The sequence below is a fragment of the Calonectris borealis genome, unplaced genomic scaffold, assembly GCF_964195595.1.
Source record: "Calonectris borealis unplaced genomic scaffold, bCalBor7.hap1.2 HAP1_SCAFFOLD_66, whole genome shotgun sequence".
NCBI lineage: Eukaryota > Metazoa > Chordata > Aves > Procellariiformes > Procellariidae > Calonectris > Calonectris borealis.
The window spans coordinates 767,698-828,645 of NW_027441471.1; the positions used below are offsets into that span (position 1 = coordinate 767,698).

Here is a 60,948-nt window from a genome sequence, read left to right on the forward strand (position 1 = left end):
GGCTGAGGTACTCAATGCCTTCTTTGCCTCAGTCTCTAATAGTCAGAGCAGTTATCGTCAGGGTATTCAGATCCCTGAGCTGGAAGTAAGGGACCGTGAGCAGAATAAACCCCCCATAATCCAAGAGAAAGCAGTTAACGACCTGCTCCGCTGCCTGGATGCTCACAAGTCTATGGGGCTGGATGGGATCCACCTGAGGGTACTGAGGGAGCTGGCAGAGGAGCTTGCCAAGCCACTCTCCATCATTTACCAGCAGTCCTGGTTAACAGGGGAGGTCCCAGATGACTGGAGGCTTGCCAACGTGATGCCCATCTACAAGAAGGGCCGGAAGGAGGATCTGGGGAACTACAAGGCCGGTCAGCCTGACCTTGGTGCCGGGGAAGATTATGGAGCGGTTCATCTTGAGGGTGCTCACGAGACATGTGCGGGACAACCAGGGGATCGGGCCCAGCCAGCACGGGTTCATGAAAGGCAGGTCCTGCTTGACCAACCTGATCTCCTTCCATGAAAAGGTGACCCGCCTACTGGATGAGGGAAAGGCTGTGGATGTGGTCTACCTGGACTTCAGTAAAGCCTTTGACACTGTCTCCCACAGCATTCTCCTAGAGAAGCTGGTGGCTCATGGCCTAGACAGGTGCACTCTTCACTGGGTAAAAAACTGGCTGGACGGCCGGGCCCAGAGAGTTGTGGTGAACGGAGTTAAATCCAGTTGGCGGCCGGTCACGAGCGGTGTTCCCCAGGGCTCAGTACTGGGGCTGGTCCTGTTCAATATCTTTATCAACGATCTGGATGAGGGGATTGAGTGCTCTCTCAGTCAGTTTGCAGACAACACCAAGTTGCACAGGAGTGTTGATCTGCTGGAGGGCAGGAAGGCTCTGCAGAGGGACCTGGATCGATGGGCTGAGGCCAACTGTATGAGGTTTAACAATGCCAAGTGCCGGGTCCTGCACTTGGGTCACAACAACCCCAGGCAACACTACAGGCTTGGGGAAGAGTGGCTGGAAAGCTGCCCAGAGGAAAAGGACCTGGGGGTGCCGAACCTCAACTACTGTGTTCAGTTTTGGGCACCTCGCTACAAGAAGGACATTGAGGTGCTTGAGCGTGTCCAGAGAAGGGCAACAAAGCTGGTGAAGGGTCTGGAGCACAAGTCTGATGAGGAGCGGCTGACGGAACAGGAGTTGTTGTGCATGGAGAAGAGGAGGCTCAGGGGGGACCTTATCGTTCTCTACAAATACCTGAAAGGAGGTTGTAGCGAGGTGGGTGTTGGTCTCTCCTGCCAAATCACTAGTGATAGGACGAGAGGAAACGGCCTCAAGTTGTGCCAGGGGAGGTTTCGATTGGATATTAGGAAAAATTTCTTTACTGAAAGAGTGGTCAGGCCTTGGAACAGGCTGCCCAGGGAAGTGGTGGAGTCACCATCCCTGGAAGTATTTAAAAGATGTCTACATGAGGCTCTTAGGGACTTGGTGTAGTGGGCATGGTGGTGTTGAGGTGACGGATGGACTCAGTGATCTTAGAAGTCTTTTCCAACTTTAATGATTTTATGATTCTATGATTCAAAGGTCGGGCATCTTTGACCAGCCCTGTCATATGTGAGAGAGCCTCAAGCAGATGCCTTTTGACCGTCCAGGATCTCCATGGCATTGGGCACCAGTAAAGTGAGGGCTCACTCCAGCCCTCATTCCCTCACACATCAAGCCATGCCCTTGTCCCCCTAAGCCAATGCAGCACCAAGCCCAACAGCAGGGCCTTTTAGCCTGCAATTCCCTGAGCGTATTCTGCACTCCACTGTGGAAAGAGGAGCCCAAGCTGCACACGCTGCACGCAGGCAAACCCCTTTATTTAAAGACACGCCACAAAGGAGGCCAGCATTAGCACAGTGATAGACTCATTGAGAGAAGGCCTTTGGGCCAGACAGACTGGCTTCAGCCTCTTGAGAAGGAGGGTGAAAGCAAACATTTCTGAGCAAACACGATTATAACCAGTACAATGCCCAAAGGACACAAGTTGCCTGAGATCACTTGGAGAAACCTTGTGAAGAGAGATGGGCAGCTTATTGCTGCTGAAATACTATGGATTGAATCAGGTTCTTGAGGGCATTCTTGAGTTCCTGGTTCCTCATGCTGTAGATGAGGGGGTTCACTGCTGGAGGTACCAACGAGTACAGAACTGTCACCACCAGATCCAGGGATGGGGAGGAGATGGAGGGAGGCTTCAGGTAGGCAAATATGACAGTGCTGACAAACAGGGACACCACGGCCAGGTGAGGGAGGCACGTGGAGAAGGCTTTGTGCCGCCCCTGCTCAGAGGGGATCCTCAGCACGGCCCTGAAGATCTGCACATAGGACACCACAATGAAAATAAAAAACCCAAATCCTAATGAAAGGGTAACCAAAATAAGCCCGGCTTCCCTGAGGTAGGTGTGTGAGCAGGAGAGCTTGAGGATCTGGGGGATTTCACAGAAGAACTGGTCCACAGCATTGCCCTTGCAGAGGGGCAGTGAAAATGTATTGGCAGTTTGCAGCAGAGCAGTGAGAAACCCATTGCCCCAGGCAGCTGCTGCCATGTGGACACAAGCTCTGCTGCCCAGGAGGGTCCCGTAGTGCAGGGGTTGGCAGATGGCAACGTAGCGGTCATAGGCCATGATGGTGAGAATATAATACTCTGCTACAACTAAAAAGAGAAACCAAAAGACTTGAGTAGCACATCCCAAGTAAGAGATGGCCCTGGTGTCCCAGAGGGAATTGGCCATGGATTTGGGAACAGTGGTGGAGATGGAGCCCAGGTCGAGGATGGAGAGGTTGAGGAGGAAGAAGTACATGGGGGTGTGGAGGTGGTGGTCGCAGGCTATGGTGGTGATGATGAGGCCGTTGCCCAGCAGGGCAGCCAGGTAGATGCCCAGGAAGAGCCAGAAGTGCAAGAGCTGCAGCTCCCGCGTGTCTGCGAAGGCCAGGAGGAGGAAGTGGGTGATGGAGCTGGTGTTGGACATCTGCTGCCTCTGGGCATGGGGGACTGTCCAAGAGGGAAAAGACAGTGACAAGTTAGGAGAGACTTCTCTGAGCAAAATCAAAGCCATTTCTCATAGGACACCCCCAAAGTGTCTCTCTCCATTCAGGAAGACCTTTGGCAGGTCCCTTGCACGAGCTCTGGTTGGTGCTGGCTGAGGGTGCCCCAGGGAGCCGCAGGCTCTGCTGTGGGCTCTGGAGGAGTCAGTCCTGCCCCACAGCAGTAGGTAAACAGGAACATGGAGTGATCTCAGATTAAATCCACTCGTGATATCAAAGAGCTTCTCAGCATTGTCGCTGCCAATTCACCTGCCTGCAGAGCAGAGCTGTGGGGTTTTGGTTTGTGCCTTCTGGTCTGGTTGCCCCACCACAGCTGAGCAGTGTTTCTAATGCAGAAATCCTGGGCATTTCTGCTGCACTGCAAGTGAAATTGTGTGGGTCCTGAGAGGCAAAGGGACTGTCCCTCAGTGCCGAGTGAGGACAGCCGCTCTGTCCATCAGCCCTGAGCTCAGCTGCCCTGTGCTGGCAGCTCTTTCAGCTGGAGGACTATGGCACTCGCGTGTTCCCCCCAAAAGAAACGGGACACTGTTGGGAGCAGAGGAATCCACGTTCTGAGTGCACATCTCCAAAGCCCTCACCCCATCGTACCTGAGGAGGATCTCAGCTCTCCCCTCCCAACCACGGACACACAGGGCTCCTTACAGCTGCCCACATACAGCCACCCAGCAGCATTTCAATGGCCTTAGCACCGAGGTGTCTTCTCCATGGGGCTCTTGCATGACATAGAGATGCCCCGGGAGAGCTTTGCCCTACTGGAGGGCAGCCTGCAGCCCAGCAGGACCTCCCAAGGAAAGACTCAACTCTCCTAAATTTCCTGTGTCCTGGAGGGAGGGTGAGATGTGTGCCAGCCGCACACCCTGCAGTACCCAGAGCCCCAAAGGTTAACAGGGTGCGAGTTGGATGCTTTTCCTCCACGGACAGACGGGCATGACAGTAGACACAGCGTTGGTGTCTGAGCTGCACTTGAATCCTCACCCCCCCACAGCAGTGAGTGTCACAGTAAGAACAAGGGCGGCAGGGAGAAGAGGAGAACGTGCCCGAGTTCCCCTGCCAAGGGAGGCAGGGGAAGGAGACACAGTCAGAGACTTGAATTTTTCTCCTCTTTGGTGGTCAGGCTGCTGGGAAGGCAACTCATGGCCAAGTGTCCATGACATGAAGTGTGTGAGTGAGGAGAGCAGGGGGTTGCTCCAGGGAAAGCATCTGCACTGCAGGGGATGGCAGGGAGGTGCCTGAACCCCTCCTCCCATGGCCTTTCTGCGAGCAGTTCTCTCTTCCTCGCTGCCCATGGCTCTGCTGCCTGGAGCTCTTCTGGGCCAGGACCTGTTTCTCTGCCCTCATGGCTCCTCCCTCTTCATGCTCACAGAGCCCATCCGCCCTGCTGCGTGCTCAGCTCTGCCCTGCAGACACCTCCTGGCAGCAGGGCACTGCCCAGGGACATCTCGGTGTGTGCAGGGGCTAAGGAGCAGCTCAGGCAAGTCCTTACGAGAACTGGGGTCTCAGTGCCTACTCCAGAGCAGAGCAATCAATTCCCATCTCCCACTGCCCACCCAGCCAACCCAGGGGAGAAAACTCAAAGCACACACTTCTTCCCTTTCAGGTAATCCCCTACCTTGACACCCATCTTTAACATGACCCTCTGCAAATGTCCTCCGGGTGATGGAGAAGCCTGAGCAACCCTGACCCACGCTGCACCCTCTGGACAGCAGAAGGACTGTGCCCTGGTGGGGCTCACTCCTTCCACCCACAGCTTCTCCCCACAGCATCGTGGAAAGCTCCCCGGGCAGGCTGAGTGCTGACCCTGGCAGGTGGCAGAGTCTCTGCCCTGGTGCTCAGCCCCCTGGGGCGCAGGGACCCTGCTCGGAAGGACAGCCCTGGCCACCCCTGCCTGCACACACGCCTTCACACCCTGGAGCAGTGCCCGGGAGAAGGCAGCCGTCCTGACCTCTCCTTCTGATGGTGCAGCAGGGAAGCCCTGCTCTGCAGCATCTCCTCCTCCTCTACAGCAGGGAAGCTGTGAGAGTCCTCCTGAAAGATCATAGTTGCTGTGGCATGTACCAGCTTTTGGATATCCCTCCAGGAACAGCAGCTACATTGTCCTGCACCCAGGCACTTACCATGTAGAGGGCTGTGAAGATCTCTCCCTGCAGTGAGCTCTCAGCATCCTCCCACTCCAGACTGCCTTTACGCTCTCTCTGCCTCGCTCCCTCCCCTCGGTGCCTGCAGGCAGTGCCCTCAGCCCTGCTGCGCTTTGCAGAGGAGCTGCTCCTGGGCAGAGCTGTCTCTCTGCAGCACTGCCCACTTGCCAGGAGCTCCCTCCTTCCAGGAGCCCGGCCCAGCTCAGCAGCAGAGGACCAGCACAAGGCAGCACTTGCTCTGCCCCTCGCGGCTCCCTCGAGGGGTCCCTGGGGCTCCAGGGGAACCTGCTGGGAAACAGCCTGAAGTCATCCCTGATCTTCCCTCCCTCAGCTGCGCAGAGACACTTCCTTCTCCTCTCAGGAAAAGACTTGGCCATGAGAATCCCCTTTCTTTGTCCCAGCATTAGACAGGACTCCCAGGAAGGTGACAAGCAAAGACCTAATTTCTCCAAGCTGGGGGATATCCTCACTTGAATGAAATAGGCATTTCAGTGTGGCTTTGTAGTCCCAGGGCTCGAAAGACATTCAGCTCTCTGTTGTCCACGCCATGTCTCTGCTCTGAAGCAAAGCCTTTGCACACAGGGGGTCTTGGGACCAGGTTTCCTTAGGGCAGGGACGAGCTTGCCTGCTTCCACAGCTGCAGGGCTTCAGCCCAAACATGCAGCAATGGCCTCAGCCAGGGCCACAGGCAGGAAGAGCTGGAGCTGCTCCTGAGGAGACAGAGCTGTGACATGGTTGCAGAGCTCAGGACAGCTGCTCTTCAAGGACAGCATCCTCCAAGCTCAGCAAGGCTCCAGGTCGAAACTCCCTCTGAACTTGAAAGGCCATTGAAGGGCACCATCAGGAGCGTTCACTGCTTCAGGAACAGTTAAAGAAGAAACAAAGATGCTGTGTGGCCACTGCTGAATGTGGTGAGAGCAGGAGCAGATAGATCTGAGGTTCTCTGTGTCCTCTTTGCCTCAGTCTTCCCCAGCAAGGTCTGCCAGGCCTCTGGGACTCAGGGCAGGACTCTGGAGGAGATCAAGCAGCGGTGCATGGGGATCAAGTCAGGGATCACTTGCGCCAACGCAATCCTTACCAGTCGAGGGGACAGGAGGGGAGGCATCCCAGGGAGCTGAGAGAGCAGCCCAAGGTCACAGTGAAGCCACTCTCCAGCATCTTTCAAAGGTGGTGGTGTCTGTGGGGATTCCCTGATGACTCGCAGCACCCAAACCTTCCACGCACCTTTCAAAACTGCTCCAAGGATGTGCAGAGGAGCGGAAGGCTGTGCCCCAGATCGTGTTCCCTCAGATCCATTTCTGGGGGTCTGAAAGAGAAGGTGACTGGATTTACTGGATTTAGCTTGTCTCTCACCTTCCTCTTTGCTTTCTGTGATGAAAGGACAGGACTGCTGGACACAGGGAGACCAGTGGTTGTCTTTTAACCTGGAAGTCAGTGAAGTTTTCAACATCACCCCCCCAATATTCTTGTGCCCAAGTTCGGATATTGTGGTCTGCATGGGTGGATAAGTAGATGGGTAAATAACCAGATGGATGGTCGGGCTCAGAGGGACGTGATCAATGCGTGGTACTCTGCCTGGAGGCATCGAGCTCGTAGGGTCCTGCAGGGGTCTGTCCTGCCACCTGCCCACTTTAACGTGCTTTTAATGACCTGGAGGAGATGAGCGAGTGCTTTTTCATCGCATTTGCAGATGGACACCATATTGGGGAGAGCAGACATTGCACTGGAGGGCAGGCCTGCCATCCCAAAGGACAAAGACAGGCCAGAGGGATTTGCAAAATGTAACATCATGATGTCCAGTAAACACAAATTTGCAAATCCTGCCTTGATGTGCACCAATCCCATGCAATGACAGAGGCCAGGGGCTGTGTGGCTGGGTAACAGCTCTATGGGAAAGGCTCTGGTGGTCCTTGGATTTCATTAGGCAAAATGGGAGCCATCAGCAAAGAAGGCCAACAGCATCCTTTGCTTCTCTCTTCATCCCTTAAAATTACAAGTGCTTCTCTTTTCTTATCCTAATACCCTCCAAAAAGAACAGCCTACCCTCTGAAACCTTTCCCCATTGACCATCCATTTCTTGTTTCCTTCCCTCTTTTGGCATTTCTGAGATGGTTGCTGATTTTCAACCTTGGGTAGCAGCTCCATTAAACACATCATTCTCTTTCAGTCCTTGGAGTGTCCTGCAATTCCCCATCTTGGTATCTTGTTTGAGACACTGGCTCACAAACCTTAACTGCTGACGTGTTGGAGTTTCACTCCAGAAGGACCTTTCAGACCAGGGGGCAAGGTCTGCACTGGGTCAGAAGAACCTCGTGCATCAGGACAGGCTGGGACCTGACTGGCTGAGGATTGTTCTGAGGAGAAGGGCATGGGAGTTCTGGTGGATGCCATAGGAGCCCATGGATTTCCCATCTTGAAAGGAGGATGGAGAAACTGGAGAAGGTCCAGAGGAAGGCTGTTACCATGGGCTTAAGAGCCTAAAGCACATGAGCTGTGTGGAGAGGCTGAGGCAACTGAGCCTCTTTAGTCTGCTGAAGCGGAGGCACAGGGCAGTCTAAAAGCAGGCGACACCTGCCTGGAGCGGTGGTGGAGCCAAGCTCTTCTGCAATGGCAGATGGTATGGCAGAGACAACAGCCACAAGCTTCTTCCCAGGGCCTTCAGACTGGGCCTCAGGACAGACTGGCTAGGAGGGTGATGCTGCAGTGCAGCAGGACACCCAGAGACTCTGTGTGCTCTCCATCTCTGGAGGTTTTCAGGTTTCAGCTCTACAAAGTCACCGCTGACCTGACCCGTGGTTGGTGATTCCCCAGCCTTTGTTGGGAACCTGCACTGGGGACCCCCAGTAGTCCCTTTTCCCAACATCTGTTCCATGCCCTTGTGCCTTGCAGTGTCCCCATGTTGTGGAGGCTCACAAAATCAAACTAGGCAGGTGATAGGTTCAAAAATAAACTGTATTTAAACAAAAATTGTTTAGCAGCAACGTAACTCGAAATGAGGCTCATCAAAATCATTCAACACTCTGACGACATCAGTAAGCTATAGGTTCAGGATGGTGTATGATGAATTAATACTACACTGCCGGCTTTCGAAATGAGCATCTAAAATGTGCACAGTCACTGACCTATAAGATGAGGGTTCTCAACCTCGAGGAGTTTCCCTGGGCAGCGTCCCCACCCAAGGGGAGAGTTCCCGACTGCAGACCTGCTGCTCCGAGGAGGACCGACTCAACTTGCCCTCCGGTGGGCATGTTTCATTATACCCCAGTTGAATCTGACCTGTGGTCAACTCTGAGTGGCTGAGGGCCTTAACTTTCTTACTCCTTGCCCGAGGTGTATACATGACCATAATTACTGACCCAAACTGTGTACGTGATGGTCGGCACTTGCCACCTTAAAGACGCAAAATTAAGGGCTTGAAAAGCTAGGATGCAGTGGTCCTGATGCCCCTGGTCTTTTATTGGGGTGGGTGCACTCGCCATACTATTCACCCCCTGACCACAGTCACCATTCGACTGGTTTCCTTGGAGTGGTTGTACAGTCACCTCTTGCCTCCAAAGTTAAAAGGGAGCACAGTCTCGGTGAGGTCGGTGCTCACCGTGAATCATCATTTCTCAGTTTAATGTTGTACTGGAACATCAATTGTACCAACAGAGTCTAAAGGAACACCAATTATACAAACAGATATCAAGGGAGTATACTCCATGGTTAATATGGATTTCATTGTTGTGTGCTTTAACACAAGGTATAACAATACAAATCACAGCAATCACAACTACAACCATTATGAGAGATTGGAGAAGGCTGGTTAGCCATCCTGACAAAGAAAACCCAAACACATCGAAAACTTTCCCCAACCAATTAGTCCCCAGTGCAGCAACAATTGCCTCTGAGTCCTCTGCTACTTTTGTCATTCTGTTGATCTGGCCTTGAAGGGGTCCTGACACGTTCGGCTTGTGGGCACAGCACTCAACTACTGATAGGTTCACGACTCCACATACGCCTTTCTCCTTTACTAGCATCAGATCTAACATGGCTCGGTGTCCTGGTTTCGGCTGGGATAGAGTTAAATTTCTTCCTAGTGCTGTGTTTTGGATTTACTGTTAGAAGAATGTTGATAACACAGTGATGTTTTCAATTGTCACTAAGTTTCCTGCTAGTCAAGGACATTCAGCTTACAAAAAAATAACAAGTCCTGGGAGGGAGCACAGCCAGGACAGCTAGCCCAGCTGGCCAACGGGGTATTCCATACCATGTGATGTCATGCTCAGTATATGAATGGTAGGCATGCTCTAAGAAGTAACGATTGCTATTTGGTTATCAGTCAGCGCGGGTGGTGAGCAATTGCATTGTGCATCACTCATTTTGTATATTCTATCATTTTTTTTTTCTTCCTTTCCTTTTCTGTTCCATTACACTGTCTTTATCTCAACCCACGAGTTTTTTCACTCCTACCCTTCTGATTCTCTCCCGGTCCCATTGCGGGGGGTTGGGGAGTGAGCAAGCCGCTGCGTTGTGTTTGGCTGCCTGCCAGGTTAAACCACAACAGTCCGTTTTGGCACACAACGTGGGGCTCGAAGGGTTGAGATAACGACACATCTGACCTGAACGGGTTAAAAAAAATTCGTAATAAACATTTATTATGTCAGTTTAGTAGTCGCTGGTCACAATGTTGGTTTATTTGCTCTCAGATTTGTTGGATCTGTTCTTGGAGTTTTGGTCTGTAGCTCCCTACTGGCTGTATATACTGCTGATTATCAGTATTTATGTGGGGAAATGGATTAAGGTCATCGCTTTGCTATACTGTGTGACACTGGTTTATGTTGTGATAAAATTATTGGTCAGGAGACTGTACCCAGCACTGCCGTCACCCCTGTTCTTCGGGAGCTATCTTTTGGAAACTATTAATAATTACACTTTTTACCCCTTCCCCTCAGAGAGCCAATTTACAGGGGAGATAGCTTCCTTCACCTTCCCTTCTCCTCCAGACTGATTACAAAAGCTCTGGAGGATTTTGAATATCCTTGGGGTGCTCAAACCGGCGTGTTCCTATTGCTATGTCTTCTGAATATGTTTCAGGCCTTGTTTAAGGTTAAACAACTATTTACGAATACCACCCAGAGATCTGCCCCGAGGCTGGATAGTTATGAGTGGCAGGGTATGTGGGATAGTATGGGCAAGTGCCTAGGACAGTGGTCACCTCCAATGTTTTGGAGCTTCACCTGAACAAGTGCAGAATCCTGAAAAACTAGTAAAATTATTGGAAAATGTATGCTGTCACCCTGGCAATTCCAGAGAGACCCAGATTACTGCAAGGGGCTGGGGCCTGGCCCATGCCTACCGAGCCCTGTTCAACACTATTCAGAACCCTCAAGGGGGAGAGGAGGTCTCCGGAGCTGATGACAAAATGACAGGCACTGCAGCTACTCCAACCCCCACGATGGGCACTGCGGCTACTCCAAACCCTGCAACGGGCACTGCAGCTGCTCCAACCCCCACGACGGGTGCTGCAGCTGAAGCAGAGGACCAACCCTTGCTGGTATCCGTAGCCCTTGTACAGAAGAAATCTTGTAAGTGGAAGTCAAGTCATTTAGAAAGGAATGATGGAAAAGCAGGACCATCACGAGGAGGGCAGGAGGAAGAGGAAGAACTCCTAAACGAGGCGGAAACCACCCGATCCCTATCCCTGAATGTGTTGTGAGATATGCAGAAAGATTTCAGCCGTCGTCCAGGTGAGCATATCATTACCAGGTTACCATAACGATATGCTCTGATGTTGGGATAGTGGGGCCAGTAGCCTGGAATCAGAGGGGAAGGAGGCCAAACAGCTGGGATCCCTTGCTAGGGACGGAGACATTGACAAAGCAATTGGAAAAGGGGCACAAGCCCTCAGCCTCTGGAGGCGACTGCTGTCAGGCATGAAGGAAAGGTATCCCTTCAAGGAAGATGTTCTATATCGCCCAGGCAAATGGACCACTATGGAGAGAGGTATCCAGTACCCGAGAGAATTAGGTGTGCTGGAGGTGGTTTATAGTGACCTGGACAATGAGCAAGTACGCAAAGATCCAGATGAAGTCCAGTGCACACGAATCATGTGGCGCAAGTTGGTACGGAGCGCACCAGCGTCGCATGCCAGTTCGTTGGCAGTACTGTGCTGGAAAGAGGAAGAAGCACCAATGGTAGATGACGTGGTTGGCAGACTCCGGGAATACGAAGAAATTGTCTCCTCCTCCCTTGTCTCGGCTCTGGAGAAATTGTCCCGGGATTCCAGCAACTCAAAGAGGATACGTCCTATTCTCCACCTGTACGGACCAGTATCTCAGCCATTAGGAGTCAGCGTTCTTCTGCTCAAGAGAGAGGATATAGAAGGTACACACCTCGGGGCACCCTGTGGTTTCACCTGCGTGACCACGGAAAGGACATGAGGCAGTGCGATGGAAAACCTACCTTGACCCTAGAGGCACGGGTATGTGAATTGCAAGGAAAAACAATGACACAAGGGGGTTCTCCCAGGAAAAATGCTGCTCCAGTTTTCAGGAAAAACCTGTCTCATGATGGTGCAGTTTCCAGTGAACAGTTCCCCAGACAGAGTAGAAGGGCTGATCTTACGTCGAATTGTAATTGTAATGAAGAAATTCTTGACTCGTATTTGCAAGAAGTGAGAAACAGATACTATGACCAGAACTAGAGGGGCCCTGCCTCCAGCCACGTGGAGGAAAGGGACAACCGGGTTTACTGGACTGTGTGGATTCGATGGCCTGGCACATCAGAGCCACAGGAGTATAAGGCTCTCGTAGACACTGGTGCACAGTGTACCCTGATGCCATCAAGCTCTAAAGGGGCAGAACCCATTTGTATTTCTGGAGTGACAGGGGGATCCCAAGAGTTAACTGTACTGGAGGCTGAAGTGAGCCTAACCGGGAATGAGTGGCAGAAGCACCCCATTGTGACTGGCCCAGAGGCTCCGTGCATCCGTGGCACAGGCTACCTCAGGAGAGGCCTGTGTATTTCAAGGACCCAACAGGGTACCGGTGGGCTTTTGGGTAGCGTTGGCGAAGGCTGACAGCTGCAGACCCAGTTCCAGAATAGCCTGCCGGTTCCGTACCAGAGCAACTCCCATCCCAAAAACTGATTCCAGCCACCATCCTACTTAGAATCATAGAATCATAGAATCATTATAGTTGGAAAAGACCTCTAAGATCATCGAGTCCAACCATCAACCCAACACCACCATGCCCACTACACCATATCCCTAAGCACCACATCTACATGTCTTTTAAATACCTCCAGGGATGGGGACTCAACCCCTTCCCTGAGCAGCCTGTTCTTAGGCCTGACCACTCTTTCAGTAAAGAAATTTCTCCTAATGTCCAATCTAAACCTCCCTTGGTGCAACTTGAGGCCATTTCCTCTCATCCTATCGCTGTTACTTGGCAGAAGAGACCAACCCCCACCTCGCTACAACCTCCTTTCAGGTAGTTGTAGAGCGCGATGAGGTCTCCCCTCAGCCTCCTCTTCTCCAGGCTAAATAACCCCAGTTCCCTCAGCCGCTCCCCATCAGACTTGTGCTCCAGGCCCTTCACCAGCTTCATTGCCCTCCTCTGGACACGCTCCAGCACCTCCATGTCCTTCTTGTGGTGAGGGGCCCAAAACTGAACACAGTAGTCGAGGTGCGGCCTCCCCAGTGCCGAGTACAGGGGCGCAATCACCTCCTTGCTCCTGCTGGCCACACTATTTCTGATACAGGCCAGGATGCCGTTGGCCTTCTTGGCCACCTGGGCACACTGCTGGCTCATGTTCAGCAGTGAGGTTCAGCACCCCGAGGTTCTTTTCCTCTGGGCAGCTTTCCAGCCACTCTTCCCCAAGCCTGTAACGTTGCCTGGGGTTGTTGTGGCCGAAGTGCAGGACCGGGCACTTGGCCTTGTTAAACCTCATACAGTTGGCCTCAGCCCATCGATCCAGCCTGTCCAGGTCCCTCTGCAGAGCCTTCCTACCCTCCAGCAGATCAACACTGCCGCCCAGCTTGGTGTCGTCTGCAAACTGACTGAGGGAGCACTCGATTCCCTCATCCAGATCGTTGATAAAGATATTGAACAGGACCGGCCCCAACACTGAGCCCTGGGGAACACCGCTTGTGACCGGCCGCCAACTGCATTTAACTCCGTTGACCACAACTCTCTGGGCTCGGCCGTCCAGCCAGTTTTTTACCCAGCGAAGAGTGCACCTGTCTAGGCCATGAGCCACCAGCTTCTCTAGGAGAATGCTCTGGGAAACAGTGTCAAAGGCTTTACTGAAGTCCAGGTAGACCACATCCACAGCCTTTCCCTCATTCACTAGGCGGGTCACCTGGTCATAGAAGGAGATCAGGTTGGTCCAGCAGGTTTTGTATGTGTACGTGTATTTGGTTTGTGTATAGTTCTATGAGTAGTTCTTTCTCTAGCTGAAATAGTATCAGCAACCACATCTCTGCTGGTGTCTGTACCACTGATGGCCTCGGTATTGGTTTGACTACCTGTAATGGTATCACTGTCTCTTTACTGGTATTGGGATCACTAATGGTATTGGTAATGGCAACTGTAAAGGTAATTGTATCTTGTCCTGGTTTCGGCTGGGATAGAGTTAATTTTCTTCCCAGTAGCTGGTATAGTTCTGTGTTTTGGATTTAGTATGAGAAGAATGTTGATAACACCCCGATGTTGTGGTTGTTGCTAAGTAGTGTTTATACAAAGTCAAGGACTTTTCAGCTTCCTGTGCTCTGCCAGGTGCACAAGAAGCTGGGAGGGAGCATAGCCAGGACAGCTGACCCAAGTGGTCAACAGGGTATTCCATACCATATGACGTCATGCTCAGTATATAAACTAGGAGGTGCGGTCCAGGAAGCAGCGATCGCTGCTCAGGGACTGGCTAGATATCAGTCGGCGGGTGGTGAGCAATTGCATTCTGCATAACTCATTTTGTATATTCTATTATTATTATTATTATTATTATTATTATTATTATTATTGCTTTCTTTTCTGTTCTATTAAACTGTCTTTATCTCAGTCCACAAATTTTACTTTTTTTTTTTTTTCTGATTCCCTCCCCCATCCCACTGTGGTGGGGGGCAGTGAGTGAGCAGCTGTGTGGTGATTGGCTGCCTGCCAGGTTAAACCACAATCATCTGCATCAGTATGTGTAATGATATCAATATCTGCAATGGGATCAGTATCATAGAATCATAGAATAGTTTGGGTTGGAAGGGACCTTTAAAGGTCACCTAGTCCAACCCCCCTGCCGTGAGCAGGGACATCTTCAGCTAGAACAGGTTGTTCAGAGCCGTGTCCAACCCGACCTTGAATGTTCCCAGGGATGGGGCATCTACCACCTCTCTGGGCAACCTGTGCCAGTGTTTCACCACCCTCATTGTAAAAAACTTCTTCCTTCTATCTAGTCTGAAACTACACTCTTTTAGTTTAAAACCCTTCCCCCTTGTCCTATTGCAACAGGCCCTGCTAAAAAGTCTCTCCCCATCTTTCTTACAAGCCCCCTTCAAGTACTGAAAGGGTGCCTCAGGTGTCCTCAAAGCCGCCTCTTCTCCAGGCTGAACAACCCCAACTCTCTCAGCCTTTCTTCATAGCAGAGGCGTTCCATCCCCCTGACCATTTTTGTGGCCCTTCTCTGACCCACTCCAACAGCTCCATGTCTTTCCTGGGCTGAGGGCTCCAGAGCTGGACGCAGTGCTCCAGGTGGGGTCTCACCAGAGCAGAATGGAGGGGCAGAATCCCCTCCCTCGACCTGCTGGCCACGCTGCTTTTGATGCAGCCCAGGATACGGTTGGCCTTCTGGGCTGTGAGCACACATTGCTGGCTCATGTCCAGCTTTTGCTCCACCAGGACCCCCAAGTCCTCCTCGGCAGGGCTGCTCTCAATCCCTTCATCCCCCAGCCTGTATGGATACCGGGGGTTGCCCCGACCCAGGTGCAGGACCTTGCACTTGGCCTTGAACCTCCTGAGGTTCACACAGGCCCACTTCTCCAGCTTGTCCAGGTCCCTCTGAACGGCATTTGAATGGCATGCCCTCTGAATGGCATCCAACTCCTCGTGGAGCTCGAGAGGAAAAGGAAACAGTTCAATCTCTGCTAGCAAGGTCAGGCTTCGCAGGAAGATTACAGAGCCGCGGTTCGCATATATGCAAGGAGAAGACCCAAAAGATCAAAGCTCCACAAGAGTTGTGACTGGCCAGGGTTGTGTCACAGGGACAAAAAGAAGGGCTTTTTCAAGTACGGGAATGGCAAGAGGAGGAGGTCAAAAGAATGAAGATGGTCACCTGACGACTAATAGGGATGAAGAGCAAGTGGAGGCATTCCATGCTTTTCCTTAGAGCCATAGAATATCTCGAGGTGGAAGGGACCCATAAAGATCATTGAGCCCATCTCCCTGCGCCTCACAGGACTACCTAAAATTAAACCATATGGCTAAGAGGAGTGTCGTGTCGTCGAGATGCTCCTTGAACTCTGACAGGCTTGGTGCTATGACCACTACCCAGGGGAACCTGTTCCAGTGACCAACTACCCTCTTGGAGAAGAATCTTTTCCACGTGTCCAGCCTGAACTTCCCCTGATGCAGCTTCATTCCATTTCCTAGTGTCCTCTTGCCTTGGTCTTTAATAATACTGATGGACCTTGGGCTGCCCGGTCTTCTCAGTTGGAAGACCACGACTGCAGGAACAGTGACTGTGTCCATGTCATGGTTTAACCTCAGCCAGCAACTAAGCCCCACACAGCCGCTTGTGCACTCCCCCCCGGTGGGATGGGGGAGAGAATCAGAAGAGTAAAAGTGAGAAAACTCGTGGGTTGAGATAAAGGCAGTTTAACAGGTAAAGCAAAAGCCGTGCACAAGCAAAGCAAAAGAAGGCATTCATTCACCAGTTCCCATCGGCAGGTGGGTGTTCAGCCATCCCCAGGGAAGCAGGGCAGCTCCAACATGCGTAACAGTTGCTTGGGAAGACAAATGCCATCACTCTGAACGTCCCTGCCTTCCTTCTTTTTCCCCCAGCTTTATATGCTGAGCATGAAGGAAAACAGCCCTGAGTTACCCACACTGTTTCCAGCACAAATCCAAAACACAGCCCCATCCCAATTTACTATAAAGAAAATTGACTTTATCCCAGCCAAAAGCAGCACAGTCCCTTTGTGCACCTTGAAATTGAAAGGGACCAGTTGTATCAGCTGCATGTTCACAAGGCCATGGGGCCTTTTGGGATTCATCCCAGAGTACTGGAGGAGCTAGGGGATGTCACGGCAGGACCCCTCTCGATCACCTACCAAAGGTCTGGGGAGCCTGGGGAGGTCCCCACTGACTGGCAGCTAGCCAACGTAATTCCAACGTACGCAAGAAGGGCGAGAGGGAAGACCCAGGAACCGACAGACCTCTTGGTCTGACCTCAGTACCTGGAAAAAGCATGGAGAAGATCATAATATAAATTGCTGTGCTGGTTTTGTCTGGGATAGAGTTAATTTTCTTCAGAGTAGCTGGTGTGGGGCTGTGTTTTGGATTTGTGCTGGAAACGGTGTGGATAACACAGGGCTGTTTTCTGCTTCTCACCCCACCTCACCAGGGAGAGGGCTGGGGGTGCACAAGAAGGTGGGAGGGGACACAGCTGATACAGCTGACCCCAACCGATCAAAGGGATATTCCATAGCATATGACATCATGCTCAGCATATAAAGCTGGGGGGGAGGTTGGCGGGGGGGCCACTGCCTGGGCTTCGGTCCGTTGGTGGTGAGCAAGTGTTTTCATTTGCATCATTTGTCTTTCTTGGGTTTTACATTTCTCTCTCTCTGTTATTTTTCTTTTCCTTACAATTTATTATTATTACTATTACTATTATTATTACTATTACTATTACTATTATTATTATTATTGTTATTATTATTATTATTATTATTATTTCTTTTTTAAATGTAAAAATGTAAAGTAACGCTCCGGACACAAGTACAGAGTGGGAGGGGAGTGGCTGGAGAGCAGCCCTGCAGAAAGGGGTCTGGGGGTGCTGGTTGGCAGCAGGCTCCATGTGAGTCTCAGCCTGGGCTTGCCCCACAGCAGTGCCTGCTGCAGGGTGCTGCAGAGCTCTGGGCACTCACACCACAGCCCCAGCCTCTCGGAAGGACCCAGAAGCTCCTGGGGGTGGGGAGGGGCTCTCATCCTCCCCATCACTCCCAGGACTCCAGGCCAGCAATGGCCCAAGGAATTGGTTCCGTCACTCTTGGGGTGCTGTTGTGTCCTTTCCAGAAGAGCCCCCACACAGCCTGTGCCACCCCCACCCCCAGGTCCAGTGGCACAGGAGCTGCCCCAAGCTGGTGAACAGAAAAACCTCTTTCTCCTGCTTCTTGCCTTCTTTCTGACCCACGCGTGGTGCTCCACTCTTCTCCAGGGAAACCCCTGCTCCACAGAGAGCCTTTCCCCAAGGGAGTGTGTCCGTGCTGGCCTGGCCAGTTGTTGCTGGGTCCCTCCCCTGAGGTGCCCACAGGGCCCGGAGCTGGTGCTGCTGCTCTGCAGAGCTGCCCTGGCACCATGGGCTGACTCCATCCTGGCCATGCTGGTGCGGGAGTGAAGCAGATCTGGCCAGACTGGCATCACTGCCCTGACAGCTTTCTCCCATGGCTCTGGGGCTGGGATACTCCGAGAAATCACATGGCCTTTCCACTCTTTCAGGATGTGTTCAGGTGTGTCACTGCATCCAGCCCATGGCTCCTCACTGAAGATGATGTGAATCACTCTTCAGGCTGCCTTCCTCGTGCCTGCTGTGTCTCCGCTGCCTCTCTGGCATTGCAGAGCCCCATTGGGCTGTGCATCCTTCAGGTTAGCCCTTTTCCTTTGAGTGACTCCACTTTTGGGGAAGTTTTGGAATCCTCCATTCACTTTCCACCCCGAAGCACCCAGTGACCCAGAGATGCCCTGTGCTCTCCTGGTGGGTTCAGATCTCCCATCAGAAGGTTGGGCATCTTTGACCAGCCCTGCCATATGTGAGAGAGCCTCAAGCAGATGCCTTTTGACCGTCCAGGATCTCCATGGCATTGGGCACCAGTAAAGTGAAGGCTCACCCCAGCCCTCATTCCCTCACACATCAAGCCATGCCCTTGTCCCCCTAAGCCAATGCAGCACCCAAGCCCAACAGCAGGGCCTTTTAGCCTGCAATTCCCTGAGCGTATTCTGCACTCCACTGTGGAAAGAAGAGCCCAAGCTGCACACGCTGCACGCAGGCAATCCCCTTTATTTACAGACATGCCACAAAGGAGGCCAGCATTAGCGCAGTGATAGACTCATTGAGAGAAGGCCTTTGGGCCAGACAGACTGGCTTCAGCCTCTTGAGAAGGAGGATGAAAGGAAACCTTTCTGAGCAAACACGATTATAACCAGTACAATGCCCAAAGGACACAAGTTGCCTGCGATCACTTGGAGAAACCTTGTGAAGAGAGATGGGCAGCTTATTTCTGCTGAAATACTACTTCTCGAATCAGGTTCTTCAGGGCATTCTTGAGTTCCTTGTTCCTCATGCTGTAGATGAGGGGGTTGACTGCTGGAGGTACCAACGAGTACAGAACTGTCACCACCAGATCCAGGGATGGGGAAGAGATGGAGGGAGGCTTTAGGTAGGTAAATATGATAGTGCTGACAAACAGGAAGACCACAGCCAGGTGAGGGAGGCACATGGAGAAGGTTTTGTGCCGCCCTTGCTCAGAGGGGATCCTCAGCACAGCCCTGAAGATCTGCACGTAGGACACCACAATGAAAATAAAAAAACCAAAACCTAAAGAAAGACTAACTACAAGAAGCCCAACTTCCCTGACGTAGGTGTGTGAGCAGGAGAGCTTGAGGATCTGGGGGATTTCACAGAAGAACTGGTCCACAGCATTGCCCTTGCAGAGGGGCAGTGAAAATGTATTGGCAGTGTGCAGCAGAGCAGTGACAAACCCACTGCCCCAGGCAGCTGCTGCCATGTGGACACAAGCTCTGCTGCCCATCAGGGTCCTGTAGTGCAGGGGTTGGCAGATGGCAACATAGCGGTCATAGGCCATGACGGTGAGAATATAATACTCTGCCGTGATCATCAAGGCAAACAGAAAGACCTGTGCAGCACATCCTGCGTAGGAGATGGCCCTGGTGTCCCAGAGAGAATTGGCCATGGATTTGGGTACAGTGGTGGAGATGCAGCCCAGGTCAAGGACAGAGAGGTTGAGGAGGAAGAAGTACATGGGGGTGTGGAGGCGGTGGTCACAGGCTATGGCGGTGATGATGAGGCCGTTGCCCAGCAGGGCAGCCAGGTGGATGCCCAGGAAGAGCCAGAAGTGCAAGAGCTGCAGCTCCCGTGTGTCTGCGAAGGCCAGGAGGAGGAAGTGGGTGATGGAGCTGGTGTTGGACATCTGCTGCCTCTGGGCATGGGGGACTGTCCAAGAAGGAAAAGACAGTGACAAGTTAGGATAGATTTCTCTGAGCAAAATCAAAGCCATTTCTCATAGAACCCCCCCCCAAAGTGTCTCTCTCCATTCAGGAAGACCTTTGGCAGGTCCCTTGCACGAGCTCTGGTTGTTGCTGGCTGAGGGTGCCCCAGGGAGCCGCAGGCTCTGCTCTGGGCTCTGGAGGAGTCAGTCCTGCCCCACAGCAATAGGGAAACAGGAAAATGGGGTTATCTCAGATTATATCGACTCGTGATATCAAAGAGCTTTTCAGCATTGTCGCTGCCAATTCACCTGCCTGCAGAGCAGAGCTGTGGGGTTTTGGTTTGTGTCTTCTGGTCTGGTTGCCCCACCACAACTGAGCAGAGTTTCTAATGCAGAAATCCCGGGCATTTCTGCTGCACTGCAAGTGAAATCGTGTGGGTCCTGAGAGGCAAAGAGACTGTCCCTCAGTGCAGAGTGAGGACAGCCGCTCTGTGCATCAGCCCTGAGCTCAGCTGCCCTGTGCTGGCAGCTCTTTCAGCTGGAGGACTATGGCACTCGCGTGTTCCCCCGAAAGAAAGCGGACACTGCTGGGAGCAGAGGAATCCACGTTCTGAGTGCACATCTCCAAAGCCCTCACCCCATCGTACCTGAGGAGGATCTCAGCTCTCCCCTCCCAACCACGGACACAGAGGGCTCCTTACAGCTGCCCACATACAGCCACCCAGCAGCATTTCAATGGCCTTAGCACCGAGGTGTCTTCTCCATGGGGCTCCTGCATGACATAGAGATGCCCCGGGAGAGCTTTGCCCTACTGGCGGGCAGCCTGCAGCCCAGCAGGACCTCCCAAGGAAAGACTCAACTCTCCTAAATCTCCTGTGTCCTGGAAGGAGGGTGAGATGTGTGCCAGCCGCACACCCTGCAGTGCCCAGAGCCCCAAAGGTTAACAGGGTGCGAGTTGGATGCTTTTCCTCCACGGACATACGGGCATGACAGTAGACACAGTGTTGGTGTCTGAGCTGCACTTGAATCCTCACCCCCCACAGCAGTGAGTGTCACAGTAAGAACAAGGGCGTCAGGGAGAAGAGGAGAACATGCCAAAGTTCCCCTGCCAAGGTAGGCAGGGGAGGGAGACACAGTCAGAGACTTGAGATTTTCTCCTCTTTGGTGGTCAGGCTGCTGGGAAGGAAACTCATGGCCAAGTGTCCATGACATGAAGGGCAGAGGCTCTGCTGTGTGAGTGAGGAGAGCAGGGGGTTGCTCCAGGGAAAGCATCTGCACTGCAGGGGATGGCAGGGAGGTGCCTGAACCCCTCCTCCCATGGCCTTTCTGGGAGCAGTCCTCTCTTCCTCGCTGCCCATGGCTCTGCTGCCTGGAGCTCTTCTGGGCCAGGACCTGTTTCTCTGCCCTCACCTCTCCTCCCTCTTCATGCTCACAGAGCCCATCTGCCCTGCTGCGTGCTCAGCTCTGCCCTGCAGACTCCTCCTGGCAGCAGGGCACTGCCCAGGGACATCTCGGTGTGTGCAGGGTCTAAGGAGCAGCTCAGGCAAGTCCTAACGAGAACTGGGGTCTCATTGCCTACTCCAGAGCAGAGCAATCAATTCTCATCTCCCACTGCCCACCCAGCCAACCAAGAGCAGAAAACTCAAAGCACACACTTCTTCCCCGGGCAGGCTGAGTGCTGACCCTGGCAGGCGGCAGAGTCTCTGCCCTGGTGCTCAGGCCCCTGGGGCGCAGGGACCCTGCTCGGAAGGACAGCCCTGGCCACCCCTGCCTGCACACACGCCTTCACACCCTGGAGCAGTGCCCGGGAGAAGGCAGCTGTCATGCCCTCTCCTTCTGACGGTGCAGCAGGGAAGCCCTGCTCTGCAGCACGTCCTCCTCCTCTACAGCAGGGAAGCTGTGAGAGTCCTCCTGAAAGATCATAGTTGCTGTGGCATGTACCAGCTTTTGGATATCCCTCCAGGAACAGCAGCTACATTGTCCTGCACCCAGGCACTTACCATGTAGAGGGCTGTGAAGATCTCTCCCCCAGTGATCTCTCAGCATCCTCCCACTCCAGACTGCCTTTACGCTCTCTCTGCCTCGCTCCCTCCCCTCGCTGCCTGCAGGCAGTGCCCTCAGCCCTGCTGCGCTCTGCAGAGGAGCTGCTCCTGGGCAGAGCTGTCTCTCTGCAGCACTGCCCACTTGCCAGGAGCTCCCTCCTTCCAGGAGCCCGGCCCAGCTCAGCAGCAGAGGACCAGCACAAGGCAGCACTTGCTCTGCCCCTCGGGGCTCCCTCGAGGGGTCCCTGGGGCTCCAGGGGAACCTGCTGGGAAACAGCCTGAAGTCATCCCTGATCTTCCCTCCCTCAGCTGCGCAGAGACACTTCCTTCTCCTCTCAGGAAAAGACTTGGCCATGAGAATCCCCTTTCTTTGTCCCAGCATTAGACAGGACTCCCAGGAAGGTGACAAGCAAAGACCTAATTTCTCCAAGCTGGGGGATATCCTCACGTGAATGAAATAGGCATTTCAGTGTGGCTTTGTAGTCCTAGGGCTCGAAAGACATTCAGCTCTCTGTTGTCCACGCCATGTCTCTGCTCTGAAGCAAAGCCTTTGCACACAGGGGGTCTTGGGCGCTTGGGACCAGGTTTCCTTAGGGCAGGGACGAGCTTGCCTGCTTCCACAGCTGCAGGGCTCCAGCCCAAACGTGCAGCAATGGCCTCAGCCAGGGCCACAGGCAGGAAGAGCTGGAGCTGGTCCTGAGGAGACAGAGCTGTGACATGGTTGCAGAGCTCAGGACAGCTGCTCTTCAAGGACAGCATCCTCCAAGCTCAGCAAGGCTCCAGATCGAAACTCCCTCTGAACTTGAAAGGCCATTGAAGGGCACCATCAGGAGCGTTCACTGCTTCAGGAACAGTTAAAGAAGAACCAAAGGTGCTGTGTGACCACTGCTGAATGTGGTGAGAGCAGGAGTAGATAGATCTATAGTTTAAGAGAAACTCAAAAGAAATTAAACAGGCACTTATAGCCTTCACTTTCTGGTATTGGCTTTTTGTGGAGACTACAGTTACTGAACTGTGCACTACAGTTTGTATCCCTATCATCATTAGAGTCCAGGTTTCAAATGCTTTTATTTCAGGTGTTGAAACAAATATTACCTTAAAGGGCAGGACATCAACACAGTACCTTAATTTATAAGGCTGAGGGAGGAAGGAAGATTTGATCTAGCTTTTGCAACAAGATTTACAGCTAAGTGAGATCCTCCTTACACCAACGAGAGTACCAAACATTGATATAAATAAAACTCTTTCATTTAGAGGAAAGTTTAGATTTCAAACTTGCCAAACTGTTAGCAGAGTCAGAAAAATGAATGATATATTAATTTTGAGTACAATTTCTTATGTATTATGAAGTATCTTAGAGTCTATGCTGTGAGCCGCCAGCTTCTCTAGGAGAATGCTGTGGGAGACAGTGTCAAAGGCTTTACTGAAGTCCAGGTAGGCCACATCCACAGCCTTTCCCTCCTCCACGAGGCGGGTCACCTGGTCATAGAAGGAGATCAGGTTGGTCAAGCACGACCTGCCTTCCATGAACCCGTGCTGGCTGGGCCTGATCCCCTGGTTGTCCCACACATGGCTCATGAGCGCCCTCAAGATGAACCGCTCCATAATTTTCCCCGGCACCGAGGTCAGGCTGACCGGCCTGTAGTTCCCCGGATCCTCCTTCCGGCCCTTCTTATAGATGGGCGTCACATTGGCGAGCCTCCAGTCGTCCGGGACCTCCCCTGTTAACCAGGACTGCTGGTAAATGATGGAGAGCGGCTCGGCAAGCTCCTCCGCCAGCTCCCTCAGTACCCTCGGGTGGATCCCACCTGGCCCCATAGACTTGTGAACGTCCCGGTGGCGTAGCAGGTCATTAACTTCATCCTCTTGAATTATGGGGGGTTTATCCTGCTCGTCGTCCTTGTCTTCCATCTCAGGGGGCTGAGTACCCTGAGGATAACTGCTCTGACTATTAAACGTTGAGGCAAAGAAGGCATTGAGTACTTCAGCCTTCTCCTCGTCCTTGGTGGCAACGTTCCCCCCCACATCCAATAGAGGATGGAGATTCTCCCTGGCTCTGCTTTTGTCATTAATATACTTGTAAAAGCATTTTTTGTTGTCTCTCACTACAGTGGCCAGGTTGAGTTCTAGCTGGGCTTTTGCCTTTCTAATTTCCACTCTGCACGACCTAATGAGGTCCCTGTATTCTTCCTGAGTTGCCTGCCCCTTCTTCCAAAGCTGATAAACTCTCCTTTTTTCCCTGAGTCCCAGCCATAACTCCCTGTTCAGCCAGGCCGGTCGTCTTCCCCGCCCGTTCTTCTTGCGGCACATGGGGATAGCCCGCTCCTGCGCCTTTAAGACTTCCTTCTTGAAGAATGTCCAACCTTCCTGGACCCCTTTACCCTTCAGGACTGTCTCCCAAGGGACCCTCTCGACCAGTGTCCTGAGCAGGCCAAAGTCCGCCCTCCGGAACTCCATGGGAGCGGTTTTGCTGACCCCCCTCCTTAATTCGCCAAGTATCAAGAATTCTATCATTTCATGGTCGCTACGCCCAAGCCGGCCTCCGACCACCACATCTCCCACCAGTCCTTCTCTGTTTGTGAACAGCAGGTCAAGCGAGGCACCTCCCCTAGTGGGCTCGCTTACCAGCTGCGTCAGGAAGTTATCTTCCACACACTCCAGGAACCTCCTTGACTGTTTCCTCTCTGCCGTGTGGTATTTCCAGCAGACGTCTGGAAAGTTGAAGTCCCCCACGAGAACAAGGGCTAGCGACTGGGAGACTTCTGCCAGCCTCTGGTAGAATATTTCATCTGCCTCCTCGTCCTGGCTAGGTGGTCTATAACAGACTCCCAGCAGGATATCTGCCTTGTTGGCCTTCCCCCTCATCCTTACCCACAAGCACTCGACCTCATCATCACTACCATTGAGCTCTAGACAGTCGAAGCACTCCCTAACATACAGGGCTACCCCACCGCCTCTCCTTCCTCGCCTGTCCCTTCTGAAGAGCTTATAGCCATCCATTGCAGCACTCCAATCGTGAGACTCATCCCACGATGTTTCCGTGATGGCGACTAAGTCATAGGTACCCCGCTGCACAATGGCTTCCAGATCCTCCTGTTTGCCGCCCATGCTGCGTGCATTGGTGTAGATGCACTTGAGCTGGGCTGCCGATTTCTCCCCCGACATTGGCGTGCCGCCCCTAGGCTCTTCTCTAGTGAGCCTGGTTTTATCCCCTTCCCCCTTCAAACCGAGTTTAAAGCCCTCTCGATGAGCCCGGCCAACTCACACGGGAGAATCGTTTTCCCCCTGTGAGACAGCTGAACTCCGTCCGTCGCCAGCAGGCCCGGTGCCGTGTAAACCTCCCCGTGGTCAAAGCAGCCAAAATTCCCCCGATGGCACCAGCCCCTGAGCCACGTGTTGATCCAATGAGTTTTCCTGTTCCTTTCGGTGTTCCGCCCTGCCACTAAATGGATCAAGGAAAACACCACCTGTGCTCCCGATCCTCCCACCAGTCGCCCCAGCGCCCTGAAGTCCCTTTTGATCCCTTCGGGACTTCTCTCTGCACCCTCCTCACTGCCAGCCTGTGTAACCAGTAGCGGGTAGTGATCGGAGAGCTGTACCAGACTAGGGAGCTTCCTAGTAATGTCCTTAACCCGGGCCCCAGGGAGGCAGCAGACTTCCCTGTGGGATGGGTCTGGCTGGCAAATTGGGCCCTCCGTCCCCCTCAGAAGGGAATCACCTAGGACAATTACCCTCCTTTTTTCCTTCCCGGAGGCAGTCGTCATGCGTGGGGCTGACTGCCTCGCCTCGGGCAACCCCCTGGATGGGCCTTCATCTGCGTCCTCGTTCGTCTGGCCCTCAAGTTCCAGAGCCCCATATCTGTTGTGCAGGGGCAACTGGGAAGGTTGGGGTGAGGGAGGCTGGGCGGGGGTTCGCCTGGCACCCCGAGCAGGGACCTGTGACCATTCCCCTCCATCGCCTGAGTCCCCTCCTTCTGCCTGGTGGCAAGAGGGCAGGGCTTCTTGCGGAGCCTCCGTCTGCTGCCCTTGCCTCAGGGACGGCAGGGTGCGGCTCCACCAATCTATCTCCCTCTCACACTCCCTGATACTCCTTAGCCTCTCCACCTCTTCCTTCAGCTCTGCCACCAGGCTGAGCAGATCATCCACCTGGTCACAGCGCACACAGGCGTCATCTCTGCTGCCCTCCTGTACCAGGGACAGGCTCAGGCACTCCCTGCAGCCGGAGACCTGGACAGATGTGTGTTTGCGTAGGGGCTCCGTCTGGGTCGCCACGTTTCTCCTGGCGATGGCTTTCGGCCGAGTGGATACCATGGCCAGGTCCTCTTCTGGGAGGGCGACGACCACGAGTTGAGCGAGCCTTTGGAGCCTGGAGGGGGGCTGCGCCCTGTACGCACGCCCTGCCGGCGTGAACTGCCGCGCAAACTGCTGCACCACGCCCTTCTGACGCGCCACGCCCTCTGACGCGCCACGCCCTTCTGACGCGCCACGCCCTGTTTGCCCGCCCTGTTCGCCGCGCTCCGGGTCGCTCGCGCTCCCTTGGGGCTGCTCTTGTATCTGAGGGGCTTTGGCTGCCGTCCCACCTGTCCCCGCCCGCGCTGAGTCAGAGCTGCCGCTCGTCAGGAGCTCGCTCCTCCGGCTCGGGGGAGGGGGGCTGGGGCACACTCTCGCTCCTGCGCTTTTGCCTTGGCGGTTTTTGCCGCGGTTTTCCCCTTCGGGAAGGGTCCCCCGTCGCGATCCTCCGCTCCGGAGCCCTTCGCCTCGGTGGCTTCGAATGAAATGGAATGGCGGGTGCCCTGGGATTTGAACTGCCGCCGTCCCTCCTGTCCCCGCCCGCGCTGAGTCAGAGCTGCTGCTCGTCAGGAGCTCACTCCTCCGGCTTGGAGGAGGGGGGCTAGGGCACACTCTCGCTCCCTGCGCTTTTGCCTTTGCGGTTTTTGCCGCGGTTTTCCCCTTCGGGAAGGGTCCCCCGGCGCGATTCTCCGCTCCAGAGCCTTTCGCCTCGGTGGCTTCGAATCTGCCAGGCCTCCCCATATTTATATTTCAACCATCGTCCTCCATACCAAAGAGACTTTACTCGCTTGGCTTGCTTGATTGCAGCGCATGTTTCACATTCATGGATAACCTGTGCAATAGCGTCCATGGTTAAGTCCACCCCTCGATCACGAGCCCATCTATATGTTGCCTCTCTTCCATGATGGCCCGAGGTGTCATGGGCCCATTGGGCTATAAATAATTCACCCTTATGTTGACAGTCCAGACCCACCTCAGCCACTTCCATCTTAGCAGCCTGATCCACCTGCTGCTTGTTTTGATGTTCCTCAGTGGCCCAACTCTTGGGTACGTGAGCATCTACGTGACGTACTTTTACAACCAGGTTCTCTACCCAGGCAGCGATATCTTGCCACAATGCGGCAGCCCAGATGGGTTTACCTCTGCGCTGCCAGTTGTTCTGCTTCCACTGCTGCAACCCCCCCCACAGGGCATTTGCCACCATCCATGAGTCAGTATAGAGATAAAGTACTGGCCATTTTTCTCGTTCGGCAATGTCTAAGGCCAGCTGGATGGCTTTCACCTCTGCAAACTGGCTCCATTCACCTTCTCCTTCAGCAGTTTCTTAGACTTGTCATTTAGGACTCCATACAGCAGCTTTCCACCTCCCATGTTTTCCCACAAGGCGACAGGACCCATCAATGAACAGGGCATATTGCTTCTCGTTTTCTGGTAGTTTGTCTCTGGCCAGTCCATGATCACCTCCAAGATTCCTGGGCGACTGGGGTTTCCTTTTCGGGCCCGTTGTGTGATCAGTGCGACCCACTGACTCCACGTAGCATCGGTTGCATGATGTGTAGAGGGGACCCTCCCTTTGAACATCCAGCCCAGCACCGGCAGTCGGGGTGCCAGGAGGAGCTGGGCTTCAGTACCAACCACTTACGAAGCAGTTCGAACCCCTTCATATGCTGCCAATATCTCCTTCTCAGTTGGAGTGTAGCGGGCCTCGGATCCTCTGTATCCCCGACTCCAGAACCCTAAGGGTCGACCTCGAGTCTCCCCTGGTGCTTTCTGCCAGAGGCTCCAGGTAGGGCCATTCTCCCCGGCTGCGGTGTAGAGCACATTCTTCACATCTTGTCCTGCCCGGACTGGCCCAAGGGCTACTGCATGAACTAGCTCCAGTTTAATTTGTTCAAAGGCTTGTTGTTGCTCAGGGCCCCATTTGAAGTCGTTCTTCTTCCTGGTCACGTGATAGAGAGGGCTTACGATCTGACTGTAATTTGGAATATGCATTCTCCAAAAGTCCACAACGCCTAAGAAAGCTTGTGTTTCCTTTTTGCTAGTTGGTGGAGACATGGCTGTTATTTTATTGATCACATCTGTTGGGATCTGACGATGTCGATCTTGCCATTTTATTCCTAAAAACTGGATGTCCTGTGCAGGTCCCTTGACCTTACTTTGTTTTATGGCAAAACCGTCCTTCAGAAAGATTTGAATTATTTTCTTCCCTTTCTCAAAAAATTTTTCTGCTGTGTTGCCCTGCACAATGATGTCATCCATGTATTGCAGGTGTTCTGGAGCCTCACCCTGTTCCAGTGCAGTGTGGATCAGTCCATGGCAAATGGTAGGGCTGTGTTTCCACCCCTGGGGCAGTCGGTTCCAGGTGTACTGGACGCCCCTCCAAGTGAAAGCAAACTGTGGCCTGCACTCTGCCACCAAAGGGATGGAGAAGAAGGCATTAGCGATATCAATGGTGGCGTACCACTTGGCTGTCTTTGACTCCAGTTCGTATTGAAGTTCTAGCATGTCCGGCACGGCAGCACTCAGTGGCGGCGTGACTTCGTTCAGGCCACGGTAGTCTACTGTTAGTCTCCACTCTCCATTGGACTTTCGCACTGGCCATATGGGGCTGTTATAAGTGTGAGCGGGTCTTGCTGATCACTCCTTGGCTCTCCAGTCGATGAATCAGCTCATGGATGGGAAGCAGGGAGTCTCAGTTGGTGAGATATTGTTGCCGGTGCACTGTTGTGGTAGCGATTGGTACTTGTTGTTCTTCAACCCTCAGCAACCCCACAACAGAAGGATCCTCCGAGAGACCGGGCAAGGTGGACAGCTGTTTAATTTCCTCCGTCTCCAGGGCAGCTATACCAAAAGCCCACCGATACCCTTTTGGGTCCTTGAAATACCCTCTCCTGAGGTAGTCTATGCCAAGGATGCACGGAGCCTCTGGGCCAGTCACAAGGGGGTGCTTCTGCCACTCGTTCCCGGTTAGGCTCACTTCAGCCTCCAATACAGTTAACTCCTGGGATCCCCCTGTCACTCCAGAAATACAAATGGATTCTGCCCCTTTAGAGCTTGATGGCATCAGGGTACACTGTGCACCAGTGTCTACTAGAGCCTTATACTTCTGTGGTTCTGATGTGCCAGGCCATCGAATCCACACAGTCCAGTAAACCCGGTTGTCCCTTTCCTCCACCTGGCCGGAGGCAGGGCCCCTCCAGTCCTTATCATAGAATCCGTTTCTCACATCTTGCAAACATAAGTCAAGAATTTCTTCATTACAATGCTAAGTAAGATCAGCCTTTCTACTGTTTCTGGGGAACTGTTCACTGGAAACTGGACCGTCGTGAGACAGGTTTTTCCTGACAACTGGAGCAGCATTTTTCCTGGGAGAACCCCCTTGTGTCATTGTTTTTCCTTGCAACTCACATACCCGTGCCTCTAGGGTCAAGGTAGGTTTTCCATCCCACTTCCTCATGTCCTCTCCATGGTCAAGCAGGTAAAACCACAGGGAGCCCCGTCATGTGTACTTTCTATATCCTCTCTCTTGAGCAGAAGAACGCTGACTCCAAATGGCTGAGATACTGGTCCGTACAGGTGGAGAATAAGACATATCCTCTTTGATTTGCTGGACCTCCCGGGACAGTTTCTCCGCAGCCGAGACAAGGGAGGAGGAGACAGTTTCTTCGTATTCCCGGAGTCTGCCAACCACGTCATCCACCGTTGGTGCTTCTTCCTCTTTCCAGGACAGTACAATTGGCACACGATGCTGGTGCGCTCCGTACCAACTTGCGCCACATGGGTCGCGCGCACTGGACTTCATCTGGATCTTTGGGCGTTTGGTCATTTTCCAGGTCACTATAAACCACCTCCAGCACACCTAATTCTCTCGGGTACTGGATACCTCTCTCCATAGTGGTCCATTTGCCTAGGCGATATAGAACATCTTCCTTGAAGGGATACCTTTCCTTCATGCCTGACAGCAGTCGCCTCCAGAGGCTGAGGGCTTGTGCCCCTTTTCCAATCGCTTTGTCAATGCCCCCTTCCCTGGAAAGTGATCCCAGCTGTTTGGCTTCCTTCCCCTCTAATTCCAGGCTACTGGCCCCATTATCTCTCTGTCTAAAACTGTTCTTGTATGGAAATCCCTTGTGAAAGGTGGACCACATTAGATCTGCTTGGACGTAGCATACAGCTGGGGAGAAAGTTTTAAAGTTTATTAAATTGTGTCATGTTTAACTTTTGTTTGTTGGTAATGAAGAGAAACCTTTCTGTGCCTGTGGGCAGCCCAGTTCTCTAAGGAAAACGGGGGGAGCTGGGGTAAAGGAGCTGTAACACCCAGCTGCAGTGGAGAAGTCTGGTGTGAAGAAAAGTGATGCAAGTCCCAGGTGGCCGATGAGGGCATGGGTGGGCTTGGGGAGGTGAGGAGCAAGGTTGTCCATACAGACCTCAAGGGGCTGCTTTTCCTTCCTTTCCAGACCTCCCTAGGAGACAGCTTGGATCTATAGCCCTTCTTCAGGAGGTTGAAAAATGAGACAAAGTAGCCTTAAGAAGCAGAACTGATTTTTTATTAAGTACTCACTGAACTCTTCCTCTTAACCTCCCTCACTGAAACATCTCCAATCAGCTGTACAAGACATGAAGACTTGACCAAAAGTGTAGGAGCAGCAAGGCACATTAGGGCTTTCTGCATTGTAATGAGCCCCAGGGTGCCTTTGGTGCTGAGCCCATGAACCTGAGATGCTGAGAGGAGATGACCTCTCCAGAAGTCAAAGTCAGAAGCAAAACCCAAAGTACCTTGAAGCATTGAGGGGTCCTACTGAGGGCCATTACTGAGAAAGCCTCCTCGTGGGCTCGTTACAGCAGAAAACTGGCAGCAGTGCTGACGGGCAGGCAAAGGCAGAGTGCAAGTGGCTCTGATGCTTTGTCAAGACTTGAGGTGTTTTTCAAGGCAAACACCAAGCCCTGACCCCCAGCCCTTGGGAAGGGAGATCGTGTCCCTCACGTGTGACTCAGGGCTCTTCCTGGGGCGGTGGGATGTGGGATGTGCAATGCCGAGTGAAGGACAACGGTATCGCACTGCTTGGCCTCTCTGCCAGGGTACAAGGAGGCAAGGAGGCTCCGGTGGCATGAGGACAATGTGTCTCCTCACAGGCCTTGGCAGCCATAGCGAAGGGGACCAAGGCCTCAGTTGTGTCAGGAACTTGCCAGCACCCTTGGCCACCTCTACCGCAGGCTGTCCTACACTTTCCCATGCCTATGCCTCTTTCTCTTCACGCTGTAGATACCCTGCTTCCCCCGCCACAGCATCTTCCTACCTGTACTGATGTCTCTCTGTCCTCACTGGCGACTGTTCCTTGAAACAGACTCTGTTCCTCATCCAGACTCCCTCTGGGTGACCTGTTGCACCACAGCACTACCCTTGCAGTGACGTTTCTTTCTTCCTCATGGCCAGTCTGCACCTCTCAAACTCCAGTTTTTGATGGGTTTCCTTTCTCATGCTCTTTCCCAGGTGCCACCTCCTCTGAAAGCAACTTTCAAGCTATCATGGCCTACATGATACTGCACTCCCCAGATCTTCCGATTCACTAGGCCAAAGAAGCCCAGGTCTCTCAATCTCTCCCCACATGGCCCCTAACCCCACCTTGCAGACCTCCTCTGGATCACCCCCAGTTTCTTGCCATTCCTCCAGAATGGGGAGCCCCACACTGGGGCACACTATTCCAGATGTGGCCACACCAGTGCTGAGTCAAGACGGACGACAACTCCCCTCATCTGGGTGGCCACACTCCTCCCAGTGCAGCCCCATATGCACATGGCTCTATTCCTGTTTAGCACCACCGGCTGCTATGGCATCCCTTGTAATGCCCAGGCCCTTTTCTTTGAGGTTGCTCTTCAGCCAGTCAAGTCTGAGCCTGCCTCAATGAAATTGAGTTAAATGAAATTGCAAGCCAAGATAGGTGTTACCATGGTGACCATCTCAGAAACACCACATGAGGGTACAAAGCAAGACAAACCATGTCTGATGAGGAAAGGGTAACCAGAGGTGGACTGTTTGCATGGAAGGGCATGAGCACGATCAAAGGGAAGACCTTGGGAGGGGCCAAAGAGGGCAAAAGGAAATGCAAGGTGAAGCCCTTCACCTGCAAAAGACTGACTGGAGTGCGACAAGAAAGCTGAGATTGATCTGACCATATTTACACCTGACCTACTTCCATGGTCATGGGGAACTGGAGGGCTTTCCCTAAAATCATCAAGAGAAATACCATAGTGCATGGAAACACAGAAACGTTCAGGCTGCAAGTGACCTCAGGAGCTTTCTAGTCCAACCTCCTGCTCACAGTGGGGTCATCTGTGGGGTCAAACCAGGTTGCACAGGCCTTTATTCACGTTGGGCTTCAAACCCTCCCAAGATGGAGATGGCACCTACTCTCTGGGAAACCTCATTGATCATTGGCCCTCATCATCCCATCATGCGCAACAATGAAGAGCCTGACTCTTCCGGTTTACCTCCTGGTACGTGTAGGCAGGCTGTTCTACGGTCTCCCCAAAGCCTTCTTTTCCAGTGAGTCAAGAAATCCAGCTTTCTCGAACTTCCACAGTGAGAAAGTCAATGTTGCTCAGAGCCCCGTCCAACCTGATCTTGAATGTTTCCAGGGATGGGGCATCTACCACCTCTCTGGGCAACCTGTGCCAGTGTTTCACCACACTCATTGTAAAAAAGTTCTTCCTTCTATCTACTCAAAACCTACCCTCTTTTAGTTTAAAACCATTCTCCCTTGTCCTGTTGCAACAGGCCCTGCTAAAAAGTCTCTCCCCATCTTTCTTACAAGCCCCCTTTAAGTACTGAAAGGCTGCAATCAGGTCTCCCCAAAGCCGCCTCTTCTCCAGGCTGAACAACCCCAACTCTCTCAGCCTTTCTTCACAGCAGAGGCATTACATCTCTCTGATCATTTTTGTGGCCCTCCTCTGGACCCGCTCCAACAGCTCCATGTCCGTCCTGTGCTGAGGGCTCCAGAGCTGGACGCCGCACTGCAGGGGGGGTCTCACCAGAGAGGAGTAGAGGGACAGAATCCCCTCCCTCGACTTGCCTGCCACGCTGCTTTTGATGCAGCCCAGGATACAGTTGGCCTTCTGGGCTGTGAGCACACATTGCTGGCTCATGTCCAGCTTTTCCTCCACCGGGACCCCCAAGTCCTCCTCAGCAGGGCTGCTCTCAATCCCTTCATCCCCCAGCCTGTATTGATATCGGGGATTGGGGGTTGCCCCGACCAAGGTGCAGGACCTTGCACTTGGCCTTGTTGAACCTCATGAACTTCACACAGGCCCACTTCTCCAGCTTGTCCAGGTCCCTCTGGATGGCATCCTGTCCCTCAGGTGTGTCAACTGTACCACTCGCTTTGGTGTCATCTGCAAACTTGCTGAGGGTGCACTCGATCCCACTGTCTATGTCATTGATGAAGATATTAAAAAGTACTGGTCCCAGTAGGGACCCCTATGGGACACCACTTGCCACCGATCTCCCTCTGGACAGTAAGCCGTTGGCCACTACCCTCTGGATGCGAATGTTATAGAAATTTGTATTTCGTCACATTAAGGCTTTTTTTTTTTCCCCTAGATACTGATATTTTTAGAGAAATCACACAAACACCTGAAGGATTATTGAAGGATTTTTGACAGAGGCCATCTCAGGCTACGGGAAGGATGGTTTGGGCACTGTCCTGGGATTTGGGAAGCTGAAACGTCTCCCCTCTCCCCAACACCCTGCCCTCCTCCGTGAGCTGTGTGAGAAACCCTGCCAACGAGGGCTGAACTTACAGTCGTGTAGGTAACTTATGTCTAACTGCAGCCAATGATGTCCTGCCAGCTCAGGACTTGACCTTCCGTTTGAGTCAAAAGCATTTCAGTTCACATTACCTCCATCTTCCCTCTGACACTGGCTGTTGTGTGACACAACTCTCCTGGCTCTCCAGGCAGAATGGGCAGAAGGTTGATGCCTGAACCAGAACTTTTACCCTTGCTGGACACGGGAATGCAGCAGGCTCGAGCCAAGAGACCCAAGAAACCCAGCTTCCCAGAGGACCAGAGAAGGAGAACATCCCACAGGCTGTGGGACTTTCTCTTTACTGACACAGAATTTGTGAGTTCAGATGCTACAGCTTCACCTATTTTTCTCTCTCTCACAGGACATCGAAAGAGAGGTCACACTTCCGTGGACAAAATGCTTAGGTGTTCCCAGGAATCTCAGGAGGCATGGCATAGCGATTGGTGGGTTCAAGGAGCTGGTCCAATGCCTCATCTGCATTTCTGCACTGGTGGCATCACTGCCTGGCTCATGGGCAGACTGTGCACAGGGATGCTGACATCAATTGAGCAACCTGCTCGGACTTGGGAGCTGGCCCTGCTTGGAAGCAAAGGTAGGACTGGAGACCTCCTGAGGACAGAGCAATTCCACCCTGAATTGTGCCAGGAGCCAGAGCTGTAGAGACCCTCAATTCCAGCTGGTGCACACTGCAAGGCACAAGGGCATGGAAGAGATGGTGGGAAAAGGGACTACTGGGGGTCTCCGGTCCAGGCTCCAACCAAAGGCTCGGGAATCACCAACCGCGGGTCAGGTTCGGCTGTGAATTTGTAGAGTTGAAACCTGAAAACCTCCAAAGATGGAGAGCACAGAGAGTCTCTGGGTGTCCTGCTGCACTGCAGCATCACCCTCCTAGCCAGTCTTTCCTGAAGCCAAGTTTGAAGCCCCCAGGAAGAAGCCTTGTGGCTGTTGTCTCTGCCATACCATCTGCCATTGCAGAAGAGCTTGGCTCCACCACCGCTCCAGGCAGGTGTCGCCTACTTTTAGACTGCCCTGTGCCTCCCCTTCAGCAGACTAAAGAGGCCCAGTTGCCTCAGCCTCTCCACACAGCTCATGTGCTTTAGGCTCCTAAGCCCATGGTAACACACTTCCGCTGGACCTTCTCCAGTTTCTCCATCCTCCTTTCAAGAGGGAAACCCATCGGCTCCTAGGGCATCCATCAGAACTCCCATGCCCTTCTCCTCAGAACAATCCTCAGCCAGTCAGGTCACAGCCTGTCCTGATGCACGAGGTTCTTCTGACCCAGTGCAGACCTTGTCCCCATCACCTTTAAATCTTCAGGATGTTTCTGTTGGCCAAGTCTCCATGTGTGTCGAGGTCCCTCTGGAGTGAAACTCCAACACATCAGCATTTAAGGTTTGTGGGCCAGTGTCTCAAACAAGATAACAAGATGGGGAACCGCAGGACACTCCAAGGACTGAAAGAGAATGATGTGCTTAATGGAGCTGCTACCCAAGGTTGAAAACTCCCACAGCAACCACCTCAGAAATATCAAAAGAGGGAACGAAACAAGAAATGCACGGCCAATGGGGAAAGGTTTCAGAGGGTAGGCTGTTCTTTTTGGAGGGTATTAGGGTAATAAAAGAGAAGCACTTGTAATTTCAAGGAATGAAGAGAGAAGCAAATGATGCCATTGGCCTTCGTTAGTGATGGCTCCCGTTTTGCCTAATGAAATCAAGGATCACCAGAGCCTTTCCCGCAGAGCTGCTACGAAGACACACAGCCCCTGGCCTCTGTCATTGCACAGGATTGGTGCACCTCAAGGCAGGACTTCAGATTTGTCTTTACTGGACATCGAGATGTTACTTTTTGTGAATCCCTCTGGCCTGTCTCTGTTCTTTGGGATGGCAGGCCTGCCCTCCAGTGCGGTGTCTGCTCTCCTCAATATGGTGTCCATCTACAAATGCTACTCGCTCATATTCTCCAGGTCATTAAAAACTGGTAAAGAGGGCAAGTGGCAGGACAGACCCCTGCAGGACCCTACTAGCTCGATGCCTGCAGGCAGAGTACCACGCATTGATCACGTCCCTCTGAGCCCGACCATCCATCTGGTTATTTACCCATCTACTTATCCACCCATGCAGACTATAATATCTGAATTTGGGCACAAGAATGTTCTGTGGGGTGATGTTGAGAACTTCACTGACTTCCAGGTTAAAAGATAACCACTGGTCTCCCTGTGTCCAGCAGTCCTGTCCTTTCATCACCAAAAGCAAAGAAGATGGCGAGAGACAAGCTAAATCCAGTAAATCCAGTCACCTTCTCTTTCAGACCCCCAGAAATGGGATCTGAGGGAACACGATCTGGGGCACAGCCTTCCGCTCCTCTGCACATCCTTGGGGCAGTTTTGAAAGGTGCGTGCAAGGTTTGGGTGCTGTGTGTCACCAGCGAATCCCCACAGACACCACCACCTTTGAAAGATGATGGAGAGTGGCTTCACTGTGACCTTGGGCTGCTCTCTCAGCTCCCTGGGATGCCACTCCTCCTGTCCCCTTGACTGGTAAGGATCGCGTTGGCTCAAGTGATCCCTGACTTGATCCCCATGCACCGCTGCTTGATCTCCTCCAGAGTCCTGCCCTGAGTCCCAGAGGCCTGGCAGACCTTGCTGGGGAAGACTGAGGCAAAGAGGACACAGAGAACCTCAGATCTATCTGCTCCTGCTCTCACCACATTCAGCAGTGGCCACACAGCATCTTTGGTTCTTCTTTAACTGTGCCTGAAGCAGTGAACGCTCCTTCTGGTGCCCTTCAATGGCCTTTCAAGTTCAGAGGGAGTTTTGATCTGGAGCCTTGCTGAGCTTGGAGGATGCTGTCCTTGAAGAGCAGCTGTCCTGAGCTCTGCAACCATGTCACAGCTCTGTCTCCTCAGGAGCAGCTCCAGCTCTTCCTGCCTGTGGCCCTGGCTGAGGCCATTGCTGCACGTTTGGGCTGAAGCCCTGCAGCTGTGGAAGCAGGCAAGCTCGTCCCTGCCCTAAGGAAACCTGGTCCCAAGCGCCCAAGACCCCCTGTGTGCAAAGGCTTTGCTTCAGAGCAGAGACGTGGCGTGGACAACAGAGAGCTGAATGTCTTTCGAGCCCTAGGACTACAAAGCCACACTGAAATGCCTATTTCATTCAAGTGAGGATATCCCCCAGCTTGGAGAAATTAGGTCTTTGCTTGTCACCTTCCTGGGAGTCCTGTCTAATGCTGGGACAAAGAAAGGGGATTCTCATGGCCAAGTCTTTTCCTGAGAGGAGAAGGAAGTGTCTCTGCGCAGCTGAGGGAGGGAAGATCAGGGATGACTTCAGGCTGTTTCCCAGCAGGTTCCCCTGGAGCCCCGGGGACCCCTCGAGGGAGCCGCGAGGGGCAGAGCAAGTGCTGCCGTGGGCTGGTCCTCTGCTGCTGAGCTGGGCTGGGCTCCTGGAAGGAGGGAGCTCCTGGCAAGTGGGCAGTGCTGCAGAGAGACAGCTCTGCCCAGGAGCAGCTCCTCTGCAAAACGCAGCAGGGCTGAGGGCACTGCCTGCAGGCAGCGAGGGGAGGGAGCGAGGCAGAGAGAGCGTAAAGGCAGCCTGGAGTGGGAGGATGCTGAGAGCTCACTGCGCGGAGAGATCTTCACAGCCCTCTGCATGGTAAGTCCCTGGGTGCAGGACAATGTAGCTGCTGTTCCTGGAGGGATATCCAAAAGCTGGTACATCCCTCAGCAACTATGATCTTTCAGGAGGACTCTCACAGCTTCCCTGCTGTAGAGGAGGAGGAGGTGCTGCAGAGCAGGGCTTCCCTGCTGCGCCATCAGAAGGAGAGGGCATGACGGCTGCCTTCTCCCGGGCACTGCTCCAGGGTGTGAAGGCGTGTGTGCAGGCAGGGGTGGCCAGGGCTGTCCTTCCGAGCAGGGTCCCTGCGCCCCAGGGGGCTGAGCACCAGGGCAGGGACTCTGCCGCCTGCCAGGGTCAGCACTCAGCCTGCCCGGGGAGCTCCCCATGACACTGTGGGGAGAAGCTGTGGGTGGAAGGAGTGAGCCCCGGCAGGGCACGGTCCCTCTGCTGTCCAGAGGGTGCAGCGTGGGTCAGGGCTGCTCAGGCTTCTCCATCACCCGGAGGACTTTTGCAGAGGGTCATGTTAAAGATGGGTGTCGAGGTAGGGGATTACCTGAAAGGGAAGAAGTGTGTGCTTTGAGTTTTCTCCCCTGGGTTGGCTGGGTGGGCAGTGGGAGATGGGAATTGATTGCTCTGCTCTGGAGTAGGCAATGAGACCCCAGTTCTCGTTAGGACTTGCCTGAGCTGCTCCTTAGCCCCTGCACACACCGAGATGTCCCTGGGCAGTGCCCTGCTGCCAGGAGGTGTCTGCAGGGCAGAGCTGAGCACGCAGCAGGGCGGATGGGCTCTGTGAACATGAAGAGGGAGGAGAGGTGAGGGCAGAGAAACCGGTCCTGGCCCAGAAGAGCTCCAGGCAGCAGAGCCATGGGCAGCGAGGAAGAGAGAACTGCTCCCAGAAAGACCATGGGAGGAGGGCTTCAGGCACCTCCCTGCCATCCCCTGCAGTGCAGATGCTTTCCCTGGAGCAACCCCCTGCTCTCCTCACTCACACAGCAGAGCCTCTGCCCTTCATGTCATGGACACTTGGCCATGAGTTGCCTTCCCAGCAGCCTGACCACCAAAGAGGAGAAAAACTCAAGCCTCTGACTGTGTCTCCCTCCCCTGCCTCCCTTGGCAGGGGAACTTTGGCACGTTCTCCTCTTCTCCCTGACGCCCTTGTTCTTACTGTGACACTCACTGCTGTGGGGGGGTGAGGATTCAAGTGCAGCTCAGACACCAACGCTGTGTCTACTGTCATGCCCGTATGTCCGTGGAGGAAAAGCATCCAACTCGCACCCTGTTAACCTTTGGGGCTCTGGGTACTGCAGGGTGTGCGGCTGGCACACATCTCACCCTCCTTCCAGGACACAGGAAATTTAGGAGGGTTGAGTCTTTCCTTGGGAGGTCCTGCTGGGCTGCAGGCTGCCCGCCAGTAGGGCAAAGCTCTCCCGGGGCATCTCTATGTCATGCAGGAGCCCCATGGAGAAGACACCTCGGTGCTAAGGCCATTGAAATGCTGCTGGGTGGCTGTATGTGGGCAGCTGTAAGGAGCCCTGTGTGTCCGTGGTTGGGAGGGGAGAGCTGAGATCCTCCTCAGGTACGATGGGGTGAGGGCTTTGGAGATATGCACTCAGAACGTGGATTCCTCTGCTCCCAGCACTGTCCCGTTTCTTTCGGGGGAACACGCGAGTGCCATAGTCCTCCAGCTGAAAGAGCTGCCAGCACAGGGCAGCTGAGCTCAGGGCTGATGGACAGAGCGGCTGTCCTCACTCTGCACTGAGGGACAGTCGCTTTGCCTCTCAGGACCCACACGATTTCACTTGCAGTGCAGCAGAAATGCCCGGGATTTCTGCATTAGAAACACTGCTCAGCTGTGGTGGGGCAACCAGACCAGAAGACACAAACCAAAATCCCCACAGCTCTGCTCTGCAGGCAGGTGAATTGGCAGCGACAGTGCTGAGAAGCTCTTTGATATCACAAGTGGATTTAATCTGAGATCACCCGTGTTCCTGTTTACCTATTGCTGTGGGGCAGGACTGACTCCTCCGGAGCCCAGAGCAGAGCCTCCAGCTCCCTGGGGCACCCTCAGCCAGCACCAACCAGAGCTCGTGCAAGGGACCTGCCAAAGGTCTTCCTGAATGGAGAGAGACACTTTGGGGGGGGGTCCTATGAGAAATGGCTTTGATTTTGCTCAGAGAAGTCTCTCCTAACTTGTCACTGTCTTTTCCCTCTTGGACAGTCCCCCATGCCCAGAGGCAGCAGATGTCCAACACCAGCTCCATCACCCACTTCCTCCTCCTGGCCTTCGCAGACACGCGGGAGCTGCAGCTCTTGCACTTCTGGCTCTTCCTGGGCATCTACCTGGCTGCCCTGCTGGGCAACGGCCTCATCATCACCGCCATAGCCTGCGACCACCGCCTCCACACCCCCATGTACTTCTTCCTCCTCAACCTCTCTGTCCTTGACCTGGGCTGCATCTCCACCACTGTTCCCAAATCCATGGCCAATTCCCTCTGGAACACCAGGGCCATCTCTTACTTGGGATGTGCTACTCAAGTCTTTTGGTTTCTCTTTTTAGTTGTAGCAGAGTACTATATTCTCACCATCATGGCCTATGACCGCTATGTTGCCATCTGCCAACCCCTGCACTACGGGACCCTCCTGGGCAGCAGAGCTTGTGTCCACATGGCAGCAGCTGTCTGGAGCAGTGGGTTTCTCACTGCTCTGCTGCACACTGCCAATACATTTTCACTGCCCCTCTGCAAGGGCAATGCTGTGGACCAGTTCTTCTGTGAAATCCCCCCACTGCTCAAGCTCTCCTGCTCACACACCTACGTCAGGGAAGTTGGGCTTCTTGTGGTTAGTCTTTCATTAGGATTTGGGTTTTTTATTTTCATTGTGGTGTCCTACGTGCAGATCTTCAGGGCTGTGCTGAGGATCCCCTCTGAGCAGGGGCGGCACAAAGCCTTTTCCACGTGCCTCCCTCACCTGGCTGTTGTCTCCCTGTTTGTCAGCACTGTCATATTTGCCTACCTGAAGCCCCCCTCCATCTCCTCCCCATCCTTGGATCTGGTGGTGACAGTTCTGTACTCGTTGGTACCTCCAGCAGTGAACCCCCTCATCTACAGCATGAGGAACCAGGAACTCAAGAATGCCCTCAAGAACCTGATTCAATCCATAGTATTTCAGCAGCAATAAGCTGCCCATCTCTCTTCACAAGGTTTCTCCAAGTGATCTCAGGCAACTTGTGTCCTTTGGGCATTGTACTGGTTATAATCGTGCTCAGAAATGTTTGCTTTCACCCTCCTTCTCAAGAGGCTGAAGCCAGTCTGTCTGGCCCAAAGGCCTTCTCTCAATGAGTCTATCACTGCGCTAATGCTGGCCTCCTTTGTGGCATGTCTGTAAATAAAGGGGATTGCCTGCGTGCAGCGTGTGCAGCTTCGGCTCTTCTTTCCACAGAGGAGTTCAGAAGACGCTCAGGGAATTGCAGGCTAAAAGGCCCTGCTGTTGGGCTTGGGTGCTGCATTGGCTTAGGGGGACAAGGGCATGGCTTGATGTGTAAGGGAATGAGGGCTGGAGTGAGCCTTCACTTTACTGGTGCCCAATGCCATGGAGATCCTGGATGGTCAAAAGGCATCTGCTTGAGGCTCTCTCACATATGGCAGGGCTGGTCAAAGATGCCCGACCTTTGAATCATAGAATCATAAAATCATTAAAGTTGGAAAAGACTTCTAAGATCATTGAGTCCAACCGTCACCTCAACACCACCATGCCCACTACACCATGTCCCTAAGAGCCTCATGTAGACATCTTTTAAATACTTCCAGGGATGGTGACTCAACCACTTCCCTGGGCAGCCTGTTCCAAGGCCTGACCACTCTTTCAGTAAAGAAATTTTTCCTAATATCCAAACGAAACCTCCCCTGGCACAACTTGAGGCCATTTCCTCTCGTCCTATCACTAGTGATTTGGCAGGAGAGACCAACACCCACCTCGCTACAACCTCCTTTCAGGTATTTGTAGAGAGCGATAAGGTCCCCCCTGAGCCTCCTCTTCTCCATGCACAACAACTCCTGTTCCGTCAGCCGCTCCTCATCAGACTTGTGCTCCAGACCCTTCACCAGCTTTGTTGCCCTTCTCTGGACACGCTCAAGCACCTCAATGTCCTTCTTGTAGCGAGGTGCCCAAAACTGAACACAGTAGTTGAGCTTTGGCACCCCCAGGTCCTTTTCCTCTGGGCAGCTTTCCAGCCACTCTTCCCCAAGCCTGTAGCGTTGCCTGGGGTTGTTGTGGCCCAAGTGCAGGACCCGGCACTTGGCATTGTTAAACCTCATACAGTTGGCCTCAGCCCATCGATCCAGGTCCCTCTGCAGAGCCTTCCTGCCCTCCAGCAGATCAACACTCCTGTGCAACTTGGTGTTGTCTGCAAACTTACTGAGGGAGCACTCAATCCCCTCGTCCAGATCGTTGATAAAGATATTGAACAAGACCGGCCCCAGTACTGAGCCCTGGGGAACACCGCTCGTGACCGGCCACCAACTGGATTTAACTCCGTTCACCACAACTCGGCCCGGCCGTCCAGCCAGTTTTTTACCCAGTGAAGAGTGTACCTGCCTAGGCCGTGAGCCGCCAGCTTCTCTAGGAGAATGCTGTGGGAGACGGTGTCAAAGGCTTTACTGAAGTCCAGGTAGACCACATCCACAGCCTTTCCCTCATCCAGTAGGCGGGTCACCTGGTCATAGAAGGAGATCAGGTTGGTCAAGCAGGACCTGCATTTCATGAACCCGTGCTGGCTGGGCCCGATCCCCTGGTTGTCCCGCACATGTCTCGTGAGCACCCTCAAGATGAACCGCTCCATAATCTTCCCCGGCACCAAGGTCAGGCTGACCAGCCTTGTAGTTCCCCAGATCCTCCTTCCAGCCCTTCTTGTAGATGGGCATCACGTTGGCAAGCCTCCAGTCATCTGGGACCTCCCCTGTTAACCAGGACTGCTGGTAAATGATGGAGAGTGGCTTGGCAAGCTCCTCTGCCAGCTCCCTCAGTACCCTCAGGTGGATCCCATCCAGCCCCATAGACTTGTGAGCATCCAGGCAGCAGAGCAGGTCGTTAACTGCTTTCTCTTGGATTATGGGGGGTTTATTCTGCTCACGGTCCCTTACTTCCAGCTCAGGGACCTGAATACCCTGACGATAACTGCTCTGACTATTAAAGACTGAGGCAAAGAAGGCATTGAGTACCTCAGCCTCCTCCTCGTCCTCGGTGGCACTGTTCACCCCCACATCCAATAAAGGATGGAGATTCTCCTTGGCTCTTTTTTTGTCATTAATATACTTCTAAAAGCACTTTTTGTTGTCTCTCATGACAGTGGCCAGATTGTGCTCTAGCAGGGCTTTTGCCTTTCTAATTTTCTCTCTGCACGACCTAACAGAGTCCCTGACTGCAGACCTGCTGCTCCGAGGAGGACCAACTCAACTTGCCCTCTGGTGGGGCTCCATTTATACCCTAGTTGAATCTGACCTGTGGTCAACTCTGACTGGCTGAGAGCCTTAACTTTCTTACTCCTCACCCGAGGTGTATACATGACCATAATTACTGACCTAAAGTGCGTACGTGATGGTTGGCACTCGCCACTGTAAGGGTGCAAAAAGTAAGGACGCAGCGGTCCTGATGCCCCCCCTGCCACAAGCTGCTCCTGGGGAAATGGCAAAACCACTGACACAGACTCCTGCTCGAGATGCTGGAGAACCCCTTCACTGGACAACAGACAAGGGAAAGGCGTCTGAGCTTTTGAAGACGCATTAACGACTGCACCTGCTCTGGGATTGCCAGACTTCATGTTTGTACGTGAAGAAATGTAACTATCCCAGCCAAAACCAGACCAGTCTGGTAGCTCAAGGACCCTTTGCTTGTGTCCCTAGGGCAGCTGCCGCAGCACTGCTGGTTGAACAGAGTGACAATGTGGTGCTGGATCCCCTCTAGTCGTACAAAGGCCACATGAAATTGAAATGCTGCTGTCACAGCGCCTTACCCAGGCACTGGGTACATCATTATGAGCTGATTCTCTTAATGGTGGAAAACATAACAATGAAGCGATGTAACACGCTGAACCCTGCTACTCTGCTCCCTCCTCCTGAGGAAGGAAATCCACATCCTGATTGTGTGGTAACAGCCTGCGAAGCCAGAAAGACTTGAAAATATTTAACAGACGTACCATTTCCAGATCCTGATCTTGAACTCTGTGTAGACAGGTCCTCATATTATCTGAACAGTAACTGGGTTAGAGGTTATTCAGAAACTCCTGAAAATGAAGTAGCAGAGGCTTCAGCACTCAGTCTGAAGCTGAGTGCCCAAGCAGCAGAATTGATTGCATTAGCAAAGACTTTCCAGCTGTCCAGAGAAAAGACTGTAAATATTTATACTGACTCTTGGTATGCATTTGGAGTATGCCACACCACTGGACAGTTACGGAAGCAGCGCGGGTTTATAAGTCCTAGTTAGAGTAAGTACTGAACTGTTAAAAACTCTACAGTTGCTAAAGAAACTAGCTATCATTCATCAGTGTGGAGGGTTGATCTTGCCTGGCCGCCAAGTGCCACCCCCAAGCTGCTCTATCACTCCCCCTCTTCAGCAGGACAAGGGGTAGAAATTAAGATGGCAAACTTGCGGGATGAGATGAAGGCAGTTTAATAAAGAAAAGCAAAGGAAACAAAAAGATTATTCTCTACTTCCCATGAGCAGGTGATGTCCAGCACTTCCTGGGAAGCAGGACCTCAGTACACATAGCTGTTTTTTCAGTAGGTAAATACCTTAATAATTAATGCCCCCCTGCTGCCCCTTTCTCTTAGCTTTTAATGCTGAGCATGACATCATATGGTATGGAATATCCCTTGGATCAGTTTGGGTCAGCTCTTCTGGCTATATCCCCTCCCAGCCTCTTGCCCACCCCCAGCCTCCTGCCCTTGGAGGGGGTGGTTGGAGCGACAGCCTTGGTGCTGTGCGAGCACTGCTCAGCATAGCCAAAACATTGATGTGTTATTAACACCGTTCTAAATACAAAACCAAAGCACAGCACTATGAGGCTGCTATGAGGAAAGCGAACTCCATGCCAGCCAGACCCTGTACCTGCACATGTGCTTGCATTGCTTTTGTATGTGTACGTGTATTTGGTTTATGTGTAGTTCTATGAGTAGTTCTTTCTCTAGCTGAAATAGTATCAGCAACCACATCTCTGCCGGTGTCTGTACCACTGATGGTCTCGGTATTGGTTTGACTACCTGTAATGGTATTGCTGTCTCTATACTGGTATCGGGACCTGTAATGGTATTGGTAAAGGCATTTGTAATGGTAATTGCACCTTGTCCTGGTTTCGGCTGGGATAGAGTTAATTTTCTTCCCAGTAGCTGGTATAGTGCTGTGTTTTGGATTTAGTATGAGAAGAATGTTGATAACACCCCGATGTTGTGGTTGTTGCTAAGTAGTGTTTATGCAAAATCAAGGACTTTTCAGCTTCCCGTGTTCTGCCAGGTGCACAAGAAGCTGGGAGGAAGCATAGCCAGGACAGCTGACCCAAGTGGCCAATGGGGTATTCCATACCATATGACGTCATGCTCAGTATATAAACTAGGAGGTGCGGTCCAGGAAGCAGCGATCGCTGCTCAGGGACTGGCTAGACATCAGTCGGCGGGTGGTGAGCAATTGCATTCTGCATAACTCATTTTGTATATTCTATCATTATTATTATTATTATTATTATTATTATTATTATTATTATTATTATTATTATTATTATTTTCCCTTTTTTTTCTGTTCTATTAAACTGTCTTTATCTCAGTCCATAAATATTTCTTTTTTTTCCCTCGATTCTCTCCCCCATCCCACTGTGGTGGCGGGGAGTGAGCGAGCAGTTGTGTGGTGTTTGGCTGCCTGCCGGGTTAAACCACAATCATCTGTATCAGTATGTGTAATGTTATCAATATCTGTAATGGGATTGGAATCATAAAATCATAGAATAGTTGGGGTTGGAAGGGAACTTTAAAGGTCATCTAGTCCAACCCGCCTGCCGTGGGCAGGGACATCTTCAACTGGAGCAGGTTGCTCAGAGCCCCGTCCAACCTGACCTTGAATGTTCCCAGGGACGGGGCATCTACCACCTCTCTGGGCAACCTGTGCCAGTGTTTCACCACACTCATTGTAAAAAAGTTCTGCCTTCTGTCTAGTCTGAAACTACACTCTTTTAGTTTAAAACCATTCCCCCTTGTCCTATTGCAACAGGCCCTGCTAAAAAGTCTATCCCCATCTTTCTTACAAGCCTCCTTCAAGTACTGAAAGGGTGCCTCAGGTGTCCTCAAAGCCGCCTCTTCTCCAGGCTGAACAACCCCAACTCTCTCAGCCTTTCTTCACAGCAGAGGCATTCCATCCCCCTGACCATTTTTGTGGCCCTTCTCTGACCCACTCCAACAGCTCCATGTCTTTCCTGTGCTGAGGGCTCCAGAGCTGGACGCAGTGCTCCAGGTGGGGTCTCACCAGAGCAGAATGGAGGGGCAGAATCCCCTCCCTCGACCTGCGGCCACGCTGCTTTTGATGCAGCCCACGATACGGTTGGCCTTCTGGGCTGTGAGCACACATTGCTGGCTCATGTCCAGCTTTTGCTCCACCAGGACCCCCAAGTCCTCCTCGGCAGGGCTGCTCTCAATCCCTTCATCCCCCAGCCTGTATGGATACCGGGGGTTGCCCCGACCCAGGTGCAGGACCTTGCACTTGGCCTTGAATCTCCTGACGTTCACACAGGCCCACTTCTCCAACTTGTCCAGGTCCCTCTGAACGGCATTTGAATGGCATGCCCTCTGAATGGCATCCAACTCCTCGTGGAGCTCGAGAGGAAAAGGAAACAGTTCAATCTCTGCTAGCAAGGTCAGGCTTCGCAGGAAGATTACAGAGCCGCGGTTCGCATATATGCAGGGAGAAGACCCAAAAGATCAAAGCTCCACAAGAGTTGTGACTGGCCAGGGTTGTGTCACAGGGACAAAAAGAAGGGCTTTTTCAAGTACGGGAATGGCAAGAGGAGGAGGTCAAAAGAATGAAGATGGTCACCTGACGACTAATAGGGATGAAGAGCAAGTGGAGGCATTCCATGCTTTTCCTTGGAGCCATAGAATATCTCGAGGTGGAAGGGACCCATAAAGATCATTGAGCCCATCTCCCTGCGCCTCACAGGACTACCTAAAATTAAACCATATGGCTAAGAGGAGTGTCGTCGAGATGCTCCTTGAACTCTGACAGGCTTGGTGCTGTGACCACTACCCTGGGGAACCTGTTCCAGTGACCGACTACCCTCTTGGAGAAGAACCTTTTCCACGTGTCCAGCCTGAACTTCCCCTGATGCAGCTTCTTTCCATTTCCTAGTGTCCTCTTGCCTTGGTCTTTAATAATACTGATAGCCCTTGGGCTGCCCGGTCTTCTCAGTTGGAAGACCACGACTGCAGGAACAGTGACTGTGTCCATGTCATGGTTTAACCCCAGCCAGCAACTCAGCCCCACACAGCCGCTTGTGCACTCCCCCCTGGTGGGATGGGGGAGAGAATCAGAAGAGTAAAAGTGAGAAAACTCGTGGGTTGAGATAAAGGCAGTTTAACAGGTAAAGCAAAAGCCGTGCACAAGCAAAGCAAAACAAGGCATTCATTCACCAGTTCCCATCGGCAGGTGGGTGTTCAGCCATCCCCAGGGAAGCAGGGCAGCTCCAACATGCGTAACAGTTGCTTGGGAAGATAAATGCCATCACTCTGAACGTCCCTGCCTTCCTTCTTCTTCCCCCAGCTTTATATGCTGAGCATGAACGAAAACAGCCCTGTGTTACCCACACTGTTTCCAGCACAAATCCAAAACACAGCCCCATCCCAATTTACTATAAAGAAAATTGTCTTTATCCCAGCCAAAAGCAGCACAGTCCCTTTGTGGACCTTGAAATTGAAAGGGACCAGTTGTACCAGCTGCATGTTCACAAGGCCATGGGGCCTTTTGGGATTCATCCCAGGGTACTGGAGGAGCTATGGGATGTCACGGCAGGACCCCTCTCGATCATCTACCAAAGGTCTGGGGAGTCTGGGGAGGTCCCCACTGACTGGCAGCTAGCCAACGTAATTCCAACGTACGCAAGTAGGGCGAGAGGGAAGACCCAGGAAACGACAGACCTGTTGGTCCGACCTCAGTACCTGGAAAAACCATGGAGAAGATCATAATATAAATTGCTGTGCTGGTTTTGGCTGGGATAGAGTTAATTTTCTTCAGAGTAGCTGGTATGGGGCTGTGTTTTGGATTTGTGCTGGAAACAGTGTGGATAACACAGGGATGTTTTCTGCTCCTCACCCCACCTCACCAGGGAGTGGGCTGGGGGTGCACAAGAAGGTGGGAGGGGACATAGCCAGGACAGATGATCCCAACTGACCAAAGGGATATTCCGTACCATATGACGTCATGCTCAGCAATAAAACTAGGGGGGAGGTTGGCGGGAGGGCCACTGCGATTGGTGGTGAGTAATTGTTTTCATTTGCATCGTTTGTCCTTCTCAGGTTTTATTTTTTGTTCTCTTTGTATTTTTTTCTTTTCCTTACAATCGTTTTTTATTGTTATTTTTGTTGTTATTATACTATGTCTTTTTAAAAATTATTAAACAGTTTTTATCTCAACCCACGAGTTTTCTCAGTTTTACACTTCCGATTCTCTCCCCCATCCCACCACGGGGACTTAGTGAGTGGCTGTGTGGGGCTCAGTTGCTGGCTGGGGTTAAACCACGACAATTGATTATTTTAAAAATTGTGGGAAGGGAATGCATGCCCTCAAGACTTCTCTGCTACTGTACGTAGAGAGGAGAAAGGAGACTTCCAAGGCAAGAACCAGCTGTTCTGCAGGAATTTTAGCAGGTTCAGTACAATGACTGGCTTTTAAAAATAAGCACAAGCCTGTACAGAAAAATGGTTCAATGACATGAAAGGAGTACGGAATGGTTTAGTTTATTGTGTATTAGCACTGAGTATGACCAGTGGCTCAGCAAGAGCTCTGTACTGTTGAGAGAGAGGGCAGTTCTTGAAGTGCTGATCTCTTCTGATGCACAACATGCCAGTTGCAAGGTTGTACGTTAGGTACAAAGAGAGGAAACCTGCTCCGAAGGAGATGACGTAACTTACTGAAGGAGGAGAGGTGTTTATTCCAGATAAAGCAATACAGAGTTTTAGATATGGCTGTTACAAAATTTTCCATAAGCAACATCCGATTCTGACCTGCCCTGCAGCAAGATTTTAGAGGTTGTTTCTGTTTTCTTAGTGCCACTAGAAAAGAGTGACAGATATAGTTCAGTGCTATGGAGGGAATCTTCATAGCACTGGGGGTGTTTTTGTATAAAAATTGATGTTTGCCAATTTGTTTAGATTTATGAAAGTCATATGGTTTAGTTTTTGGTAGTGCTGTGAGGAGCAGGGACTTGGACTCCATGATCCTTATGGGTGCCTTCCAACTTGAGATATTCTAGGATTCTAGGATTGTGGGTGCTCTGGAAAGGCATTTAAAGGACAATGCAATCATCAGGCACAGTCAGCATGGGTTCACAAAGGGAAGGTCCTGTGTAACCAATCTGATACCCTTCTATGATAAGGTCACCTGCCTCGTGGATGAAGGGAAGGCAGTGGATGCAGTTTTTCTGGATGTCGGAAAGGCTTTTGATACCGTCCCTCACAGCATCCTTCTGGGCAAGTTGTCCAGCCGTGGGATGAGGGGGTTCCCGGAGCACTCACGGGTGAAGAACTGGCTGGACGGCAGGGCTCAAAGTGTCGCAGTGAACGGGGCTGCATCTGGCTGGCAGCTGGTCACCAGTGGTGTTCCTCAGGGCTCCATCCTGGGGCCAGTTCTATACATTTATCAATGTTCAATGTATTTCTCAATGATCTGGAGGCAGGAGTGGAATCCGTTGTTAGCAAGTTTGCTGATGATCCCAAACTGGGAGGTGCTGTTGACTCTCTCGAGGGACGAGAGGCCTTGCCAAGGGATCCGGCTAGGTTGGAGCATTGAGCAGTCATCATGAAGGGCATGACATTCAAGGAGTCCAAATGCCGGGATCTGCACCCGGGATGGAGTAATGCTCCGGACACAAGTACAGAGTGGGAGGGGAGTGGCTGGAGAGCAGCTCTGCAGAAAGGGGTCTGGGGGTGCTGGTTGGCAGCAGGCTCCATGTGAGTCTCAGCCTGGGCTTGCCCCACAGCAGTGCCTGCTGCAGGGTGCTGCAGAGCTCTGGGCACTCCCACCACAGCCCCAGCCTCTTGGAAGGACCCAGAAGCTCCTGGGGGTGGGGAGGGGCTCTCATCCTCCCCATCACTCCCAGGGCTCGAGGCCAGCAATGGGCCAAGGAATTGGTTCCGTCACTCTTGGTGTGCTGTTGTGTCCTTTCCAGAAGAGCCCCCACACAGCCTGTGCCACCCCCACCCCCAGGTCCAGTGGCACAGGAGCTGCCCCAAGCTGGTGAACAGAAAAACCTCTTTCTCCTGCTTCTTGCCTTCTTTCTGACCCACGCGTGGTGCTCCACTCTTCTCCAGGGAAACCCCTGCTCCACAGAGAGCCTTTCCCCAAGGGAGTGTGTCCGTGCTGGCCTGGCCAGTTGTTGCTGGGTCCCTCCCCTGAGGTGCCCACAGGGCCCGGAGCTGGTGCTGCTGCTCTGCAGAGCTGCCCTGGCACCATGGGCTGACTCCATCCTGGCCATGCTGGTGCGGGAGTGAAGCAGATCTGGCCAGACTGGCATCACTGCCCTGACAGGTTTCTCCCATGGCTCTGGGGCTGTGATACTCCGAGAAATCACAGGGCCTTTTCGCTCTTTCAGGATGTGTTCAGGTGTGTCACTGGATCCAGCCCATGGCTCCTCACTGAAGATGATGTGAATCACTCTTCAGGCTGCCTTCCTCGTGCCTGCTGTGTCTCCGCTGCCTCTCTGGCATTGCAGAGCCCCATTGGGCTGTGCATCCTTCAGGTTAGCCCTTTTCCTTTGGGTGACTCCACTTTTGGGGAAGTTTTGGAAACCTCCATTCACTTTCTACCCCGAGGAACCCAGTGACCCAGAGATGCCCTGTGCTCTCCTGGTGGGTTCAGATCCCCTGTCAGGAGGTCAGGCATCTTTGACCAGCCCTGCCATATGTGAGAGAGCCTCAGGCAGATGCCTTTGACCGTCCAGGATCTCCATGGCATTGGGCACCAGTAAAGTGAAGGCTCACCCCAGCCCTCATTCCCTCACACATCAAGCCATGCCCTTGTCCCCCTAAGCCAATGCAGCACCCAAGCCCAACAGCAGGCCCTTTTAGCCTGCAATTCCCTGAGCGTATTCTGCACTCCTCTGTGGAAAGAAGAGCCCAAGCTGCACACGCTGCACGCAGGCAATCCCCTATATTTACAGACATGCCACAAAGGAGGCCAGCATTAGCGCAGTGATAGACTCATTGAGAGAAGGCCTTTGGGCCAGCCAGACTGGCTTCAGCCTCTTGAGAAGGAGGATGAAAGCAAACATTTCCGAACAAACACAATTATAACCAGTACAATGCCCAAATGACACAAGTTGCCTGAGATCACATGGAAAAACCTTGTGAAGAGAGATGGGCAGCTTATTGCTGCTGAAATACTACTTCTCGAATCAGGTTCTTCAGGGCATTCTTGAGTTCCTGGTTCCTCATGCTGTAGATGAGGGGGTTGACTGCTGGAGGTATCATTGAGTACAGAACACTCACCACCAGATCCAGGGATATGCTGGAGATGGAGGGGGGCTTCAGGTTAGCAAACACGACAGTGCTGGCAAACAGGGAGACCACGGCCAGGTGAGGGATGCACGTGGAAAAGGCTTTGTGCCACCCCTGCTCAGAGGGGATCCTCAGCACAGCCCTGAAGATCTGCACATAGGACACCACAATGAACACAAAACACCCAAATCCTAAAGAAAAAGTAACCACTAGAAGCCCAATTTCGCTGAGGTAGGCACGTGAGCAGGAGAGCTTGAGGAGTGGGGGAATTTCACAGAAGAATTGGTCCACAGCATTGCCCTTGCAGAGGGGCAATGAAAATGTATTGGCAGTGTGCAGCAGAGCAATGATAAACCCACTGCCCCAGGCAGCTGCTGCCATGTGGACACAAGCTCTGCTGCCCAGGAGGGTCCCGTAGTGCAGGGGTTGGCAGATGGCAACATAGCGGTCATAGGCCATGATGGTGAGAATATAATACTCTGCTCCTAAAAAGAAGGCAAACAGAAAGAGCTGGGCAGCACATCCTGAGTAGGAGATGGCCCTGGTGTCCCAGAGGGAACTGGCCATGGATTTGGGGACAGTGGTGGAGATGCAGCCCAGGTCAAGGATAGAGAGGTTGAGGAGGAAGAAGTACATGGGGGTGTGGAGGCGGTGGTCGCAGGCTATGGCGGTGATGATGAGGCCGTTGCCCAGCAGGGCAGCCAGGTAGATGGCCAGGAAGAGCCAGAAGTGCAAGAGCTGCAGCTCCCGCGTGTCTGCGAAGGTCAGGAGGAGGAAGTGGGTGATGGAGCTGGTGTTGGACATCTGCTGCCTCTGGGCATGGGGGACTGTCCAAGAGGGAAAAGACAGTGACAAGTTAGGAGAGACTTCTCTGAGCAAAATCAAAGCCATTTCTCATAGGACCCCCCCAAAGTGTCTCTCTCCAGTCAGGAAGACCTTTGGCAGGTGCCTTGCACGAGCTCTGGTTGGTGCTGGCTGAGGGTGCCCCAGGGAGCCGCAGGCTCTGCTCTGGGCTCTGGAGGAGTCAGTCCTGCCCCACAGCAATAGGGAAACAGGAACACGGGGTGATCTCAGATTAAATCCACTCGTGATATCAAAGAGCTTCTCAGCATTGTCGCTGCCAATTCACCTGCCTGCAGAGCAGAGCTGTGGGGGTTTTGGTTTGTGTCTTCTGGTCTGGTTGCCCCACCACAGCTGAGCAGTGTTTCTAATGCAGAAATCCTGGGCATTTCTGCTGCACTGCAAGTGAAATCGTGTGGGTCCTGAGAGGCAAAGGGACTGTCCCTCAGTGCAGAGTGAGGACAGCCGCTCTGTCCATCAGCCCTGAGCTCAGCTGCCCTGTGCTGGCAGCTCTTTCAGCTGGAGGACTATGGCACTCGCGTGTTCCCCCCAAAAGAAACGGGACAGTGCTGGGAGCAGAGGAATCCACGTTCTGAGTGCACATCTCCAAAGCCCTCACCCCATCGTACCTGAGGAGGATCTCAGCTCTCCACTCCCAACCACGGACACACAGGGCTCCTTACAGCTGCCCACATACAGCCACCCAGCAGCATTTCAATGGCCTTAGCGCCCAGGTGTCTTCTCCATGGGGCTCCTGCATGACATAGAGATGCCCCGGGAGAGCTTTGCCCTACTGGAGGGCACCCTGAAGCCCAGCAGGACCTCCCAAGGAAAGACTCAACTCTCCTAAATCTCCTGTGTCCTGGAGGGAGGGTGAGATGTGTGCCAGCCGCACACCCTGCAGTACCCAGAGCCCCAAAGGTTAACAGGGTGCGAGTTGGATGCTTTTCCTCCACGGACATACGGGCATGACAGTAGACACAGCGTTGGTGTCTGAGCTGCACTTGAATCCTCACCCCCCCACAGCAGTGAGTGTCACAGTAAGAACAAGGGCGTCAGGGAGAAGAGGAGAACGTGCCAGAGTTCCCCTGCCAAGGGAGGCAGGGGAGGGAGACACAGTCAGAGGCTTGAGTTTTTCTCCTCTTTGGTGGTCAGGCTGCTGGGAAGGCAACTCATGGCCAAGTGTCCATGACATGAAGGGCAGAGGCTCTGCTGTGTGAGTGAGGAGAGCAGGGGGTTGCTCCAGGGAAAGCATCTGCACTGCAGGGATGGCAGGGAGGTGCCTGAACCCCTCCTGCCATGGCCTTTCTGGGAGCAGTTCTCTCTTCCTCGCTGCCCATGGCTCTGCTGCCTGGAGCTCTTCTGGGCTAGGACCTGTTTCTCTGCCCTCACGGCTCCTCCCTCTTCATGCTCACAGAGCCCATCCGCCCTGCTGCGTGCTCAGCTCTGCCCTGCAGACACCTCCTGGCAGCAGGGCACTGCCCAGGGACATCTCGGTGTGTGCAGGGGCTAAGGAGCAGCTCAGGCAAGTCCTAACGAGAACTGGGGTCTCATTGCCTACTCCAGAGCAGAGCAATCAATTCCCATCTCCCACTGCGCACCCGGCCAACCCAGGGGAAAAAACTCAAAGCACACACTGCTTCCCTTTCAGGTAATGCCCTGCCTTGACACCCATCTTTAACATGACCCTCTGCAAATGTCCTCCGGCTGATGGAGAAGCCTGAGCAGCCCTGACCCACGCTGCACTCTCTGGACAGCAGAAGGACCGTGCCCTGCCGGGGCTCACTCCTTCCACCCACAGCTTCTCCCCACAGCGTCGTGGGGAGCTCCCCGGGCAGGCTGAGTGCTGAGCCTGGCAGGCGGCAGAGTCCCTGCCCTGATGCACAGCCCCCAGGGTGCAGGGACCCTGCTCGGAAGGACAGCCCTGGCCACCCCTGCCTGCACACACGCCTTCACACCCTGGAGCAGTGCCCGGGAGAAGGCAGCCGTCATGCCCTCTCCTTCTGACGGTGCAGCAGGGAAGCCCTGCTCTGCAGCACCTCCTCCTCCTCTACAGCAGGGAAGCTGTGAGAGTCCTCCTGAAAGATCATAGTTGCTGTGGCATGTACCAGCTTTTGGATATCCCTCCAGGAACAGCAGCTACATTGTCCTGCACCCAGGCACTTACCATGTAGAGGGCTGTGAAGATCTCTCCACGCAGTGAGCTCTCAGCATCCTCCCACTCCAGACTGCCTTTACACTCTCTCTGCCTCGCTCCCTCCCCTCGCTGCCTGCAGGCAGTGCCCTCAGCCCTGCTGCGCTTTGCAGAGGAGCTGCTCCTGGGCAGAGCTGTCTCTCTGCAGCACTGCCCACTTGCCAGGAGCTCCCTCCTTCCAGGAGCCCAGCCCAGCTCAGCAGCAGAGGACCAGCCCAAGGCAGCACTTGCTCTGCCCCTCGGGGCTCCCTCGAGGGGTCCCTGGGGCTCCAGGGGAACCTGCTGGGAAACAGCCTGAAGTCATCCCTGATCTTCCCTCCCTCAGCTGCGCAGAGACACTTCCTTCTCCTCTCAGGAGAAGACTTGGCCATGAGAATCCCCTTTCTTTGTCCCAGCATTAGACAGGACTCCCAGGAAGGAGACAAGCAAAGACCTAATTTCTCCAAGCTGGGGGATATCCTCACGTGAATGAAATAGGCATTTCAGTGTGGCTTTGTCGTCCTAGGGCTCGAAAGACATTCAGCTCTCTGTTGTCCACGCCATGTCTCTGCTCTGAAGCAAAGCCTTTGCACACAGGGGGTCTTGGGCGCTTGGGACCAGGTTTCCTTAGGGCAGGGACGAGCTTGCCTGCTTCCACAGCTGCAGGGCTTCAGCCCAAACGTGCAGCAATGGCCTCAGCCAGGGCCACAGGCAGGAAGAGCTGGAGCTGCTCCTGAGGAGACAGAGCTGTCACATGGTTGCAGAGCTCAGGACAGCTGCTCTTCAAGGACAGCATCCTCCAAGCTCAGCAAGGCTCCAGATCGAAACTCCCTCTGAACTTGAAAGGCCATTGCAGGGCACCATGAGGAGCGTTCACTGCTTCAGGCACAGTTAAAGAAGAAACAAAGGTGCTGTGTTGCCACTGCTGAATGTGGTGAGAGCAGGAGCAGATAGATCTGAGGTTCTCTGTGTCCTCTTTGCCTCAGGCTTCCCCAGCAAGGTCTGCCAGGCCTCTGGGACTCAGGGCAGGACTCTGGAGGAGATCAAGCAGCGGTGCATGGGGATCAAGTCAGGGATCACTTGAGCCAACGCAATCCTTACCAGTCGAGGGGACAGGAGGGGCGGCATCCCAGGGAGCTGAGAGAGCAGCCCAAGGTCACAGTGAAGCCACTCTCCAGCATCTTTCAAAGGTGGTGGTGTCTGTGGGGATTCCCTGATGACTCGCAGCACCCAAACCTTGCACGCACCTTTCAAAACTGCCCCAAGGATGTGCAGAGGAGCGGAAAGCTGTGCCCCAGACCATGTTCCCTCAGGTCCCATTTCTGGGGGTCTGAAAGAGAAAGTGACTGGATTTACTGGATTTAGCTTGTCTCTCGCCATCCTCTTTGCCTTCTGTGATGAAAGGAGAGGACTGCAGGACACAGGGAGACCAGTGGTTGTCTTTTAACCTGGAAGTCAGTGAAGGTTTCAACATGCCTGGAGGCATCGAGCTAGTAGGGTCCTGCAGGGGTCTGTCCTTCCACCTGCCCTCTTTTACCTTTTTTTAATGCCCAGGAGGAGATGAGCGGGGGCTCTGTGGCTGGGTAGCAGCTCTGTGGGAAAGGCTCTGCTGGTCCTTGGATTTCATCAGGAGCCATCACCAAAGAAGGCCAACAGCATCCTTTGTTTCTCTCTTCATTCCTTGAAATTACAAGTGCTTCTCTTTTATTATCCTAATACCCTCCAAAACGAACAGCCTACCCTCTTAAACCTTTCCCCATTGGCTGTGCATTTCTTGTTTTGCTCCTGCTTTTGCTCCTGCGGTTGGTGATTCCCCAGCCTTTGGTGGGAGCCTGGACCGGAGACCCCCAGTAGTCCCTTTTCCCACCATCTGTTCCATGCCCTTGTGCTTTACAGTGTCCCCAGGTTGTGGAGGATCACAAAATCAAATTAAGCAGGTGATAGATTCAAAAATAAACTTGATTTAAATCAAAATAGTTTAGCAGATAACTAACTCGAAATGAGGCTCATCAAAATCATTCAGCCTATAAGATGAGGGCTCTCAACCTCGAGGAGTTTCTTGGGCAGCGTCCCGACCCAAGGGGAGAGTCCCCGACTGCAGACCTGCTGCTCCGAGGAGGACCCACTCAACTTGCCCTCTGGTGGGGCTCCATTTATACCCCAGTTGAATCTGACCTGTGGTCAACTCTGAGTGGCTGAGGGCCTTAACTTTCTTACTCCTCGCCCAAGGTGTATACATGACCTAAAGTGTGTACGTAATGGCCAGCACTTGCCACCTTATAGGCGCAAAATTAAGGGCGCAAAAAGTAAGGATGCAGTGGTCCTGGTGCCTCCGGCCTTTTATCAGGGTGGGTGAATCCGCCACACAATCCACCCCCTGACCACAGTCACCATTCGACTGGTTTCCTTGGAGTGATGGTACAGTCACCTCTTGCCTCCAAAGTTAAAAGGGAGCGCAGTCTTGGTGAGGTCGGTGCTTACCGTGAATCTTCATTTCTCAGTTTAAGGTCGTACTGGAACATCAATTGTACCAACAAAGTCTAAAGGAACACCAATTAGACAAACAGATTTCGAGGGAGTATACTCCATGGTTAATATAGATTTCGTTATTGTGCCTTTAACACAACTTACAACAACACAAATCAGAACAATCACAACTACTACCATTATCAGAGATTGGAGAAGGCTGGTTAGCCATCCTGACAAAGAAAACCCAAACACATCGAAAACTCTCCCCAACCAATTAGTCCCCAGTGCAGCAACAATTGCCTCTGAGTCCTCTGCTACTTTTGTCATTTTGTTGATCTGGTCTTGAAGGGGTCCTGACACGTTCGGCATGTGGGCACAGCACTCATCTACCCATCGGTTCACGACTCCACATACGCCTTTCTCCTTTACCAGCATCAGATCTAATACAGCTCAGTTTTGAATAGTCATTCTACTGGTATGCTGTCATTGATCATCTAAAAGCCCCGAACTATCAGACGTGGTGTTGGCCAAGGCTGACAGCTCCAGACCCAGTTCCAGAATAGCCTGCCGGTTCCGTACCAGAGCAACTCCCATCCCAAAAATTGCTTCCAGCCACCATCCTACTTGTGTTGAGGCTTCCCACCATTCCCCCTGCAAGTCCCTTGGGCTGCGACCCCACCGCTTATGTGGCATGGATCCTCCCTGATAAATGGGAGAGAGAGAGAGCACAGCGAATGTGCAGGCTAGTCCCGGGATGGTTGGGTATCATCGGGAACACAGGCGGCCGTCAGAACATGCCCCCACTGAGTTAGGAGGTGCAGAGACAAAGGATGTTTGGCCTGAACCTGGCATGGCAGTAAGGGGACGACAGTAATCTTTCTTCCTACAACGCAGGGCAGAGAGCCGAAAGTAACTGGTATTGCTACATAGGCAGCCCTGTGTTAAAGCTTCCTGAGCAGGAGGGTATAGCCATAACAGTGGCATTTCATCTCTGTCTTTACACCCGATCTGTGCCTGGCAGTTCCAGAGCGGAGATTTCCCTACCGGGAATACCTTATCCTTTTCCCCGTACCAGCTGGGCGCATGAGTGTATCCAGCCCATGTGCAGTTGAGGGGGCAGTCCCATGAATTCCCATTACGAATGCTGGGACATACATTATTATCCTTTTCGGGGTGTTTGATGCACCATGAGGCCTTTAATGTTTTTGTATACTGTAGGGAGAGGTCATCAGTGCTCCAGCGACCTGTGTATTCGCTAGCTCCCCATGGAATTTCGGGGCATGGCGTAGTGCTGTTCCAGCTCCACCCCATGGATTCATGGGTGGTTGAAGAATATGATCACATCTGGCATCCTGTCGTGGTTTAACCTGGCAGGCAGCCAAATACCACGCAGCCGCTCACTCACTCCCCCGCTCCGCTAGTGGGACAGGGAGAGAATCGGAAGGGTAAGAGTGAGAAAAACTCGTGGGTTGGGATAAAGACAGTTTAATAGAATAGAAAAGGGAAAATAATGATAATAAATAATGATAGAATATACAAAATGAGTGATGCACAATGCAACTGCTCACCACCCGCGCTGACCGATAACCAAGTAGCGATCGGCACTTCCTGGATCATGCCTACCATTCATATACTGAGCATGACGTCACATGGTATGGAATACCCCATTGGCCAGCTGGGCTGGCTGTCCTGATTATGTTCCCTCCCATTTTGTGTACCTAGCTCAGTCAGTAGGCACGGGAGCTGTCCTTGGACTAGGAGGGCACTTAGCAACAACTGAAAACATCAGTGTGGTATCAACATTCTCCTCATACTAAATCCAAAACACAGCACTAGGAAGAAATTTAACCCTATCGCAGCCGAAACCAGGACAGTATCCACCCCTTATTCCATACCATTTACGTTATGCTTAGGTCTCACATTTTTCGATACCTTTCAATTAATCACCACTATCTTTTTTTATATATACATATATATATATGCACACACAGAGATCATTCCCTTAGTCTATGGACTATCTCTTGAAAATGTCCATTGAGTTCATTTAGTCCACAACTTTGGGCTCCATCTGTCATAACAGTCTGTCAGGGTGAGAGAGATGGTGTGTGGTGTTGGGCCGTTGCATCCTGAAGCCAGTTCTCATTTCGGTACTGCTGCACTCGTTCAGTTCTATCATCGTTGCACTTTGCTCGGTTTCATCGGAGTTAGTTCATTCTTCGTTAATCTGGGTGATTTTCACTGCTATACCATTGATAGCAACCATAGAAATAATGATATACAATATCATATAAAAATTGACATCAAAAAATTCAGTTCATTGACTATTTTCACCCAAAATCAAATCCCCTTGAGGTACACACCGAACTTCCACATCCTTTCTCATCACCTACCAAGTGCATCCAGGTCCTTGAGCAAAAGCAATCCCACGGATGGGTTTTCCCTTGCCAGCGGGAAACCAGACCGTCTTCCCCAGCATATTCCTTACGTGCACGACAGGGACTTTATCTCCATCTGCAGTACGTAAGAGTCTTGATTGGGCAGGGCCAGCTCGATTGGCAGATCCCCTGGTATTGACTAACCAGGTGGCCTTTGCTAAATGTGTGTCCCAATGCTTGAATGTCCCACCACCCACTGCTCTCAGCGTAGTCTTTAGCAGCCCGTTGTATCGTTGGATTTTCCCAGAGGCTGGTGCATGGTAGGGGATGTGATAGACCCACTCAATGCCATGCTCTTTGGCCCAGATGTCTATGAGGGTGTTTCAGAAATGAGTCCCATTGTCTGACTCAATTCTTTCTGGGGTGCCATGTCGCCATAGGACTTGCTTTTCAAGGCCCAGGATGGTGTTCCGGGCAGTGGCATGGGGCATGGGATATGTTTCCAACCATCCGGTGGTTGCTTTCACCATGGTGAGCACATGGCGCTTGCCTTGTCAGATTTGTGGGAGTGGGATAGAATCAATCTGCCAAGCTTCCCCATCTTTATATTTCAACCATCGTCCTCCATACCAAAGAGGCTTTACTCGCTTGGCTTGTTTGATTGCAGCGCATGTTTCACATTCATGGGTAACCTGTGCAATAGTGTCCATGGTTAAGTCCACCCCTTGATCATGAGCCCATCTATACATTGCCTCACTTCCATGATGGCCTGAGGCATCATGGGCCCACCGAGCTATAAATAATTCACCCTTATGTTGCCAGTCCAGGTCCACCTGAGCCACTTCCATCTTATCAGTCTGATCCACCTGCTGCTTGTTTTGATGTTCTTCAGTGGCCCGACTCTTGGGTACGTGAGCATCTACGTGACGTACTTTTACAGTCAGGTTCTCTACCCGGGCAGCAATATCTTGGCACAACGCGGCAGCCCAAATGGGTTTACCTCTGCGCTGCCAGTTGTTCTCCTTCCACTGCTGCAACCATCCCCACAGGGCATTTGCCACCATCCATGAGTCAGTATAGAGATAGAGTACTGGCCATTTTTCTCGTTCAGCAATGTCCAAGGCCAGCTGGATGGCTTTCACCTCAGCAAACTGACTCAATTCACCTTCACCTTCTCCTGGTGCTTTCTGCCAGAGGCTCCAGGTAGGGCCATTCTCCCCGGCTGCGGTGTAGAGCACATTCTTCACATCTTGTCCTGCCCGGACTGGCCCAACGGCTACTGCCTGAACTATCTCCTGTTTAATTTGTTCAAAGGCTTGTTGTTGCTCAGGGCCCCATTTGAAATCATTCTTTTTCCGGATCATGTGATAGAGAGGGCTTACGATCTGACTGTAATTTGGAATATGCATTCTCCGAAAGCCCACAACGCCTAAGAAAGCTTGTGTTTCCTTTTTGCTAGGTGGTGGGGATATGGCTTTTATTTTATTAATCATGTCCGTTGGGATCTGACGACATCCATCTTGCCATTTTATTCCTAAAAACTGGATCTTCTGTGCGGGTCCCTTGACCTCACTTTGTTTTATGGCAAAACCGGCCTTCAGAAGGATTTGAATTATTTTCTTCCCTTCCTCAAAAACTTCTTCTGCTGTGTTGCCCTGCACAATGATGTCATCCATGTATTGCAGGTGTTCTGGAGCCTCACCCTGTTCCAGTGCGGTGTGGATCAGTGCATGGCAAATGGTAGGGCTGTGTTTCCACCCCTGGGGCAGTCGGTTCCAGGTGTACTGGACGCCCCTCCAAGTGAAAGCAAACTGTGGCCTGCACTCTGCCCCCAAAGGGATTGAGAAGAACGCATTAGCGATATCAATTGTGGCGTACCACTTGGCTGCCTTTGACTCCAGTTCCTATTGGAGTTCCAGCATGTCCGGCACGGCAGCACTCAGTGGCGGTGTGACTTCATTCAGGCCACAATAGTCTACTGGTAGTCTCCACTC

General features: G+C 52.7%; 1 protein-coding gene across 1 annotated transcript; it reads left to right on the forward strand.

Annotated features, from left to right (window-relative positions):
- Window positions 1-39,596: 39,596 nt before the first annotated feature.
- Window positions 39,597-40,532, forward strand: LOC142076583 (olfactory receptor 14J1-like). Its single transcript, XM_075138876.1, has one exon. It carries the CDS (start codon window positions 39,597-39,599, stop codon window positions 40,530-40,532), a length of 936 nt encoding a protein of 311 aa, XP_074994977.1.
- Window positions 40,533-60,948: the final 20,416 nt, after the last annotated feature.

Excerpts from the sequence above, each read along its gene's own strand:
- LOC142076583 (XM_075138876.1), top strand. The coding sequence starts at position 39,597 with ATGTCCAACACCAGCTCCATCACCCACTTCCTCCTCCTGGCCTTCGCA.